This window comes from Tachysurus fulvidraco, chromosome 4 (assembly GCF_022655615.1).
Source record: "Tachysurus fulvidraco isolate hzauxx_2018 chromosome 4, HZAU_PFXX_2.0, whole genome shotgun sequence".
In the NCBI taxonomy this organism is placed as follows: Eukaryota; Metazoa; Chordata; class Actinopteri; order Siluriformes; family Bagridae; genus Tachysurus; species Tachysurus fulvidraco.
In genome coordinates, this window is record NC_062521.1 from 23,333,463 (window position 1) to 23,405,551 (window position 72,089).

At 38.3% G+C, this 72,089-nt stretch overlaps 3 protein-coding genes and 1 long non-coding RNA gene across 5 annotated transcripts; 1 reads left to right on the forward strand and 3 right to left on the reverse strand.

Moving 5' to 3' along the window:
• Positions 1-1,866: 1,866 nt before the first annotated feature.
• On the reverse strand, positions 1,867-14,614 carry cpz (carboxypeptidase Z). 2 transcript variants are annotated; one of them, XM_027146033.2, is made up of 11 exons: positions 14,367-14,614; positions 13,555-13,584; positions 12,098-12,472; positions 11,164-11,379; positions 10,271-10,467; positions 8,431-8,592; positions 8,104-8,262; positions 7,734-7,869; positions 6,704-6,843; positions 5,100-5,199; positions 1,867-3,914 (listed from the first exon to the last, which is right to left on the reverse strand). In XM_027146033.2, exons 1-11 carry the CDS (start codon positions 14,452-14,454, stop codon positions 3,565-3,567), a joined length of 1,953 nt encoding a protein of 650 aa, XP_027001834.1. In that variant the 5' UTR covers positions 14,455-14,614; the 3' UTR covers positions 1,867-3,564. The 2 variants fall into 2 exon arrangements, with proteins under 2 accessions (XP_027001834.1, XP_027001833.1); XM_027146032.2 differs by having other exon boundaries at positions 10,232-10,467; positions 14,367-14,612.
• An 11,228-nt stretch (positions 14,615-25,842) lies between these two features.
• On the reverse strand, positions 25,843-28,587 carry LOC125141029 (GTPase IMAP family member 8). The gene is made up of 4 exons (XM_047812257.1): positions 28,563-28,587; positions 26,751-28,088; positions 26,572-26,655; positions 25,843-26,432 (listed from the first exon to the last, which is right to left on the reverse strand). Exons 2-4 carry the CDS (start codon positions 28,048-28,050, stop codon positions 26,425-26,427), a joined length of 1,392 nt encoding a protein of 463 aa, XP_047668213.1. The 5' UTR covers positions 28,051-28,088; positions 28,563-28,587; the 3' UTR covers positions 25,843-26,424.
• Positions 28,588-28,804: 217 nt separating this feature from the next.
• Positions 28,805-30,090, forward strand: LOC125141015 (GTPase IMAP family member 9-like). Its single transcript, XM_047812138.1, has 3 exons — positions 28,805-28,817; positions 29,277-29,966; positions 30,080-30,090. The coding sequence occupies exons 1-3, from the start codon at positions 28,805-28,807 to the stop codon at positions 30,088-30,090; spliced, it is 714 nt and encodes a 237-aa protein (XP_047668094.1).
• A 29,298-nt stretch (positions 30,091-59,388) lies between these two features.
• LOC125141030 lies at positions 59,389-60,326 on the reverse strand. Its single transcript, XR_007140373.1, has 3 exons — positions 60,243-60,326; positions 60,073-60,152; positions 59,389-59,939 (listed from the first exon to the last, which is right to left on the reverse strand). It is a non-coding gene; the product is annotated as an uncharacterized LOC125141030 (long non-coding RNA).
• Between the last annotated feature and the right edge of the window lie 11,763 nt (positions 60,327-72,089).

Below are 72,089 nucleotides of genomic sequence, written 5' to 3' on the forward strand. Positions count from 1 at the left end.
AGAAAACTATTTAAAGTAGATCATGCATCGTCCACTTAGAGTATAAATGTCACATAATTATAAATGACGGATCAGTCAGTGTTTTTTAGTTTGAATGAAGAGGGTTATAACTTTTCCACTGTGTTTGATATTTACAGGAAACACAGCTTGAACCCAGTAGATCGTTACAGACTTGAATCACTTTTCTTATTATTTGAAATGATCAAAGCAAGTATGTGTGATGGTTTACCTCACATCATCCGTTTTATGCCATCGGTGAGTCCTTGTGGTATAAAGCATTGCTCAACCCTAACGGTTTATTGAATTATAGTCCGCCGTCTAATATCACAACCAGCTGTCACTAAAAAAAAACACTAAGTGAGAAAAACATTTAGGAACAATGCCAACAGAAAAGTCAGACACATTGTCTTATTCATGCTGCATTTAACCATTGTTCAGAATACTCAGCTCCACATATTGAAAATCACTACTGAAATCCAGGAATTTTAAACAGCATTCTCTCAGCAAATCAATCGCAGAGCAGTGAAAGCACTGTGGTCAACCTAAATATATCATTTATTCAGCGTTTTTAAACAGCATTTTGACGTAAATGTACGCCAGATGACCACATATAGTGCTACAGTTCCATATTTTATTTGAAGTGAAATGCTATATATGACACCGATAGGCCTCCTTTTATACCCTGAAAAGGCGCACACCCTGTCAAGTGTTTATTACACCAATGTCTGATTTATTCATAGTGAAAAAAACGTTCTTGAAGGTTCTTTGGAAAGTCCAAGCTTCCTACAGAAGAGAAAACTCTTGATGTAGAGATGTACTGTACATTACATTTTATTTGTTAACCAGGCTAGCATTATTATTCTACATACATTATAGTGCATACATTATTACTGAATGTAGACCTTATTACAGATCAGAGCCAAAGTCAAAACAAGTATAGAGTCTAATTACAGAAATTAGGTCTCAGGGCACAGCTATAGAACATATAATTAAAAGTGGTTTGCTGAAAAGGGTCAAACCTAGCAGGCTAAGTGGAACTTCTTCCAAGTGGAATTTCTTCCAAACAAGTCCAAGTTGTCATTAGGTTATGGTCAGTAAATACCCTTAAGGTGCTTTTCATAATCTCTCTTTTATATAAGACTAATGTATCTTAAAGTTTTGATGCTCCTTGTGGCAACATCTTAGATAGCATCAAAATCTTTTTGTGATACTGCCAGGAATCCAGTCATCTATGGATGTGCTCACTTTACACATTGACCGGACGATGTGGGAAAGTCATTTTAGACAAAGATGAAATCCATGACATCAAACCAAATATTTATTTTTGGTAACATGGGATTCAGTGTGTAACTGAATGTTGGTATTCAAGATGTTAGGAAAAAGTCAATGCCTAATTGTGTATTTCAGTCAGACTTGCAAAACACTATTTGGATTTTGCAGCATGTGACTTTACCAAAACTGTTGGTAACTCAGGACATCATCCCTGTATTCAATACTACACTAACATTTGTCCAAAAGCTGTAAACAGAAAGAAAGCAAATAACAGTACATATCTTTTAAAAAAAACAAAGCAACAGCCACATGAATCACCACAGGCTGTATGTTGTCGCTTTACATTTGTTTGTTTGAGTAATATTCTGTCGTGTACTAGTGGAAATATGATTTTAGATATGAGTTATAAATATCCGATTATGGTGGCTACAGGAACACAGGAATTGTGAAAAAGTGCAGTGGAGGAAAGCTAGAGAACAAGGAGTGATGTCACTTGTGTGACATATTAGTGTACACAAAAAGCTGTAGAGCTTTGCTGACACCTTGTGGTGAAATTATGACCAATGTGAATAGTAGGATAAATGAAACACAAGCTAAACAGCAACATTTTAATAAACACTGTGCAAATGTCAAAAACAACTACAGTGGACATTGCAAAAATATATTTTTATCTAACATTTGGATAAGGAAGATCATTCTCAGGGCAGTAGTTACATTTTCCAATAAATCTTATAGACTAGACACAAAAGACCCAACCTTTGTGTACTGTAGTTAGACTCCAAATAATCTTAAATGACTGAGATTAGACCAAATTTAGACCTCATATACAGAGACTAGATTTAATGTTAACCAAAATCTTTGTGAACCTTTGTTTAGTTCTAAAGTAAACCTCATCATGAGAGATAACTAAACCAAACATAACCCCAGTGACTGTAATTAGATCAGATGCAAAACCGTATTAAAAATGTGATCCGATATAGACACCAGTTACAGATTTAGGACCCAGCATAGACCTCAGTTATGGAGATTTGACACAACATACTGTAGAGTTTAGCTATAGATTAGACCCAACATAGAGCTTAGATACAAATGAGACCAGGTCTATAGCCCAAAAACAGATTAGACCCAGCACTGTGATCAAATAAAGATTGGATCAAATAAAAAACTCAAATACAGTTCAGACCCAGAGCAGATCACAACTACAGAAGTACGAATTAAACCCACTGTGGTGCTTAAAAAACAAATTAGACCCAACAGAGCCCAGCAGCAGATTAGACCCAAAGTAAAGGTTATATGCAATATAGGCTGATATACAGATTAAACACAATGCCATTTGCAGGACTTTTAGTCTTTTTTATTTGTATTTTTTTAGTGTTTGCTACAGTCTCAGAAAAAAAAAGGATTCTTCAAGGTACTTTGGTAAGTGAAGCTTACTAAAGAAGAGAAATCCTATGTTGAAGGGTTCAGTATAAAACATTTACAATTCTTAAGCACACGTGCATTTATATTATTACTGAATTAGACCCAAATTATTTTTATATCAGACTTAATTTACAACTTACATCTAATTTCCAGCTCAAACTCAAAGTAAATTCACATTGATTACAAATTTAAAAACCCAATGCAGAGCTCTGTTCCAGAGATTAGTTCCAAACAAGGCTTGTGACAGTGACATCAGATCAAACATAGACCAGGGTTTACAGAATTTAGAAATTTACAGAAATTAGACTTGCTTTAAGATTTTTGGTTAACAAATGGAATTGTTAGCTCTCCAAATAAAAAATATTATTGTACACAAGTTCTGCACCGAATGAGAAGAAACAGATTTTTACAACCTAATTTAATTATTCCAGTCAATTTGCAGTTGTAGCTCATGTGTTCTGATAGAAAACAGATTCGATTCATACCAGTGGTTTGATTTGAATGAAAATCCAGGGTTCCTTTTACATTAAACAGGATTTGGCATAATGCCTGCACATAAAAAGCCTGCATGACGAAACAAACATTTTACCAAAGCCAAGCAAAGGTCTAGCTGCCATCAATTATTGAAATAATCCGTTAGAAATTTCATATGGGTTTGTTAATCTCTGCTTCAAACACAAGATCAAGTTATGAGGTACAGTCGTAAAGCAAGTCTTATCCAGTTAACCTAGGTGTTAGAATTTTTTTAAGTAATAAACTTTTTCTTAAGAATTGTATGAAGACTACATATTTCAAATCTTCCTGACATTAATTGAAATCTAAGGTGCATTAACTTGTATATAGGAGGCAGTTAGGGGCAATATGAGGGTGCTAATAGTTCCTGAGAAGCCAGGTAGGAGGGGACGTCCCCAGTTGACTAAAGTATGCCCACCACCAAGGCTTCTCGCTCCTCTCCTCTCCATTCTCTCCACGATACGGCTCATTGTGCTGCTCGAACTCGTTAAAGGGGTCGAAGCGATCGTAATTATCCAGGTCAGGGATGGATAAGTAGTCGAGATCAGGTTCTGTTGGCTCCTTCTTTAGCACAAAGTCCACACGGCCCGTCTTCTGCATGGTGTGAGGCAGCCTGACACGCTTCACAACTTTAGAGTAGCCAGAAGCTGTGGCTGTTACAATGTAGACACCCGGAATCAGCAGTCTCCAATAGTCACCGTCTTCAGCTACGGAGAAGAACCGATAAAGCAAATGGGGTAAATGGGGAAACATATTTTCATAACATAATCACCCAGGAATTTGAGTCATTTTGAAGGCTATATTACTGACTCTGTTTTCTCTCGTCTCTTTTTAACTGGGATTTTACATATTACAGCTTTTAATTGCTATACTGATTCAGGGCTTGGTTTCAAGTTGTATTTAATTTTATTGCTTATTTAAATTATTTGATTTTATTATACAGCACTTTTACCAACACGTCAACACAACATACACTATTTGGCCAATAGTTTGTGGAATTTTGACCATCACATTGCTGTGTGTTTTTGAACATGCCATTCCAGAATTAGTCCCTCTTTTTTGTTATAACAAGCTTCACTCTCCCGCAAAAGCTTTCCACTAGATGTTGGAGCAAGGCTGAAGGAATTTGTGTATTAGTGAGATCAGATGTTGAGATCAGATATTGGATGAGGAAGTCTGGGTTTCAGTCAGTGTTCCAGTTCATCCAAAAAGTCAGTACTGTGTGCAGGACACTCAAGTTCTTCTACTCCAACTTAAATACACCATGCCTTCATGTTGCTCAGGGGCATTGTCATGCTGGAACATGATTGGACCTGGCCCTGTAGATTTTTGTGATGCTACATCATATTCAAAAATTCTATAAAATTGTTTGCTTCCAACTTTGTGGCAACAATGTGAGGAGCAACCACAGTGTGATGTTAAGGTGTCCACATATGTTTGGCCATAAAGTGTATCTGTAAATGTGCTATACAAATAAAAGTGCCTTGAAATGAATTCACTCAAGTGTAAGGCTACATAATCTCTACATAAGCCATTCATGACAAGTGATATCTAAATGTGTATAAGTCACGTTTTTCATGATAATGTTCATGTCATGTTGAAAAATCTTTGTTCACACTTTCCATGCTGACTTACATTACCAAGTGACAACAGACACAATTGAAACTGAATCATTATGGTGCCATGTCATTGCTGTAACTTTATAAACAAAAATCATAGAATTAAAATAGCAAAATGTATGAAAAAATCTTTAGTGGCAAAGTAAGAAAATCAAAGTGGCAAATGAATAGCAGCTAAAGAAAAAGTTAATATGAAATATATCATTATGGTAAAAGTTTTGCTTTGTATATCTCCTTTTAATTCACCCTTTATTTTCTTTCTGTCATAATTACCTGTAGTGATGTCATGCCGTATCCCTTTAACAGATATGATGGCACCTTTAATTCCATTCCCATCTCTATCTCTCACAATGCCTTTTATTCCTCTGTGGACCTGCAGCACCACATCAAAAACACTTTAATGTTAGATAATAATCCCAGGAAACCCTAACAGCTGCTCAAACAATAGAATGCTTTTTATAATGCTAATATATTAAAATATTCACAGTAAAAAAACAGAGATGAGAAGTAAAAAAATAAATAAAAATAAAGAGGTGTTTTTTTCTTGTGCAATGGAAGTGATTATTTGGTTATGCTGTCATCTTGTGGTTTTATGTACAGTCTACTGTAATTTGATCTTCAAATATCAATGAAAATCCTAGAAATCGACCCTGGCCCATATTTCTGAAAATTTCTTTGTAGAAAGAGTTGCTCCTAGTGACGTAATTCTAAGAAATTTCTTAGAAATGTGGATTTTTCCCCATAAGTTTAAAGAGAATATCCTAGTAAAGATAAAAGTTATTCATAAAGCATCTTAACCCTTAAAAGAGCTCTTAATGTCAAAAAAGTCTTAGGAGTAGTGAGGAGGACGCTTAATAGGCTTCTTTAGCAGAGGAGAAAATGGCTGAAAGGTGAAGAGGGAGAAGAAATGTATTGTATACAATATTTAATAATGATAGTGAGTTACTGAGTAGAGATTAATTTGTGTCAAATCATATAAGAGATAACGTCTCAGACACAAAGCCAAAATGCTATAGCACCAAAAATGATATAATTTGTCTCTATGACATTTATGCTCTGTGTTAGAGATGTTTCCATTTCCATTTATTCCATTTATAACATATAGATAGTGCATCTCTAATATGATCGGTCAGGAACGTAATCTGTACACGATATCGTCTCAAATATCTTAACATAGAGACAAACTGAAGGATTATAATAGTCCAGATTTTAAAAGCACCCCTCGTTTTTATTAGACAACCAATCATAATCTTCAAAAGAATGTGTCATACCTAGTAACAGAATACATTTACATTTATGGAATTTAGCAGACACCCTTACCCAGAGTGACTTGCAACTGAGGGTTAAGGGCCTTGCTCAGGGGCCCAGCAGTGGCAGCTTGGTGGACCTGGGGTTCGAACCCGTGACCTTCCGATCAGTAGCCAAACACTTTAACCACTTGAGCCACCACTGCCCCCCCCCTCTCCTTTTTATGAAAAAAATTTTTGTATTGTCCTTGCGCAGAGTTGCTCTGTGATTGGTCCTGAATCACTATGAAGATAATATTCCTGGTTAGAAATGTTTAAGCTAAATTAGGAGCTCTCTTAAGGAATCTTTATGAATACTAACCCAGGTATTTACTGTCTACACTGCGATATGTTGTGAGATATAGAAATACAATGCACAATTCCTCAGGTTTCCTGCCTGTTTTCATAACAGACATATTATCAGTCTTGAGCTCTGCCTGGGTAAATGTTTATAGATGTATAATACTATAGGCTCCCTTCTTTATTCTCTAATATTTCACAGGATTGTATCATTAAGTAAGTAATCAAAGAATTGATGAATCTGTATTAACAGCATTCATATATCAGTAAAATAAGAGAGGGTGAACTCACAGACTCCATGAAGCTGAGAAGAGCCTCCTTGTTCCTGCGCCACTCCGGGTAAAGTTCTTCCTCAGCAGGGAATTTATCACAACCAAGCTCCACTGTCAGCTCCAAACAATTACTGTGCAGGTAGTTAAAGTCTGACATGCCTAAACATATACACAAACTGTAAGTAAGAAATAAAACATTGTACTTCATGCAGTTCAATTCCGTATATAGGTTTAGAACTTTTAACAAGAGACATCTGCCACAAAGCTGTCACATAGCAGCTTTGAGCAGTGCATACTGAATTAAACATGATTAACCAGGGTTTCAGGTTTTCAATTCCATAAACGATCTTTCCCTTTCTTAATCTTTTTGCGATATCTTACAGAAATATTTATATATAAGCCATTGCCTATGTTTGCAGGAATGTATTAGATTTAATTCTGTTTATATAAAAAAAAACAGCGATCATGGTGTAAAAAAACACCACACTGGCAACCCAGTGTGGTTATACACACAAACAAAATTGTTGGTTGTTTATTTAATCATTTGTTTTTTAGATGTTTCTGTTGGAACACAATTCAAAAGCATTGTCTGATTTTCATTAGTCAATTTTTGGTAATTTTTTTATGTATTATTACTTTTGAGTTATTATTAGTGTTGTGTTAAGTTATTTCAATGACCACTGTGGGTTTATCTTTCTTTATTCAAAGGGTATCAACAATTTTGTTCATGTGTGTATCTGTCCTGTCCTGTTTTGACCAGTGAGTGTAATAATTCTAGCTAAATAAGCCAGTAAGTGTGCTGTTTCCATTATTGCACAACATCTGGAAAGGTAAGCAAACCAAAAGAACATATGTCAAAGCAGTATTTTTTTAATTCCTGGTCACTCAGAACAGACAATAATTATTTCAAATGAATTTAAAATGGATGGAGTTATTAACAAGAACTAAAGAAGAATGATGAATACAAAATAATAACTGTTGTCTGTTATAATTGATAGGGCCTCTGTGGATGAGCTGCCTTGCATCCTACACTGTTTGCTTTGGTTTACCTCCAGCAAAGCTGTACCACTGAGCTCCATTGGTGATGCCTCCTCTACTGGAAAATAGGCCTCCACATCTATGTGTCTCATTGCTGGCCATTGTCGCATGAGCATCTGCATAGGTCCTGGCCAACTGTTTAAATATCTACACACACAAAAAAACTCTTCATGTTTCAAAATGAATGAAAAATTCGGAAAGGCACCATGAGTGATTGTTGGCATCTCTGGAAAATTGTCTGTAGTGTGTGATTGTGTGAGTGAATGAGAGTGTGTGTGTGCCCTGCAATGGGTTGGCACTCTGTCCAGGGTGTATCCTGCCTTGATGCCCGATGACGCCTGAGATAGGCACAGGCTACACATAATAATAATAAAAACAAACCTGCTCATCAGGTGTGGGAGAGAACATTTTCTCCTCTTGAGGGTGTCTGGAGAAGTCAAAGGGATAAGAGATGACAAGCTCTCCCCCGTGTAGACTGGCAGATATAACAAATGGAATGGACCTAATCCATTTCATCACAGCATAGGTTTCTGGAGCTACCTGGCATAGAAAGAAAGAAAGAAAGAAAGAAAGAAAGAAAGAAAGAAAGAAAGAAAGAAAGAAAGAAAGAAAGAAAGAAAGAAAGAAAGAAATTTGTGTAAGTTGTAAATCTTAACTTAAAGTTTAGTGTGCTTTACGGTGTTTCCAAATAAATTATTCAATAATCACCTTATTCTGCCAGTAAGAGTCGGGGATGGGGAGGTGGTTGGTGCGGAATCGGATGAACCGTCGTCGGTTGTAGTAAAGAGATGTCAGGTCGGGAAAGTTGCGGTTCAAGTCAATGTTCTGAGCATTGGCTCTGCCACTGACCCAGCCATTATACAAGTGACCCTAAACCATTTCACACACAATCCAGACAAAACGATTAAGACAATTATTTCTGTGGAACTGTGAAAATAGGGGAAAACTCAAAGAATTTGTGGCAGCTTCTGCTTTGCGCTAGATTGCCATGTCTACTACAGCATAAGAATTGTTTGATTTTTTTGGTAGGTTTTCATCCTTTAATGGACAGAGAGAGAGAGAGAGAGAGAGAGAGAGAGAGAGAGAGAGAGAGAGAGAGAGAGAGAGAGAGAGAGAGAGAGAGATGGGAATTTATAAGAAGCTAACTAGGAAAAAGGTGGAGCTTCAGGTATGGCCTTTCTCTCCAATTTCATTTTCATAACTCCAGGAAAGATTGTACATTTTATTTGACTAAGACAGTAAGTATGGATATTGGTAATAGGGTTAACTGCATTTTTATGTGTCACAAACTATAACATGCAAGAAGCATTCCTGGCAGAACAAGCTGAAAAGTCATGAGAGGATAGGGGAAAAAACAGACTCATAATCAGACCAAGTATTAACATGCTCATAAAACAGATTTGAACATGCTTACAAGGCTGGGCTTCTGAGATGTAGAAACAAGATAAAACATGAAAAAAAAGAAAATTCAACCCAATCAACACAGTTCAGACATTTTCTTTTACAATGACAATTTTTTTCATTGCCCATGCCACATCTTTTTCATTACACAAGGATTAGGGCTTATGTATGATTTCATTCCAGACCTTTGTTTAATGGCCAATAAAGTCTAGTCATACTACAAGCTAAACTAAAAACATCATTAATGAGAAATTAAGCAAACTTTGTTACTTCAGACTGATAAATATCAAGAAAGCAAAGCTTCTCCTGTTTATCCAACTGTACTCTAAGCACTTCAGGTCAGACAAATTAAAGGAAGTCCAACATTTAACATGCAGGTTCTAGTTTGCAGATTAGACAGGATCTTAACCAAGAGCCATGCTGATCATTTCAGTGATTGAGAAACCCATGCTGAGGATGAATGTGAGGGTTATGTAGCAATTGATATAAAGTAGAAACAGCCATTAGTTAGTCAAAGGCTCCCTTTACCAGTGGTCCACTCTCCTGTACCATTCCATCCCCTGTGGAGGGAAATCCATCCCTTCTGTTTTGCCTATTTCTACTCCAAAACACTTTAAACACTATGTTGAATTAATAAATCAGGCCTTCAAGCGTACTAACAAGCTTTACTCAAAAGTTGTACCACTTTATGTAGTAGGTAAGTGGTTATGGTGTTGGAGTACAGATAAGAAAATCACAGGACCATCAAGCTGCCACTGCTGGGCCCCTGAGCAAGGCCCTCAACCCTCAATTGCTCAGTTGTATAAAATGAGATAAAAATGTAATTCGCTCTGGATAAGGGTGTCTACTAAATATTTTAAATGAGAGTCAGTGTAAATTAAAAAACAGTGTTGGACTTTTGGCTGGTGCTCTAATTCATTAGTGCAGCTTATACAGAAATTTAGCTTGGGACTATCTACAGTTGTCAAAACATTTAAATTTGGCTCCTGTGCTTCATAGGACCTCTTCTGGTGCAGGGAGTTTAGAGATTGTAGATAGTATTCCCAAAAAAACGACAGACACACACTAGCTGAGTCGCAGCACACAACACACTCAGGGGGATATTTACTTCTGGGTTGGTGTTTTCAGGGTCGTTGCTATCGGCTACCTCAGAAGCGGCGAGCTCATAGCCATCTGGGTTCATGGAGGGCAGCAGGTGGATGCGGGTGGTGTTAATGAGGCTCTGGATGCGCTCGTTGCCCAGCAGATACTCAGAGCACAGGTACTGAGCTAGGTAGATGAGCAACTGCCGGCCCAAAACCTCGTTCCCGTGCATGTTCCCGATCAACTTAATCTCTGGCTCCACTACAGAATAAGAAATATAATGAGAAGAAACAAGCAAACATTCTGTTCCCGGCTGTTTGTTATATAAATATATATAAATGACATTTGATTTGCTTTTCAAGATGCTTTTATCTAATCTCAACAATTTTCTAATATGAAGTATTACTTTTCATTTTAAAATCATTTGTATTACAGACATGATGTTCAAAAAACTGTTCAAAATGACGGGTCTTTAAGCATTATTAATATTATATGACTTGAGGTTATTCTCAGGTTCTCTATTCTATCCATTACAGCATAGACACATGGGTTAATTTAAATCAATACTGTTTTATTGCTAGTAACTGAGATGACTAAATGGCTGATGAGTATTTTGGAATTAACTGTACAGTTTTATTGCTATAAATGAAATGGTTGGATCAATGAAAGATTCATTGCTAATAGCACATAAAACATGTTTGTCTTAGGCTTTTATATGAAAAAGAAATAATTTAATAGATAATCAGAGAAATTTTGAGAATTTTGATTACTATAAAAGCATAGTATAATAGGCACAAAATAGGCAGAACTACAAAGAGTATTATATCCTTGCATGTGGTGCTTTGCCTTCAAGGCCAGAAGGGGGCAGGACTGAACAAGCAGGTCATCACTGTTTCCTCAAAGCAATGCAAAGCTTTCAGCTTGTACTGACAATAACAAAAGGTAGGTTGTGCTCACGTAGCTCATGTTGTCCAGGATTACTGGAAAACTCAATGACCAGCAGGTCTTTGCCTTCCACGCTACGGCCGATGCTGTAGGTTCGGGAGATATGAGGACATTTGGCTGCCGTCTTCTTCAGGATGCTGAACATTTGAGCGTTAGTGTGGTACGTGAACTGAAGAACGGTAGCCTGTCTTCCATCTGAGATACCGGAGAGGGCGACATCTTGCCTGGCTGGGAGAAGTAAGTTTGAGAAAGTGATGAAGAGAGATAAAACTGATGTGTGACATTCTGTAAGAAGCCCACAGACCTCACTGTGCCTTCATGTGGACATAAGCTTGGCTTCACTATAGAAGTGTCACTCACGTTCTGGGGTTTCTTTCATCAAAAATAATTAAACGTAGCTGTGTTTAACTACTGCGTAATCTCGATCTGTTCCATGCTTGTCCACTAAAAAGAGCAGGTTCTCAGCTAAATAAATATTCTCAAATTACAACTTGTAACATACTCTAGGATTGTTACTATTTTAACATCATGCAATAGGAAACCCAAAAGACCAAACTGCATTATAGTTTAGCTCTTAAATAACAAGTTTGCTCAGATGTTTTTGGCACCTTTAAAATCTGGCCATCTGGTTGCCCTCTGAATAAACTTGCCTGAGAGAAAGAGCAAATATTCTTGGGGTAAGTGCTCATTTGTTTTGTCTTGTTTTGCTATTACATGACTAATAGGTAAAGAGTATGATTTAACAAAGCTGAAATTGTTAGCAAATTGATGCTGGATTTGAGAAATGAAATACTTCAAAATGTGAAGCTCGTAGAAAAGAATCCATTTTAGGCTGGTGAAGTCAGCATGTATACAGAGGCTATAACAACACAGGAATAGCAACATTAACAATATAACGTATCATATGACCATATTAGTGCATTTTCTCCAGTTTTCTAATCCTTACCTCTGAACTCAGACAATGGGTCATGGCAGCCCTCTTCCTCAGCTGCAAAGAAACGATCACAGTCCAAAAAGTAGGGCCAGGCCATGCGGATGGAGTCAAAAGCATGTACACAGTTCTTCTTCACTGCCTCACATGAGCTGCGACATGGCTTGACTCTGGCATGGTTCTGACATCGCGGAGCCAGCACAGAGCATCCAAGTAAACGTAGCTCGGGCAAGCACTCGCCCCCTAGCAGGCTGTGCAACACATTAAGCAGTAGGTACTCAGTGCTCCCCTCGGCCTCCTGTCGTGACTGCTGCCCAATGAGGTTGGGGAAGACAACCTGGCTATAAGGCACATCCTGGCAGTAGCTCAGCACCATCTCTGTGCACTGCACTAAGGACAGGACAAAATATGAAATTATCGTGAGTTATGGGAGCTGAGAATGTTAAACATTAAGAGAATAACAAACTTTAAATCAAATAAAATTTTAATTATTTACATTAAGGACATTTAAACATTATATATGTATGTATTAGTGTACTATAGAAGATTTAACAAGTAAATGTTTTAACATTTTAAAGTGTTTAATTTAGACAAACAGGCCGAACCTATTTAGTGTACACTACTGTCACTATTATTTATTCTTTTATCATTAAATACCACTTTATCTTGGTCAACAGTGAATTCCGGGATGAAACCTGAAAACTGCTTGGAATCCCATCTGAACGCTGGGAGAACATGTAAAGCTCCAAGCAAACTCCAAAGTAATCTGAGCTCTGGATCAAACCCAGGACCTTCCCACTACCAACTTTACCAGTGATTTGCTGCCTTCATTTATTTGATATCCTTTTGTTCTATCTATATGTCTGTCTATTTTGCTTTCTATATCTATATTCCCTGTTTTAGCCTTTTGTTGCAATTTATACGACTATTTTGTAAGAGCTATATAATCAAAGAATGAAGATACTGTATATGGGAACTCATGAGCAACTTATGCAAATTTAACAACTTTTGTTAGAACTGCAATGTTGGAGCAACCCTGAGCCCCCTCACTGACTCATTTACATGTCTTACCATTAACCTGGCAAACACAAATCACGCTTAGACCCACAGTTATCTCTAATCTCTCTCTCTCTCTCTCTCTCTCTCTCTCTCTCTCTCTCTCTCTCTCTCTCTCTCTCTCACACACACACACACACACACACACACACACACACACACACACACACACACACACACACACACACACTGTTTTTCTCCCTGTGTGTAGACATGTCACATCACATGTCTGTAATGTTTTCTGCCTTATAGCTTCCAGGCACAAAGTCAGGACCTCCATTTAATCCTGTACAGAAAACCTGTGTTCCAATAATCACAAGTGATTATAACATTAATAATAAAGTAAGTTCAGATTTCAGCGAATTAGTATAAACATCTTAATATATCGATATTGTTAAGCAGAGTATATTGCTTACGTTTCTCTTTCACTCGTTCCTTGCATCTTCCTGTAAAACACAATAAAACAAATTGGGGGTTTAAATGAGGATAAACTTTGGAAAGCTCACAACAAGTGCAAATGTTGTACTGTACCATTTCTGAGATATCCAACCAGCATGTCCAGGATTTTTTTTCTTTTAATGTTTCAACAGAATAACCAGGATTGTACAATTACAACTGTGTACAACCGAATCAAATCACAAGTCACACTTACAACAAATGTTTCTCCTGGCTTACATACATGGACACATGATGACAAAAAAAGATATCTTTTGACAAATATTATTCTATGGCCAAACACAGCATAAATGGAGTATTTTAATGCTTATATATGTAACATATCTGTGTGTGTGTGTGTGTGTGTGTGTGTGTGTGTGTGTGTGTGTGTGTATATATATATATATATATATATATATATATATATATATATATATATATATATATATATATATATATATATATATAATGCTGAAGCCACGCCCCTATGAATTATTGCACTGAACCCTTTGCATTGTTTTCCACACTGTGGTTTACTACTTGTTGATTGCTTGTTTTAGGACACACTATACTTCGTGTGCACCCTATAATTTTACAACAGAGTAAAACAGGCCACGTATGACGATACGAAACGCAACTGGACTGTAAAGACACAAAGCAAAGGGCAAACAAAGTTTAGCCTGACCTCTCACAGACACATCGTTTAAAGGGACACACAGCTATTTAAAGTAGAAAATAGAAGGTACAATGACAAAATGGTTTAGGTATACATCGCATACACAGTGTACATCACCTAAATCCTGATCTCCAGGTTCGCAGGAGCGCGGCAACGCGCAAGAACACGCGGCGAGGACGCAGAGGAACGCGGTGGCGCGCAACATGCTGGAGCCGCAGTGATGTGGCTGTCTGTGTGGAGACTCTCTCAAGGCCCTTGATTTTAGGGGCGCGTCCTCATCCCTGTACAGCACAGAAACCCATACGATCAAATTACAGCCTCCAGATTCTCCTCCTTCCTCCTGGCCTCCCACGCTGCACTGCTCACTGCTTTCAAATGCACGTTTAGCCAGAGTAATTACACAGCAGCTAGAAGGTGTTTGTAAATGGGGCATGACTTGAGAAAAGTTAGACTTTGCTTCAGAAAGTTAAATTAAACTTATTTTTGTGTCCTATCTCAGGGTTGTCAAACTTTTTGCAGTTAGGGATATTCCACACAGCCCCTTTGTAAAAATTGTTTGAAAAATAATACTCCAGTTTGACTGTCAGAATTTGGCTATATATATATATATACGTATATATATACATGTATGTATATATATATATATATATATATATATATATATATATATATATATATATATATATATATACGTATATATATATGTATATATATATATATATATACGTATATATATATATATGTATATATATACTATGTATATATATATATATATGTTGGAGTTACAGAACTTTTTGATAGGTCAAAACATAGTGAACAGGTTTAATCCAAACCTCAATAACTACAGAACTTTTAGTTAGGTCCAAACTTAGTCCTGTAGTTATTGAGGTTCAGATTAAACCTGTTCACTTAATGTGACCAGTAATAATAATAATAATAATAATAATAATAATAATAATAATAATAATAATAATAATAATAATAATAAACTTTATTTTCAAAAGCAAATAGAACAACAAAAATACACCACATAATATAAAGATAAAATTAAAACAACAAGAATAGACTATAAAATAAGCACAATGTAAAATTACAATTAGTCAATTAAAAGCTACCCTAAAAAATGAGTTTTAAGCTGAGATTTAAAAATGGCAAGAGATTTTGCTTGCCTTATCTCAGCTGGTAAGGAATTCCAAAGTTTTGGAGCCAGTGAAGAGAAGGCCCTATCTCCCATCGATCGTAAAGCAGCCAATAACTCTTAAGAAGTAAATATTCAATTCAATTTTTCAATTTATTTGTATAGCGACAGTATTTAACAATTCACATTGTCTCAAAGCAGCTTTACAAAAGTATGGAAACAATAAATAAATAAATAAATAAATAAATAAATAAATAGATAAATAAATAAATAAATAAAAATAACATAAATCAATGCACTAAATAATGCACTATACAGTGTTATAGATATATAGAATAAAACATATGTGCATAGTCAATATAAGTTAGGGTAATTATAAATATCAATAGAAATATTTGTCTAATGACATTTTGTGAACAGGTTGTGCCTAACCTTCAATAATAAAGTTCAGATACAGTAGTGCTTTTTATATGGAGTATGTATTTCTACTATCTACTGCAGGGTTCAACATTTGGGGAATTCTGAGATGCTTTCCTGCTTATCACAAATGTTAAGAATGTTTATTTTAGTTACTATAGACTTCCTGTCAGCTCAAAAAGTCTGGCTTATTCATTATAAATAAAAAAGACAGAGACAGTCCCAGAAAATCAGCAATTTCTGAAATATTCATAACAGGGTTAGGGTTAGGGTTTGTCACCGAGATCACATTTTCGTCAACTAACGCACTTGCCCTGTATATGCATGATATTGTGCAATGTGCAGCTGCCATAAATGTTCCAATTAAAGTGGTCGATGACTATATGTATATATTTACTGAAAGATTATCAGTTTTAATCTCAGGGTTGACAGCGTGTGATTGTTGGGCTCCTGGGTAAAGCTCTTAACCCTCACCCGCTTAGTTCTGTGCTTGGATTGGACACTTGTTAATCGCTTTGGTTAAAAGTGTCTGCCCAGTAAAAATAACTTTTAGGCTGGAGTCCAGATGAGTAGGATAAGTATCTAAATAATATTTGTAGTATCCATAGACTTTATCTGCACAATATTTTTGTATTTAATTTTGTTTTAATATTTATATACAGTATATCAATAGTTTATTCATTTCAGAATGTTCTGTTTAGTTTTCAGGAAGCAGCACACTGGTGTCAGAAGCCAAGAAACAGACAACATTTTTGGGTACTAAACTGAGTCAAATTTAATGGCTCAATAAAAAAGAAAACAAAGAGAAATCAAATAACAAATAAATAACAACACAACTCTCAAATAACTTCATAATCCAATAGAAATAATATTTGGAACGCCTACAGAATGAAGCTTTGGCAGGTGTTTGCAAGCAGGTGCTAAGAAGTCCTTTGTCCATTTACAGACAGTAAGAAGAAGAAGAATGGTGATAATGGTAGCAGCACCATTAATAGAACCTGCAGAGATTGTGGCCATTATGTCTCAAATTACAGTCATGTGCAAGGCTGTTAAAAAGAACAATGCTGGCCACTGGCACAAAATGGCCTCATATTAATACAAATTAATCTCAACAATTCATCATTATATGTATATCTACCTGTTAAATTGTCCCTAGTATATTTATGCTGCTGTAACATCATGACCCGTGACGCCCCTTCAGCCGAGTTTTGACCCTCAGGTTTTGGTCCTAATTACTTTTGACTCCAATGAACATTTAAGTCGCATGAACATCAACATCAGTGCAAAGTATTGCCCCTTAGTGTGCATACCAAGCCTTGTATCTATTGTATTTGATCTATGTGTATGAGCTCCTTTACTCTGACTTTTTAACCCTTTGGATTTCTCACTCATAAATACTTATTTTGACATTTTACTGAAATATGCTAGAAACATGCTGACATGGATGCTCGTTTTGAAACTCACATATAACTGAAACGTAGGAGTAGCTGTTATAAAACCAGTAAATCATTTGCTATTCTAGAAAAATAACCATTCATGTGATGGTGTGATGTCACCTGACGCAAGGTCACTTGTGGCCTGACGCAAGGTCAGGCAAAGTTACTCATCAGATTATAGTTAAGTATTTTCCAAAAGCAGCATATTATGAAGTGTTATTTCTCATATACTCTATTACATCAATCTACTGGGGATTACAATTTGCAACCTATCAATGAATGACATACTATACTTTTTATCCATTAATATTAACACTTGATGTTGTAACACATCTGCAAAACAAGTTCCTGTTATCACTTATGTTAGGCAGCTATAAATATTCCCTCAACAGCGTCTTTTTTTCATTAATTGTTAAGACAAAAATGTGAAGCTTTTTATGTTTCCATGTGCAAAGAAACTGCAGTCATTTGTTTACACAGAACTAGCATAATTATAGAAAATTATTTACCAGTTTCTGACCAATCACATGTGTGAATTAAACAGTGTGGTTGGAGGTAGTCAGTAACATTAATGCTGAACATATATTCTGTCTTGAAAGTTTTTCTAAATTTGTAATACTAGTTCTTTCAGAGACATGATTACTGTTTCAAAGGAAAGAACTGATGCATTCTTCCATTTCAGATTATTTCTGAATTTTCCATCGCAATTTACCAGCACATAAAGGCAGTGTCTTAATATCATCCTGATCACTAATGAATACCACAAAACATTTGGACAAAAGCATAAGAAACCATTTATGCTATTGAGGTAGATAGAGCTTACACTGCCAGTGGTGTATTGTTTGTTTATCTGTTTGACTTCTACATAAAGATTAAAGGGCAGAGTGTGGTTGAAAGATTTCCTTCTTTCTCTCCAAAGCATTCAGCTCACCATTTTACCAACTCACCAACTCACTTTGTGGTCGTTTTCTGTATATGTGGTACTTTTGTAGTCAAAGGAACGTTTGCGTCCCATAAGTGTATTAGTCATTCCAATAATTGCTTTTCTGTATTCTTGCCGTAGCACGGAATAGACAAAAGGGTCCATTGCTGGGTCCATTTACTGCATTTACTGATGACCCCCCAGTGTGGGTTGATCCTTACTGATGGAATCAGTTCTGCCAACCTGGGGGGAGAGAGAGAGAGAGAGAGAGAGAGAGAGAGAGAGAGAGAGAGATTATGGCATGGATCCCACAAAGGCATGGTACAAGCCAGCACTGAAGTCCTATATTAATGCAACACAATTAATCACAGGGATTACTATATTATATAATGCTTCAATGGCATAGCAGCTGCACAAGTGATGGGATATTAGAAGCAGCTGATCTATCCACTATTTAATCCTTTATGTTAGTACACCAGGTGGTGATTTGAACCCGTGATCTGGTGGCTACATACGATAATCATGTTACATCTTTCAATCAGTTTTTGTCAGGATCCTGAGCTTCGGGAGAAACACAGCAGCACGAGTGAGTTAGATGATAAAGACACAGCGGCTACCGAGGCAAGTAGGCCCTCAAGCAGCAGCAGGTTCCATAAACCCATGACTCAGCTCGTGCTCTCTCTCTCTCCAATTTATCTGTATCAACAATTAAATGTTTGTGTTTTTGCATATAAAAATAATGATAGTTTGATAAAGCAGGAGAAATAGTACTTGTAAGAATTAGAAGAATTAGCTCAACATGGCTCTTACAAAGACTTCTGGGAGTCCAGTGTGTGTGGGGGGTGTTTATACAGCTACAGATTATAACAGCTACGGTAAATAACCTGTCATTAAAAGCCCTACATATATCATTTTCTACACATAGATGAAATGTTACACACATGGTGAACATGATTGCACTTTGCTTTGTTAATGGTCACTGTGCCACGTGACCACATAAGTTGTCTGTGTGGTCGTTTGAGGGATATGCATTTAAAACCTCTTCAGAGAGAGGAAAAGTGGTCTGTAGCAATGAAGGAACCCTAACTTTCATGCACTTCCCAAGATCCTGAGAGGATGTTACATGCTAGAGGCACAAGCACTTAAGACATAGATTAATGGTAAGTGTATGTATTACATAACTGTAGAACATCCGCCTGTAGTTTACTGGTCTTCTTGTGGTGATGTACATTAAAATACACATCTTCTTATTAACCTATTAAACGTCATACCTATCTCACTTTGTATTATTATACAGAACATATTCATACCCTAGCTGCTGCATTCTGTACTAACTGGAACTTGTTTATGCTCCTACTGGAACATCCAGACAGTAAAGCATTAAAATTATCCAACCTAGAGGTAACAAATGTATGAACTAGTGTTTCTGCATCATGAAATGACATCATATTTCTTATCTTAGCAATATTTCTTAGATGAAATATTTATGTGAGCTTCATATGAGAGATCTGTATTGTCAGGACTTAGCCCGGACTTTGGAATTTGCCTTTTGTTTGCGTTCTGTGTTAACGTGTCTGCCCCGCCCTTGTCTTTTCCTGCCCGCTTCTGCACACCTGTTCCTCATGTTTCTGATTGTCCTGTTTATTTAGTTGAGCCGCGTTGCCTTGAGCTAGATCTGACAGAAAGCAACTCTATGGTTAGACACTAAGTAATGACCATTAACTTCCACCTGTCTGTGAATTATAGTCTGTAACTTTCTTTACAAAGCAATAAAATAAACATTTGCTGTGAAAGTGTGAAAGTAGATACACCTGTAAACACAGACAGCAGTGAGAACATCAGTTGGAAGGTTAGAAGGTTAGAGGGAAGGGTTGGGGGTTTGCATTAATAAGATCAGACAGGTTGACCAACTAGTTTTCCCACACCACTACACATTTAACCATGACACGCACACACACGTGCACACACACTCGCAAACACACACACACACACACACACACACACACACACACACACACACACACACACACACACACACACACACACACACACATATATATATACACACACAGCACCTCAAGCTTTAAGCCACACACCAATGCAGTATACATCAAATAACAACCCCTTTATTATTCCTGTATACAATGCTGGTATGTAAATGCTGCACATTTCATCAAAAGGCAGGCTTTGGATTCTGAGGAAAAAGCATTTGTCTCACGATTCATTCAAAGCCAAATGGCAGGTTTTCTATAGCTACAAGCAAGTAGTCCAAAATGATTGTAGGTATCATTCAAATTCAGAGCAATGGGTCAAAACAAAGTGAAAGAATACAGAAAATGGCAAAATGCAGGAAATGGCAGCATGAAATGCAAAAAAAAACAAAAAACAAATGTGGAGACAAAAACAGATATTAAATAAAAGCAGAACTATTCGACAATGCTTGAGACAAACAGAGAAGAATATATACAAAGGCTGATTATTATTTACGTGGCAGCAGGTTTGTTTGTGTGTGTGTGTGTGTGTGTGTGTGTGTGTGTGTGTGTGTGTGTGTGTGTGTGTGTGTGTGTGTGTGTGTGTGTGTGTGTGTGTGTGTGTGAGCTGAGAAAGGTTGCTATTCCTTAGGATCCACTGTAACAGAGGTTTTGTCTTATATTAATTGAAGGCCTTGACTTCTTTGTAATAACATAAGGATATGTTTTAGATGGATAATACAAATCACTTCTGTTAGCCATTTTTGGATAAGGGGGGTTTTGAAGCATTTTTTAAGCATTATTAAGATAACTCCCTGATTCTGATATCATAATTTACTTAAGCTTGGGGTGGTTTACAGGATATATATGCTAGAGGGAATATTTCAGTGGATTATTTCAGAAACGAATAACGCCCACTTCATAAGCATCTGCTTGGAGTTTAAAGGATGGTCAGGGTGCATGATAAGAAATGGATGGCTTGCACAATGGACATCGATTCTGATGAACAGGTTCCTGCAAGTGCTTCACAGGATTAAAGTACTAGTTATAGCACAGAGAGTTGTTTTTTCGAAGGAAACTCTTCCATTGACTGTTTCTCTACCTCACTTTATAAGGCTTCATGTATTACCTAAACTGCATGTCATTGGGGTGACTGAAAGGCTTTTATCTTAAACCTGCAAAGAGGTCAGTATACTGGATTGGCTCTTCATTGTAGTCCAGGCAAAGGGGATAAAAGCAGAGGGGGTTGGGGGTTATGCTTATGGAACCAAAAGAGACCCAAGGAGATGTTGGGAACACATGAGGGCTGGATAACAAATGCAGACATTTCCTCATGGCCAATGAGACTGATGTAGACACTGAGGACTTATGTGACATGTTTAAGGGTTCCAGCATCAACTGTTCTTCAACCAAGGACTTTGTACTAGGGTTTGTAGGGTAGGACTAGGGTTTGTATGGTAGGTGAAAGTGGTGTAAAGGAATGTTCATCTCTTCCACCAGATAAGGGTTGAAAAAATTCCCTTGCAATTCTAGAAATGATAGGAGAATCCTTTAGTAACTACAAATCAACAAAAAGAGAAAAGGATTGGAGGACGATGTTAGGGGATGGTGGTGCATTATTATGTCAGAGTGAATCTTTTCCTTTAACTTTTTTCTGAAATTACAATGTTCTGCCAGATAGAGAAATCAGTAAAAGAGGTTAATTTTATTGCCTTACGTGTGGCATTTAACCGGTGGGCAAATATGATAATAATCTAAATAGTTCTTTTATTTCAGACATCATTTTTCATCTTTCATCATTTTTCATTCCAGACATCAGTACTGGTAACACCTCAGCCTTGCTCATTGGGGATAAATACATTTAAATATAAGTATAATATTAATCTTGAATTTTTAAATACATTTAAACATAATATTAATCTTGAATTTCTGTATTATATTTAATCTTTGAATTATGTATCTTATGTTCTTTTCAAAGTTTATTTCTCATAAAAATTCTTCAGTTATTTTTTACACTTCTTCATAAAATAAATAGTGAAAATAACAGAAATATTCTATTATAGGTTGAGAATCATGCAGTGTGGAAAAAATGAAAACATCTTGTATTTCACATTTTTCACTTTAGTCCTGATGATACCTTTGCACACTTGGAATTCTCTTGACCAGCTTTATGAGCTAGCAGTGATGAGCCTCTAAGGTTTTTCCAACAATCTTAAAAATGTTTTCCACACATGCTGAGCATCTGTTAGATGTTTTTTACTTCATCGTCTTCACTGTTTGTACTTTCTCTTTTTAAACAAGCAACTTTTTTGTGCTCTTGAAGTTAATAAGAACAAAATACAGCTTGTCAAGTTACTGAGAAATCACAAATACAAGACTTTGAAAAATGTTACCTTAAACACATAATGTTTCACAAGTAGCTAAATAGAAAGCATGGACGATATATTAAAATAGAATATGCATAGTGCTATCTGGGTTAGCTAATCATAAACAGAGAAAATCCACACTAGACATTGTATCTAAACCACTATATTCAAATAAATACACACTATACACACATTATTTCAGTCACTAATTGTTACAATTCTGATATCACTTTCAAATGTACTACATCTGAGAGTTTAGCTTAGCTGAGAGCAAGTTATGTGCATTCAATTTTTTTTTAAAAGGAAACTCCATAGATCACCTTAAGCTGAAGCAAGTTTCGCAAGAGTGATATAGATAATAAAAAACAGACTTACTTAGGATTACTGCAACAGGTCATTTACTGCTGGGAAACTATTACAACTATTCAGATAATGTATTTTTCTAACCTTTTGTAACCCAGATTTTTCTTGCCAACTATTCTGTCTGTCTTCTGAGCTAAATATTTCATCAGACCTCTGCTCATTTACAGTTGATTTACCTATGTAGTGTTTGGACTAGATTATTGTGCAATATTACTTTAGTAGTCTAATTAAAGCACTGTATAAAAAATCAGTAACCCAAAGGAAATCTATACACTTTCATCAAAGTGAAACCTTCCAGGCGGAATTTAATATATATAAAGTTAGATCCCCTTTCACTCGTCTAAGCCGGCTTTCCACTAGATCTTGGAAAATTGTTGTGGGAGTTCAACTGAAAAAGCATTAGTAAAGACAGGCACGGAGACGGAGTCACAGTCAGCATTCCAATTCATCCAAAAAGTGTTTGTTGGGGTTGATGTCAGGTCTTGGGACAATTAAATTCTTCCATATCACCCTTGGCAGACTGTGTCTTTATAAACCTTGCTTTGTGCAAATTGGATAGTCATTCTAAAAGAGGTTTGGTCCTCTTTGTTCCAGTGAAGGAAGTCTAATAATAACTAAAATAAAAACCTTCCAATAAAAGATATTTGGGGAAAACCCTTATATGTTAATAACGGTCAGAAGTCCACATATTTTCTTTTCCACAGAGTGCCTGCCTATATGTTGGTACAGTATGTGTCTACATTCTGTTTGCAGTCCCCTCTGAAAGTACTGGAACACCATTAATTTTTGCCGTATATTGAAAATTTTTGGGTTTGAGATCAGAATTTTAGATGATATTTTAGAATTTCAGCTTTTGTTTACAAATCGAGTTTTGTTAAATGAAGTCCTCAGGGTTCCAAATACTTTGGAGGGCAGAAATATATATATATATATATATGTGTGTGTGTGTGTGTGTGTGTGTGTGTGTGTGTGTGTGTGTGTGTGTGTGTGTGTGTGTAAATCCTTTTTTTAAATAGTGAAAGAAGACATATATATATATATATATATATATATATATATATATATATATATATATATATATATATATATATATATATTCTTAAACCCCCATCCCTGATTTTAGTCTTCTAGTATATATTTCAATCACATGTCCTGGTGTTTTACTCAATGGACTATGAAAGCTGCACTCAGTCACCAGGGGGCATCAGAGGCCATCACCCATCAACCATGTTTAAATCGTATCAAAGGTGAATATGTTTTCTTTAATATGCATAATATATTATGCAGGGCCAACTGCTGAGTTATTTACCGAAGGCCTAACTCCCACAACATATTTTTGAACATAGGCTACTTGTGTTGTGGCACCTATTCACAGTACTTAAACACAACTCTCTTGTTCAGCTTTGCTCATGTGGTTTCTGATGTATTTGCCCATTCCTCTGCTCTGGCTTGATTGGATAGAGACTGTTGGTAAAGAGAAATTGTCATGTCTTGCCATAATTTCGTATTCTTATTATCTCATCCATTCTAAAACATGGTTTTGAACCACTCCTGTATAGGTTTGACAGTATACTTAGGGTTGTTGTCTTGTTAGAAGGTGCACCTTTGACCCAATGTCTTACTGTCTTACAGACTGAAATGGAATTTAATTTATGACAAGTTTTCAAGTCTGTACTGAAAGGGAGTGAATTGTTGGTACTTCAAGTTAGTAATTTATGAATATTAAACATTTTCCCCTGATAGATGCTTTCAGACAGGTCTGCTGAACTTATACATACATTTGTGTGTTTGGTTAAAAAATGCTTGCAAACAAGCAAAATAATTTTTTTTAATTCTAGACAAAGCACCAGAAAGATTGAACTAACATGAGCTTGTATAATAGAAAAACTAGAGATGAATTTTAGTCTTCTACATTGAAACCAATACCCCACAAAGACATGGATTCAACTGTATTTCTTCCCAGGGAAACTTCTGAGGTTTGGCACATTAGCCAGCTAATGATTTTACTGCACTATATTCTCTCAGAACAGACACTGATTAATTTCCCCAGATGGTTTATATCAGAGTAGGAGAAAGGAGAGAGAGAGACAGAAGAGCAGAAACTTTTTATGCTCTTTAGTTGCTTTTGGAGGATTGCACAATAGTTAGAGAGAAAATAGAGTTTAAAATGAAAACATTACATTTTTTCAGTGTGATCATGGAGTTAGTTTGTAGAATGAATTTAAAGTTGTGAAACATTCCTGTACTGGATACATGCATTTTGTTTTTCCATGATTATGTAATGTAATTCACGACCATGAAAACATGCAGTCTTTTAATCAAATAAAAACATTTAAACAGAATTTTTTCAGTTCTTAGCTTTTAGGTAAACATACAAATATGCCAGATCTTAGCAATTAAATGATCAAGAAAACTTGCTGTTCACTGTCACGGGTTGAATACATGCTCCCACATAGCAGTGAGTCATGTATTTGGAAGAACAACAAAATTCATTCAACTCCAGTGTGTCAAGTCATCTAACAGTAATGCCAACAGTAATGTATCATGAAGCAATATTTACCATTAGAGAACCTAAAGCCACTCAAAAATGTTGCTATTGATATTTTTGGATAGACATATTTCATTTACCTTTTATTTTGTATGTTTTATAATTCCACACAATGTATGCTTACTGATTTGTTCTCATTGTAGCGTGTCTTCAAATGTCAGCAATTTAAGGAAAAAAGTCTCACACACTTAAAAGTGAAACATACAGTAGTGATGCCTTATAAAACAATCAATACAACTTCTCTGATTCAAGGACTCCATCTAGTGAAGAACTCCAGAAGCAAAGATTGTTAAAATATATCCACATTATGGAGCTCATACAATATAAAGAAAAATGTTTAAAATAATTTGATTTCTGCTTTGTGTGTATGTATGTGTATATATGTGTATATAATAACACCACCAAAATCAACAGTTTATTTAAAATCATTTTTATTATAGCTGATTATTGAGATGTCTCCAAATACAGAAAGAATCGCTGAATCATATGTCTTATTAGTTTTAGGAATCTACAAACACTAATCACAAGACAAGCAGGAAAACTATAACCAATACAGTCATGATATCTAATTATACAGAATAACATCTAATAATAGAGCAATACAAGAAAGTGCAATAAACAATGGTTTACGAGAAAAAAGGTAATTAATATGTCTAGATGGTTTATATCAGAGTAGAAAAACTGAGTGAAAGAGATAGAAGAACAAAGCAGAATTCTTTTGCATTTGAACACAAGGCTGGATAGAATATAGGGTTTGAAATAACAACACAATTATTTTCAGAGAGCACTAATATGTAATGTGCAATAAACATTGGTTTACAATAAAAAAGTAATCATACAACAAAAAGGAACAAGCACATGTAGCAATATATAGTAAATAACACATAACCAGACCAAGTGTCAGTTATTATTAGAAAAAACTCTGCTTCAGGTGTTTTTATGATATTTCAGGAATAACTGCAATATTTTGTAAATACTCTTCATCTTCTGCTTGTATAATATGAAGCCAAGCTACTTATATGCCTGGAAGTAAAATAAATTATTTTTTGATAAATATACTCATATTAAGATTAATAAATATAAAAGCATAATTGATATAATCAGAATCAGAAGCATGAAATCAGAAGAAAAGTTTTATAGCAACTTGGCTAGTCAGACGTACCCAGGTATGTCTTGATTGTTTTTATAATGCCTGTTGTTGGAGCTTTTACATTACGATCTGAGCTGCTCATTGCAGAGGCCATTCCTGTTAAAACAAATTTAATGAGCAATATCTCTTGACATACATGTCAAAAACTCAAATAACATTTAATTATAATCCAGCTTTTATGTAAAAAATACCTTTTTGTTGATCAGAATCCGGAGATTTTCGTAGTTTTGTGTAAAATTCTTTATTATTTTGTTCATACACGTCGTTAATCTTCTTCAGGAGTTCATTCACTTGAATCTCATTCCTGATGTCTCTGTTATTGAGCACATGGAATCTGTTTTTATGTATTTTCACTAATTCACTGAGTTGCTGATTCTCCTGAATGAAGATTTCAATTGGTTTACCCTCCAAATTATCTGCTCCAGTGAAGAGAATCATTGTGTGTTTTTTGGCATTTTCTCCAAGACAATCTTGTACATGTTTCATGGCTGTATATGCAGCTAGAGTGAATCGCTCAATGTTGAGCACTATAATAATGACATGAGGTCCAGGACAGCAGTCAGACAGTGATTTTGAGATGGCCATCTGGATTTGTTCCACATTATCATCAAAGACAGGAGATTCTACCAGTTTCAGAGTCAGGCCAGTGGTAGTCCGTGCAGAAATTGAGCCTTCTCTGATTTTACACTGTTCACATTTCCTGAGAAGGGTCTTGATGCTTGACGTCTTTCCCACTCTGTTTCTTCCAAGAAATAAAACTCTGATGGGATTTCCATACATACATTTTTCTGAGTCTATTGCATTTTTTGATCTCTTGCTAGCAGTCACTACATTTTCTTGCTGATCGCCATAAGAGGAAAAACCAGAAGGGTTTTCTTCTATATGGTTTGCTTGGGAGCATGTGTTTCTCAGCTCTGTCTTTTTTAAATCCTTTAGTAACCTTTCCACTGCATCAACAGGTGTTTTATCTCTGTTGTTCCAGCAGTGGTATCTGTCCCCACATTGCTTTAATAGATTATGAAACTCTTTACTTCCTTCCCTAATGAAGTCCTTAAAAGATTTACCCTCAAGGTCATCACTGCGTGTAAACAGGATTGTAGTATGATCCATAAAGGAGGGTCCAAAGACCTTTTTAAGTTCATAGATTTGATTAAGTTCTTCTTCAGTTTCCATAGAGCCAACACGTATGACAAGGAGAAAAGAGTAAGGTCCATCAAGACATCGTACAGCCTGTACTATTTCAAGCATGGCATCATTTTTAGTGAGTTCAGTGCAGTTCCAGCCTGGAGTATCCATTATTTTAACCTGCCAGCCTTTGATTATCTCTTCCATCATTTGGAATTCACATGTCACAGACATTGCAGATGCTTCTGATGCAAACAGTTTTTGGCCCAATATTGTGTTTCCAGAGCAGCTCTTACCAGAGCCCGAAGCACCGATTAAAACAATCTGTACTGTATCAGTAAATGCTTCCTGATTATTTGCAGACATTGCACCACAGTGATGGAAAATCACAAGAAGAAAGGTGCCTGGGAAAATATTAAGAAGTGTTTTTTTTTATCTCTCTTGCTTTATTTGTTTGCATTATCTGACATTTAACATATTTCTCGATACCTTAAAATATCAAAATTTGAATCTACTGTATCTTTTTTTCAAATATTTTTACAGAGAATGTGGAAGACAGGAGGTTTGTGGTAAATTAGGCAGTTGTATCAATTGTAGTTAACTAGAAATCATTTTAATTTGTTTACTTAAAATAGTCCCTCAAAACAATTCAGAACCAAGCAATAATGATAGCAGATTTAAATAAGCATGGGGGATAAGAGGGATACTCCACTGTTTTCTGTAAAACTATCTGGGTAATGCTGGAAAAGTTCATTGACAGTTTGCTGTAGAGGGCTAACTTAAGCTAGGATTTATGTCCTACTGTATTGAAACTAATTGTACCACATAGAAACAGTACACATTTATAAGAAAGTAGATTATCTAAATATTAAACTCACCTATGTGAAGTCAACACAGATGTAGACAATTAAGTAGAGGCAATCTAAGGCTGAGGCTATATAAAGCACCTTAAAGTCCTGCCTCACAAGCTGCGTTATCCAATAATAATGGCATATCAGTGAGGAGGAGGAGTTCAACAAACTAAAAAACCTTGGTGACCAAGTGGTTCAGAAAATTAAATTTTCCAAGCTAACACTAAAGACTAAAGTCAGACATCATCAACTGCATCGATACATCAACCATGGCTTTTATTGGTATGTTTACAAACTGTATAATTTAACTAGCACACATCTGAGAAATAATATTTGATCAGGTTAACACGCTGTATTTAATTTCAATCAGGCAATAACGTTTAGTGCAATCAGCACCTTTGGTATTGGGATACAAATGTGTATATAATATTTTGCTTGTGTGCTCACTAAAATCTAGTGTCTGAATTTTAGTTAATTAGTTAGTTAGTTAGTTAGTTAGTTAGTTAGTTAGTTAGTTAGTTAGTTAGTTAGTTAGTTAGTTAGTCAATAAGAAAAAAAATATTTATGCCAAAACCTACTAGAAATATTTTTTTGCAACATTAACTTAAATCATTAAACTTTAATCAAACAAACATACCATAGTATGCAGAATAGTCCAAATAGTCATTTCAAATCTTCATTGAAAACACTAACAAAGCAAATTAACTGTCAAAATTTTTTACATTTTGTTTTATCTTATAGAGCGAAATCCAGTGCGTTTGGTCCTCCTGGGCAAGACAGGGGTTGGCAAAAGTGCCACAGGAAACACCATTCTGGGTAAGAAGTTATTTGTGTCTGCCGTTAGAGCCGCATCTGTTACAAAGGAATGTACAGCTCAAACAGCAGTGATCAACCTACAACGTATTACAATCATTGACACACCTGGCTTATATGACACAGCAATTCCCCTCGAAAGTATTGTGGAAGAAACTATGAAAGGCATGCAGCTGATAGCGCCCGGTCCTCATGCATTTCTTCTTCTGCTTGATGTGAGGCGTCACACTGAAGAAGAGAGAAACACTGTCAAGATATTTAAAGACATTTTTGGTGATGATGTGTGCAAATATGTGATTATACTGTTCACTCATGGGGATGATCTTGAGTTTGATGATAAAAGCATCGAGGACTACATCAAAGAAGCTGGATCTGAGCTTCAGGAGCTGATAGCATCGTGCGGACATAGATATCATGTTTTTAACAACAGGTCAAAAGACAACAGCCAGGTGCTGAAATTCCAGCACATACTTAACAAGATGCTGAAAGAAAACAAGTATAGTTACTATAGCTATGAACTGTTTAAAACTGCAGAGGCTCTGAAAGAGGCAAAAGCAACTGATAAAGACAGGGAAAAGAGATTAAGAGAATTGGAGAATCGAGTGCGGGATCTGCAAAGTAAAAGCAAACTATGCATTATAATCTAGTGGAGAACGTATGATGCACTTTTGACAAGACAAAAGCAGAGAATATGTAAGAGATTGTTAGTACATGAATTTTAATTTGTTAAGGTGTGAAGTAGCTTATTTCTGTATACAATATATAATGACAAACTTTTTGTTATGAATTTTATATAAGGGAATTTCTAGGAGGATCTTTCTGTCTGAATGTATTTGATGTCAACTGCTCCTTTAAGTACTGATAATCTGCTTTTTTTCTGGTTCAATAATACTTAGTAAAACATGGTTATAAAATTCAGATCAGATTTTAGGTAGACAGGAAAACCTTTTTGTTTTGAAACTATTTACTATATCATAGCCAAAGGGCATTTGGTGGTCTAATACTGCTATTTTTGGTAGAAAATGTATGTCATGTAGTATAATGTATAGTGTAATGTGGTAAAATTTATATATACAGTATAAGAGGTGTTGTAGTGTGTCTAGAAAAATAATGTCAGCTGTTTCAGGTGACAGAGCAATATGCAGAGAGTACTATGGGGTATGTACAATTGTCTGGAGAAATTCTGATTTTATTACAAATGCTGATTATTGATATAATGTCATCACTGTCAATGTTTATTCTTAAATAAAGTCAAACACATTTAATGTATCTATTTGTCCTGGTGTTTTTCACATTCTTCACTATACAGTGGGTAAAATAAGTATTGAACAATATTGTATTGAAGTAAATATTGAATTTTCTCAATAAATTTATTTCTAAAGGTGCTGTTGTCAAGATAAAGCCTAGACTTTTTGCTGGTGCCATGTTTTTTATTCATGTTTCATGTTCACGTGTCTGCCCCCAAATACTTGGTTGACCCCAAATATTTAAATAAATATATTTAAATATTATATATACAGTATTGTTCAAAATAATAGCAGTACAATGTGACTAACCAGAATAATCCAGGTTTTTAGTATATTTTTTATTGCTACAGTACATGGCAAACAAGTTACCAGTAGGTGCAGTAGATTCTCAGAAAACAAACAAGACCCAGCATTCATGATATGCATGCTTGTAAGGCTGTGCAATTGGGCAATTAGTTGAAAGGGGTGTGTTCAAAAAAATAGCAGTGTGGCATTCAATCACTGAGGTCATCAATTTTGTGAAAAAACAGGTGTGAATCAGGTGGCCCCTATTTAAGGATGAAGCCAGCACTTGTTGAACATGCATTTGAAAGCCTGAGGAAAATGGGTCGTTCAAGACATTGCTCAGAAGAACAGCGTACTTTGATTAAAAAGTTGATTGGAGAGGGGAAAACATATAAAGGGGTGCAAAAAATATAGGCTGTTCAGCTAAAATGATCTCCAATGCCTTAAAATGGAAAGCAAAACCAGAGAGATGTGGAAGAAAACGGAAGACAACCATCAAAATTGATCGAAGAATAATCAGAATGGCAAAGGCTCAGCCAATGATCAGCTCCAGGATGATCAAAATCAAAGATAGTCTGGGGTTTCCTGTAAGTACTGTGACAGTTAGAAGACATCTGTGTGAAACTAATCTATTTTCAAGAATCCCCCGCAAAGTCCCTCTGTTAAAAAAAAGGCATGTGCAGAAGAGGTTACTCACTCATTTCTCATTTTCTACCGCTTTTATCCGAACTACCTCGGGTCACGGGGAGCCTGTGCCTATCTCAGGCGTCATCGGGCATCAAGGCAGGATACACCCTGGACGGAGTGCCAACCCATCACAGGGCACACACGCACACTCTCATTCACTCACGCATTCACACACTACGGACAATTTTTCCAGAGATGCCAATTAACCTACCATGCATGTCTTTGGACTGGGGGAGGAAACCGGAGTACCCGGAGGAAACCCCCGAGGCATGGGGAGAACATGCAAACTCCACACACACAAGGCGGAGGCGGGAATCGAACCCCGACCCTGGAGGTGTGAGGCGAACGTGCTACCCACTAAGCCACTGTGCCCCCCTCAGAAGAGGTTACAATTTGCCAAAAAAAAAAACACATCAACTGGCCTAAAGAGAAAAGGAGGAACATTTTGTGGACTGATGAGTATAAAATTGTTCTTTTTGGGTCCAAGGGCCACAGGCAGTTTGTGAGACGACCCCCAAACTCTGAATTCAAGCCACAGTACACAGTGAAGACAATGAAGCATGGTGGTGCAAGCATCATGATATGGGCATATTTCTCCTACTATGGTGTTATCACTGAAACAGATGAGGGTGCTGGGAAGGAGAACCCAAACGCAGGCCAGGGTCCAAAAAAAGAAAATTTATTAACATAAAGGATAGTAATAAATGTCTATATATGAAAACATAAATGCACAGAATGTAACCAGGCAAAGTCTTGGGCTGAAAAAAAAAATCCAATCAGAAAAGGGCAGTAATCCACACAGGAAAAAGGGTAATCCGAAATGTCAATAACCGGAGCGCAAAAAACGGAACCAAAACAACCGGCAGCAGAGAAAACTCACGTAAGGAATGACAGGGAAAAAAGGTAATCCGAGACGGGAAAATCCACACGGAAATAGAAAACGCGAGGCACAGATAACACTCGGACCGGAGGCTGGCAGGAGTGACTCAACAAAGCGACGTAGTGACGAGAGATCATCTGGCGAGAATCTAGCATGAACGGCGTGCTTAAATAGCAGTGCCGAGTATAAAAGTCATGCGACAGGGAATGACGTCACCAAAGTGCGCCGCGAAGGTGAGCTTCGGATGAGTGCGCTGACAGTACCCCCCCCTCCACGGGGCATCTCACGACGTCCCACCAGGCTGGTCGGGGTGGTCACGATGGAACTGGAAGAGGAGGTCCGGGTCCAAGATGTGGCGTGCCGGAACCCAGGAGCGTTCCTCAGGGCCGTACCCCTCCCAGTCCACCAGGTACTGTAGACCCCTCCCACGGCGTCTGGAGCGCAGGAGCCGACGGACAGTAAACGCAGGGCCGCCATCAATGACCCGGGCGGGAGGAGGGGGTCTGGTGGAGGGAACCAGTGCACAGGCCTGGACAGGTTTCAGCCTGGAAACGTGAAAGGTGGGGTGGATGCGAAACACTCTGGGCAGCTTGAGCCGGACCACAGCTGGATTGATAACCTTAGATATAGGGAACGGTCCAATGAAACGGGGAGCCAGCTTCCTGCATGCCAGCTTCAAAGGGAGGTCTTTGGTGGAAAGCCACACCTATTGCCCGACACGGTAAGGAGGAGCAGGGTGGCGTCTGCAGTTGGCCCAGCGAGCGTAGTTCAGGGAAGATTTCAGCAAGGCGAGGCGAGCTCTTCTCCAGACTCGACAACAGCATCTCACAAGGGCCAAGGCTGAGGGAACCAAGGCTTCTAGCTCCTGTGTGGAGAATAATGGGGGCTGATAGCCATAGGCAGCCTGAAAAGGGGAAAGACCCGTGGCAGCAGTAGGCAGAGAGTTATGGGCATACTCGACCCAAACAAGGTTGGAGGCCCAAGACGAATGATCCTCGGCACAGAGGAGACGGAGCCCCGTCTCCAGCTCCTGGTTGAGCCGTTCCGTCTGCCCATTGGACTGGGGGTGAAACCCAGAGGAGAGGCTAATGGAGACACCTAAGAGCTGGCAGAATTCCTTCCAAAAATTGGAGGTGAACTGGGGTCCCCTGTCCGAGACTATATTCCGGGGAATGCCATGGAGCCGGAAAACGTGTTGGAGGAGGAGCAACGCCGTTTCCTTGGCTGAAGGGAGTTTGGTCAGGGGGACAAAATGGACGAGCTTGGAAAAGCGATCGACCACAGAGAGGATAGCGGAGTAGCCATCAGAAAGAGGGAGGCCGGTGACGAAATCAAGTGAGATGTGGGACCAAGGTCTGCAAGGGATCGGCAGGGGCCGCAGGAGGCCGGCAGGGCGAGATCGAGAGCTCTTGTGTTGCGCACATACTGGGCAGGCAGTGACAAATTCCCGTGCATCATGTCTGAGCGAAGGCCACCAGAAACGACGCTGGAGAACCGATAGGGTCCGAGGGAAACCGGGATGACAGAAAAGCCGAGAGTTGTGACACCACTGAAGAACTTGGGAACGGAGCTGGTCAGGGACATAAAGTTTGCCTTCAGGACAGTCAGTAGGGACCGGCAGGTTAGACATGGCTTACTGAACCCTTCTCTCTATCCCGAGTCGAAGCGCCCGAACAGTGACAGAGGGGGGAAGAATGTGTTCAGCAACGGCCTCGACGGGATCGGGGGAGAACTGACGAGAGAGAGCATCTGGCTTCCCATTCTTCGTTCCCGGCCAATAAGACAGCACAAAGTTAAACCTGCCGAAAAAGAGTGCCCAACAAGCCTGTCGGGGTTTCAGTCTCTTGGCAGTCCGGAGATATTCAAGATTCTTATGGTCAGTCCAGACCAGAAACGGTAGTTCCGCACTCTCCAGCCAGTGCCGCCATTCCTCCAGGGCGAGTTTGACTGCCAGTAGCTCACGTTCGCCGATAGCGTAGTTACGTTCAGACAAGGACAGACGGCGTGAAAAGAAAGCACACGGGTGAAGTTTATTGTCCTTGACGTCCCTTTGAGACAAAACGGCCCCAACTCCGGTATCAGATGCATCAACCTCAACCACAAATTGTCGCGTGGAATCTGGCAAGGAGAGGATGGGGGCAGAGGTAAAAAGCTGCTTCAGCTTCTTGAAGGCTTGCTCGGCTTGAGGCCCCCAAGAATAAGGTTGAAGAGGAGAAGTGAGCTGGTGCAAGGGTGCAGCAACCGAGCTGTAACCCCAGATGAATCGCCGATAGAAATTAGCGAATCCCAAGAACTGCTGGAGCTGCTTACGTGTTCCAGGGCAGGGCCAGTCCCGAACAGCCTTGATTCTGTCAGGATCCATCCGAACACTCCCTGCTGCCAGAATGAAACCCAAGAAGGTGGTTTTCGTGACATGGAAATCACATTTCTCAGCCTTGACATATAACTGGTTCTGCAAAAGCCTCTGGAGCACTGCACGGACGTGACGGATGTGTTCCTCAGGTGTGCGGGAAAAAATGAGGATGTCGTCCAAGTAAACAACCACAAATAGGTTTAACATGTCCCGTAAAACGTGCTTGGAATACTGCTGGGGCATTGGTGAGGCCAAACGGCATCACCCGGTACTCGTAATGGCCAGTGGGAGTGTTGAATGCGGTCTTCCATTCGTCGCCCTCACGGATGCGGACTAGGTGATAGGCGTTCCGAAGGTCCAGCTTGGAGAAAATGGTGGCCCCCTGAAGGAGCTCAAAAGCGGAGGCCATGAGAGGCAACGGGTAGCGATTTTTAATGGTGATGGCGTTCACACCAGAGTGCGCCGCGAAGGTGAGCTTCGGATGAGTGCGCTGACAGGTGTTGGGCCTATTTATTGCATACCAGTGATCATGGATCAGTTTGCATATGTCAAAATACTTGAAGAGGTCATGTTGCCTTATGCTGAAAAGGACATGCCCTTGAAATGGTTGTTTCAACAAGACAATGGCCCCAAACACACTGGTAAACGAGCAAAGTCTTGGTTCCAAAACAAAACACAATTAATGTTATGGAGTGGCCAGCCCAATCCCGAGACCTTAATCCAATCAAGAACTTTTGGTGTGATATAAAAAAATGCTGTTTCTGAAGCAAAACCAAGAAATGTAAATGAATTATGGAAGAAATGAATTAGTAAAAGAATCATGGAGTGGAATAACAGCTGAGAGGTGTCACAAGTCGGTTGACTTCATGCCACACAGATGTGAAGTAGTTTTAAAAAACTATGGTTATACAACTAAATATTAGTGATTCACAGGATTGCTAAATCAAAAACACATCAACTGGCCTAAAGAGAAATGGAGGAACATTTTGTGGACTGATGAGAGTAAAATTGTTCTTTTTGGGTCCAAGGGCCACAGACAGTTTGTGAGATGATCCCCAAACTCTGAATTCAAGCTACAGGGTTTTGTTTGTTTTCTGAGAATCTACTGTTACTGGTAACTTGTTTGCCATGTAGCAATAAAAAATATACTAAAACCTGAATTATTCTGGTTAGTCACATTGTACTGCTATTATTTTGAACAATACTATATATATATATTTATGTATATATATATATACATATATATATATATGTATATATACATATATATATACACACACACACATACACACACACACACACACACACACACACACACACACACACACACACACTATAGACTAGAAACCTAGCTGGGCCAAACTGTACCAAGCCATGAGAGAAGCAATGTGTGTACATGCCCAGACAATCCACAGCTACTTCCAGGACAGCGTAGACACCAGCGTATGTGGCAGGGCATACAGGCAAGCACGAACTACAAGACAGCTTCACCTGCCTGGATACTGCCTCCCTCCCAGATGTGCTAAATGACTTCTATGTGCGGTTTGAGGTGCAGAGCAACGTAGCAGTAATGAAGACCATCCCTCCCCCCAATGATCATGTACTTTGCCTATCCATGACCGTGGAGAACTCTATGCAGAATTAACCCAGGGAAGACTGCTGGACAAGACAACATTCCTGGCAGGGTGCTCAGTGAATGTGCAGATAAGCTAGCAGATGTCTTCACTGACATCTTCAACATTTCCCTGAGCAGCTGTGTTGTTCCTAGGTGCCTTAAGACAACCACCATCGTCCCCTTGCCAAAGAGGTCGTAAAGACTTTCATCCCATCACACTCACACCCATTGTAATGAAGTGCTTCGAGACACACTTCATGAGGCACTGCAGTTTGCGTATCGTCCAAACAGCCCCACAGATGATGCCATTGCCACAGCTCTTCATCTACCTCTCACCCACCTGGACAAGAAAGACATTTAAGTATGAATGCTATTCATAGACCTTAGTTCAGCATTCAACACTATCATCCCTCTGCACCTGATTGAGAAGCTGAGCCTGTTGAGATTGAACACCTCCCTATGCACCCGGATCCTGGACTTCCTGACCTGGAGACCTCAGTCCTGATTGGGAAAAGCATCTCCAGCACCAATACAATGAGTACTGGAGCCTCTCAGGGATGCGTGCTAGGCCCACCGCTGTACAACTTGCTGACTCACGACTGTGTGGCAATGAACAGATCGAACAATATCATCAAGTTTGCCGATGACATGACAGTGGTGGGTCTCATCGGCAAGAGCAATGAGTCAGCATACAGAGAGCCCTCACGACCAGACTTTGTAACAGTTTCTTTCCACAAGCCATCTGACTTCTCAATAACTGAACTGAACTGTTCCGAGCACAGCACACACACACACACACACACACACACACACACACACACACACACACACACACACACACACACACACACACACACAAGCAGACACAACTGTATGGACTATAGTGACCAACACCAAATACACACTTTTCCATTATACATCCATTTACATAGCACTACCAGATCAAACTGGTGGTGCTGGTTTACATGCTATACATTCTGTCTTACATATTTCAGGCAATTGCTGTTTTGCACAATATATTCAATACCTCATATAACTACTGCTACTATATTAAGTGTTCATTACAGTATTTTTGCACATGTACTATAGAACATACAGTACATACACTGGTCAGCTCTGCTTTTGTGTATTGTCTTTTTGTAATGTCTTGTCTTGCAATGTTTGCACCAGGTTGCACAGATGCACTTTATGTGGCTAGGATTAACTTACTTATGTACTCAGCTCTGTCTTTGTTCTATGTAGCAACATGGAGTTAGAGAAACGTTGTCTAATTTCACTATATGAGAATATAGTGTCAGCTTCAGCTATATATCTGAAATGACAATAAAAGCTTTTTGACCCAGTGAACCCTGAGGCATCTAGAGATCTACCAGCTACACTTAGATTCTGCTATACTAAAAAGATGTGAACTCTATGTGATCTTTTGCATCTATACAACATTTGTTAGACTGTATATTTATAATCACACCCTCCAGTGTCACCCATATGATCTTTTGTAAATAATATTAATCTTCTATACGCTAATAGAGACTGGCCTTATCAGGAAATTCATTGGAATCTTCTTGATCCTTATAACATACCAGTCATAACTGAAGCCTAATTTAAAAACAAGAAAATGTCAGTGTGTCTGAGATCTCTGATTAGTTAGATATGTCACATACTGAGGCTGATCTGTAGAATAGTTCTGTGACCTTCGACGCTTCCAAAAGTCCATGGCAGAGCCTTGTTGATGTATGTGTGTGTATGTGTGTGTTAAAGGTAGTTTGGAGTGTATTTTGCTTATGTAACAAGTGCTTATCCAAGAAGAAAAATTGTATCATTGCAAAACAAATAAATGTTGTTTTATAAATTAGGACAATATTTTTATACTAAAATGATACATTTTGTGATTTGGTTTCAAAGAAAAGACATATCATAATTTCAATTGGATTAATTAAATGAATTGGATGAATAGCACTGTCTTTGACACTTCTTTTCCACTAGGTGTTGGACCTTGAAATTAAATATGAAAAATACACTCAAGTTGTGTGAAAAATACTAGAATTTAATACCAATAGTGTATTACTTCTGTTGTTAGTTGTTTTTTGCTTATATGCACAATGAATACAACAAATAATTGTGTAGCTTTTTGTGTAATACATATAATACTGTGTATTTAAGCTTTTATACATGTTATTGATACTTTCATAAGCAGACAAAAAATTTTGTGTGAAAAATATTCATCTTCTATACTCTCAATATAAAGTGGCCTTATCAGGAAATTCATCGGAATCTTCTTGATCCTTATCCCATACCAGTCCACCCAGCATCAGAATATCTAATCAAAGAATGCCATACTGCTTAACTGAAGCTTGACTTTTGAAAACGATAATGTCAGTGTGTCTGAGATCTCTGATTAGTTTGATGTCACCTACTGGGACTGATCTGTAAAATAGTTCTTTGCCTTTCGACGCTTCATTATCAATGGAGCGCAGATATAACGAGTCACCATGGCAACAGCGTCAGATAAAAGAAAAGTCTGCATATTTCTCACCAGCAGAACTGGAAGTGCTTATGCAAGCATATGGAGAATATGAACACGTATTTTTTTTAAAAAAAAGCAACACTGCTGTATAAAACAATAGTGGATTTAACATCAAATTTTAAAAGGTGTATTTTAAAAATAAATTATATATATAATTGCAGAAGTGCAGTTTCTTGTCTCTCCTTATTGTTCAAGTGGTTGATGTTGATTTGGGATTTAGAAAGTTATTAATAAATAAATAGACCAAATTAGTAAGTAGACCAACATTTTCTAGAGATAGTAATTATTACATTAATCTAATTAGACTTGTTGAAGATATAATTTGTAGTTAGTAATTAAGAACTATTTTAGAGTAAATTCCCAACTGTTACAATATCAGAGGTGAAACCGGAAGAACAGTATTTTATTTTATTAGGAAACAACATAAAAATTCACAGAAAGCGCTTAAGAGCGAGGCGCACTTTCCTGGCTGCTCTGCAAACAGTAGCCTTACTAATATGTTCTGCATCCCCCATGTTATACACAAAGCTACCATTTGCAAAGAAACATAAGGCAACACAAAGCATCTGCTCGGATATAAGAGCATATCGGCCGCGATGGCTGATGTAAGGATGGATGAGATTATGGATCTTATTGACTGTAAAGAAAAACGGTACCGCTCAAATAAAAATGCATAGGGATGTGACAAAAAATCCACTCTGGGCTCAAAAGAATTAATACAGACTCTTAATTAACAGGATCGTCCCTAAAAGGACACGTCATTTCATTCATTTTACATTTACGGCATTTAGCAGACCCCCTTACCCAGAGTGACATATTTTGTTTCAATTTATACAACTGAGCAATTGTGAACACAGAAGCTTGGGGGATCTGGGACTTTAACCCGTAACCTTCTGATCAGTAGTCCAACACCTTAACCACTGAGCTACCACATCCCACATTACCTTTGCTGCTCTCTGCGTAACTGAAATTCAGGCAATGAATGAGGTGTTTAAACGTCGCTTCTTCTTTAAAAAGGGGAGGAGACTGACAGAAACTCTGGGTTTACCGAAGAAAACCTGCTCCGGACCAGTTTAGGTTCACAGAGTAAGTTACTATGGTAATTGACTCTGAGTATAAATTACCTCTCTTTCAGAAACGGGCTTAACTTAACCTGCTTTCTCGTGTTTAACATACCTCACTTTCTGAAACGGAAAACCCAGAGTTTCCCTCATTTCAGGGTTACCATACTCAAAGTTTTCACTTAACCTGCTTTCTGAAACAGGCCCCAGGTGAAACACCAGGTAAGAGTGATTAGTGAGACATAAGTGAAACTTACCCCACTTGTCAGTTGGTTTCTCTGGGAGCTTGTTTGTAGGGGTTCATCGGGCAGAGCTACACTATATCATCATTATCAGTGTATAGCTGAAGTTGGATACTATAGATTTAAACCTAAAAACTATTCAACCAAAACTAGACTGTGTTGTTGTTGTTGTTTTATAAATTATGACAATATTTTGTGATTTGGTTTTAAAGAAAAGACATATCACAATTTCAATTGGAATAATTAAATGAATTGGATGAATAGCACTGTCTCTGACACTTCTTTTCCACTAGGTGTAGGACATTGAAATTAAATATGTTGAAAAAATACACTCAAGTTGTGTGGAAAATACTAGAATTTAATACCAAAAGTGTACTACTTCTGTGGTTAGTTGTTTTTCTTTTCTTATATGCACAATATATAACGAATAAATGTGTAGCTTTTTGGATAATACATATAATAGCTTTTATACATGTTATAGATATTTTCATAAGCAGGCATAAACAATCTTTTGTAAAAAATATTCATCTTCTATACTCTCAATAGAAAGTGGCCTTATCAGGAAATTCATCGGAATCTTCTTGATCCTTATCCCATACCAGTCCACCCAGCATCAGAATATCTTATCAAAGAATGCCATACTGCATAACTGAAGCTTGACTTTTGAAAAAGAAAATGTCAGTGTGTCTGAGATCTCTGATTAGCTAGATATGTCACGTACAATAGTTATTTGCCCTTCGACGCTTCCAGAAGTGCAAGGCAGAGCCTAAGGGGAGCAGAGATTTCTGCAAGGCCAAAGGGCCAAAGGGGGAATGGTTTTATTAAATCAAGTGTATTAAAAGAGTAGACTGTTGTTCCTTCAGGATATTTGGGGAACATGGGTTGATAATCAGGGAGATTTTAGAACAATTAGGAGGTTGGTAACTGGGTGCTCATGAAAAGCAGAGTCTCAATTTATAAAATACCCATCTGTAATTTTAAGGACACCTTCTGACCAATCAGATTTGAGGATTAAACAATGCTGTTATATAAATCTATATACTACACGGTATAAGAAACATGTCATATGCCTTATGACTGGAAAATATAATGGAGAATTTTTGTTCTACTTTCAGAATTTTAATATTCATATTATATTCATAATTCATATTATTATTATTGGTGGCAATATGAAAGTGTTGAATTGTTCAATATTGATGTGTAGTCTTTGTGTAGTAAGAGTTAAACAATTATAATATGTTGTGGTATGCATTTATGGTGTGTGTGTGTGTGTGTGTGTGTGTGTGTGTGTGTGTGTGTGTGTGTGTGTGTGTGTGTGTGTGTGTGTGTGTGTGTGTTAAAGGTAGTTTGGAGTGTATTTTGCTTATCTAACAAATGCTTATCTAACAAGAAAAATTCAATCATTGGAAAATAATGAGCTTCTTTAGATAAATCGGTAAATGAACTCTGAAAATTGTTTAAAAAGCTGACATTAAAACCTGTAAAAGAAACCTATTTTATCAGTTAATATTATCATGGGGTGGAGATGGAGGTGGATGAAAGAGCAGATAATTTATTATGTGGAGAAAATGTATTAAATTGTGGCACACTTAACACTACATGAAAATTGCAAAAAGCTTGAGGTTAAGACACTGAAAAACTAAGACATATACGACATACAGTAGTTGTACAAACAAAGCATAAAAATATTGTAGTGGTTCCTCTCAATGTTTCTTTGCATGCCATTTTCACCAATGTCCATTGTTTTAAGCACTATATAAATAAATTTGTATGGAATTGAATGATAAATGATTCATTATTAAGTACATAAGATTATTAAGTAAATTATAATAACATCAGTCCCTTACTTGTTCACAACTCTATGCATACTACATATTTTAGCAATGTCAGCCAGTAAAAGTAGTATTTTAATTTATACAAACAAAACAAAATATCCCAAACTACTTAGATTTGAGAAATTTCAAATCTACACACTAACACTGTAACACACTCAGTTAATTAGCAACTAATCCTAAACAATAATCTAACATTTATAAGTAAATGAAGGCAACAGACCTGCTAAATTTATAAACCAATACAATGTATGGAATCCACCCATGAAACCCCCTCCTGTACTCCTGTTCCCACACTTGTTCTTCTGTAAATAAATTGGTACATTAACTTTTCTATACAGTACATATATAATGAAAGTGAAAATGTTTTAAAATTTTGATATTACATTTATTTATCAGTGCACATTGTCATGGGGTGATGTTGGAGGTGGTTGAAAATGCAGATAATTTATTATGCAGAGAAAAGTTATTAAATTGTGGCACAGTCAACACCACATCACAATTACTAATGGCACAATTACACACCTTACCTCATGCAATTAGAACAAGTCAACCAGTCCAGTCAAGCAAAATCAATGTGAATAGCTCACCCCGATAAGCTTGATGGCAGTGCAGACCTATTTTGACAATTACTTGAGGCCTATCAGGATGAGGCAACCCAGTGCGGGTTTCTTATGACACTCTTTATTGGGAAGGCATTGGACTGTGTCACAGCAGTTTGGGACAGTGACGCACAAGTAAGAACCTCTTTTACCTATTTCACCCAACAAATTAGTGAGGTCTGTATCCTGCCGGCAGCCGGGACATTTCAGTAGAACTGCTGCAACTGTACAAGAAAAAGATTGACTACTACACTGACTACACTACAAAATTCCATACCCTTGCAGTGCAGAGCAGGTGGAGCACTCAGCACTACCTTCTGTCAGTTCCTGAAACCCAGGCTATGGAAAGCTATATCGTGCAGGCCTTCAATGCAAGCTACATCCAACCCTTTACATCTATCTTAGCTGCAGGATTTTCATTATGGAAAAGAAGAACAGGGGCGTAAGAACATGCATTTGATACAATGATTTCAATGCCAACACCCTTGCCCAATGGATTTTGTATGTTTTTTCAACAACCTGGATCTTAGCAGTGTCTACAATATCATTTCAATCAAGTAGGGGAATAAATGGAGGAATGGCTTCTTAATAAAGAATAATAATACGAATAATTAAACCAGAAAAATTACAAATAAACAAACAAAATACATTCCTAAAGTTAAGGATTCAGAATATTAGATTCTTCCAAAACACTTATTATAAATAAATGATCTTAGAAAATAGCCACTCATTGATGCACTCTGCAATATTTGTTAATTTTGAAAAAATATTGATTGTAGGAGACTTTAACATTCATGTTGGCATTACATACTTACTAAAATAGACTTAAAGTGTCAACTCATTTGTGCTGAAACAAAACATCTTACTCATACGATAGATTTAATCAAATCAATGACAGTGTGTCCAGCTATAGACAGGTTCTAAAAGCTGCTATGGCTGAGCACCTAAACAATCTCATAAAAAATAACCAAAATAATCCCAAGTTCTTATTTAGCACAGAGGTGACGTCAACAAAAAATCAGATATCTGAAAACACTATTCCATCACAAGGAATTGTTTAGTAACAAGGACTTTGTGAATTTCTTCACTGATCTCATCAAGGGTCAAAATTGTCTATGTTAATCAAGTGTGTTAAAGATTGGTTGACCTGTAATTTTCTATTGTTAAATTCCGTCAAAACAGAGATATTATTTATCAGTCCAAAAACCACTACAAAATAGTTTTCACAATTTAACATCCATTTAGAGGTATGTACAGTTGCTAATAGTTCAACAGTGAATGATATAGGTGTTATATTAGACATCAACTTGTCTTTTGAAAATCATATCACCCATAATACAAAAACAGCCTTCTTCAACCTTAGAAATATTGCCAAGCTGAGAAACATCCTGTCTGTATCTGATGCTGAGAAGCTAGTTCATGCATTCATGACCTCCAGACGGCTATTGTAATGCATTACTAGGTGTTTGTCCTGCATCTTCAATAAATACACTACAATTAATCCAATTACAAATTATGTACAAGGGTCTAAATGGTTTACCTTCCATGCATCTGACTAGTCATCTAACAAGCTACAATTTGTCATGCTCTTTGTGGTCACAAAATTCAGGACATCTGGTAGTTCCCAGAATATCAAAATCCTGAACTTAGAATCCTGAATTTAGATCCTGAACTCTGGAATAGCCTTCCTGACAGTGTTCGGGGCTTAGACACACTCTCCCAGTTTAAATGTAGATTAAAGACATATATCTTTAACCAGGCATACACATAATACATTATTATCTATACCAGTAGATACACATTATTACCTAGTTCTGGTTAATATTATCAACTGCAGCTACTACTCATCCAGAGGCATCCAGAGATTTCTACTCATCCAGAAGCATCCAGAGATGGTGCCAGCTCCAGTTGTGTTCCACTTCTTGAAGATTGCAAACATTCAACGACAAATTATAAACTCCATGTGGTCTCCGAGGACAATGACCTCATAGTCAATACACAATTGTCAGAGTGTATGTGACTATAGAAAGGACATTATGCATAATAACACTGTCCGGTGTTTATAACAATTTATAATTACACCACTCAGTGTCACTTGAATGAGGAGATTTCCTCTTTGAGTCTGGTTCCTCTCAAGGATTCGTTCTTTTCCATCTAAGGGAGTTTTTTCTTGCCACAGTCACCCATCTCAGTCTTGCTCATTGGGGATAAATACAAACACATTTAAATATAATGTGAAGTTTAATCTTGAATTTTTGTATAAATCTTTGTATACTGTTAACCTTTTTGTACTTTTTGCAATATTTCTTAAAGCTGCTTTGAAGCAATGTACATTGTAAAATGCTATACAAATAAATTTGAATTGAATTGAATTTTTAGAGACCTGTTCAACAGTGTGTGATAGTGTACATAGATGACATCTTGATCTATTCCAATAATTTCCAACTGCATGTAAACCATCTATGCAATGTATTTAGGACCCCATGAGGTGTTTGTAGAAGGGGGCTTTTGTAAGGAATCTCCACCAAGAACCCACTTCCTGCAAACCAAATGGAGCCATTGCCAGAATTTTAATAATTTCCAGGTCATGCTTGTACTTCTGGTCTGCAGACATTTAAGAGAAAGTATTGTGAGCCTGTCTATAATACCAAGCCACTGACTATGCTGTTGTTTGATTATCCTGTGTATCAACCTGTTGGCACTTTTTCTTGTTTTCTTTCTTTGTATTTTTCATTCAGATATGTTTGCATTTTGGTCTGTGTTTACCTATTTTTTTAACTGTGCCTGTCTTATGAATTGCTTTCTGTTTTGAATTTGTTTGTCTGCCCTGCTTTGACTCAGTAACTCATATGCATATGGACACAACTGGTCAGCTGTCCGGAGTGGCGGCCATTTTATGCAACCATGCACTATATAAGCAGGCCGCTACAACAGAGAGGTCTTCTCCAGATGGTCTTTTCAGTCTGCCTTGTGCTCCTTAGTTCCTGTGCCTGCTCTGCCTGGTTTGACCCTGCCCGTTTTCCTGTCGTCATTCCCGCCTGCCCTGTATTGCCCTGTTACTGGTATTTGAATTATTGGACTTGTTATAACTTTGTTTTCTACCTGTTCTACATTGCCCCATTTACCTTTCTTTCAGATTACTAGACTGTATATGACTTTGTTTGCTACCTGCCCTGAATTGCCCCATTGGCCTGTGCTAAGGATTATTGGACTGTTTATGAAACAAATTTTCACCTGTACTGCATTGCCCTGTTCACCCGTGTCTAGGATTATTGTCCTTTTAAAGACTCTTAACTTGAATTTGTGTTTGCATTCTGCATTTAGATCCTCGCCTGTCTTCTCTGACAGTACCATCTGACCAGAAATGGACCCAGCAGACACTTGGAGCATACCGCCTGACTGCCACCTAGAAGGAGAGGAGCCATGCTTACAATCCTCAATCTCACCTGCCCAGCTTAGGGGCAGGGCTTGTTGCTGAGCGGAAGCCCGGCAGTAAGCCATTCTCATATGACCACTTCCAAGCCACTGCTAAAAGACTATCTCAGAATTAAATTAATGAGTCATGAGCTGGCGGTTTTTGTCAACTCAGCTAGCGAACAGCAAATTCCTGGATAAAGAATTGACCCATTATTTTGTGGTTGAGGCAGAGCCCCTGTTGACCACCCTTCACGTCTGGACCCTGTATGGCCATGTACTCCACTGGGCATCAAGAGTGGTTGTTGTTCCTGCTAATCCTGTCTCCTCAGGCCCTTATCATGTTTGGGTTTCCCTGGCTGGTGAAACACAACCCTTACATAGACTGGTCCAGCAGCCGAGTCCTGAACTGGGGAACATATTTCTACAACCACTGACTCAGCTCAACCTCTCCAGACGCAGCACCAGTTTCTGACAAGTGCCCTACCAACCTCTCTTCTGCCCCTGTCTTAAATAATCTCGGACAAATCCTGATCAAGGTCAGGGCTGCATCCATACCGCCATATCATCCATACAAATGAGCTATTGATCTCCTGCCTTGCAGCCCGAAAGAGACTTGAAAGTGAAGCTATGACCCAGTACATCCAAGACTCCTTGTGCGTGGGATTACCTGTCTGTCTTCATCCCCCACAGGAGTGGGGTCACTTCGTCCTGGTATTTACTACCAGACTGCCAACACCATCACCATAAAGAACCGCTACCCCCTACCTCTCATGTCTTTGCTGTTTGAACTCAGCCAGGGAGCCAACGTGTTTTCGAAGCCTACGGTTGATGCTTTAGACCTCAGCATCAGAGCAGTTTTGTCCCAATGACAATCGTCTACATCCCTGTGCCTTCTATTCTCGTCAACTGAGCCAGTCCAAGCAGAACCACGCAGTAGGGAAACACAAGCCGGTTGCCATTAGGAGGCTGAGCAGCTATTTATTGTCTAAACAGACCATAAAAACCTGGAATACCTCAAAGCAACTGAGAGAATGAATCCAGATTCATTATCCAGTTGAGCAGTCTTCTTTGGGCAATTCAATTTCTATCCTACCTTCCTGACACTAAGAATGGCAAGCCCAACACTCTCTCCCACCAGTTCATTTCAGACCCTGAAATGGTCACCACTGATTACATTCCCCCTTGCCCAAAGAAGAAAAAGGGGAAAAGTTAATAATCCAGATGGACAAGAAAGAGTGACTGCTTTTCGTCTATTATATTGCAGGAAACCACAGTTGACTCACAGTTGGTACATGTGTTATGTTATATAATTAATGTGTGCTGGCTCCTTTAAGAGATTGTCACTTAATGATGATGTCATCAGCATCAGACTAGTTCTAGTCAGTTGTTTATGGGAAGCCATCAAGCCCCATGGCAGCTCTGCTAATCTTAATTCATCTGCTACATTTCATGTTCTTTTGAAGGCATTGTTGTTTTGTTGAGTCATGTTAAAAGGTTATCCAACTATATTTGTCAGTATTTTACATTTTAAATGAACAAGAGTTCATTTAAATTTGAAATCCAAAATATTTACAGTACAGACAACATGTGTTAAATATATATTGCTTTAAAATATGCGCCTTGGAACACAAAGGGCTTTAAATGTTAGTTGTGTGATACATTTTATTCACAAATACATATTTGATTCTCATGTTATGTAAACAACTTTCATTAATTAGCTAAAATTCATTGTCATTCTTTTTTTTTTATTTTACCCTACTTCCAGTCAGCCATTAAATGAAGTGAATTGGATGTCTGCTTCAGTGTGGTGATTGGTAGAGGAGTTGTCTGTCTCTCAACTGATGCAAGGCGTATTAGGGTGGCAGAATGGTAAAACAACATCTTCATGCATACTGATCTACAGCAGAAAAGGTCAGAGTGCCTCCTTGTGGTGGAAGAGAGAAAGGCAATTATACGACACATAATTGGACTCCCTTTACACTATGGAAGATTCAAAGGCCCCAATTCATAGCACTTAAGTGACTTGGTCTAATAGGTCAATGTCATCCATACGTTCAAAAGGGTCTTCTGTCAGTTCTGCTATTGCCTTAGCCCTTGCTGAAGTCAAAGTTAAAGTAGAATATGCAGAGAAAGAAATGCATATAAAGATGCAAAGTGCACACTTGGATGCAGAAAAGTACGTTTAGAGGCACAATTATTTGTTTTAGATGTTGAAAGGAAAGCTGCTGCTGCAGTAGCTAAGGCTGAGGCACTAACTGCAGCCCTGAGTTGTGATAAAGAATGAAGTCAGAAATCTGACATTGAATACAGATCTGGCTCTCAGGATTCTATTCTAAGAACAAAATAGTATGTTCAAGAACAAGCTAGACTGCAAGCTAATGCCCAGTTAGGTCAATCTGAGATGTTGGCGGATGCATGGACACCGCCGCCACCAGCAGAATTATTTCAAGAGAATTTGACGGAACGGCCATTCTATGAAATTGAGGGTTTTGACACAAACAAAGACTACAGATGTTATGATACCTCTAAAGTCATTCTTGAGGCTGAGTCGCATCTCTTTGGTGCTCATTCAAACACATCTGCTGGTTACGCTCTGTATCCTGATGGGTATTATTCTACTCAACCTCCATATGTAAAATCCTGCCATCAAGACAGAACAGGATCCTTACCCATGTAATATAAGGCCGCCTGATGAGACATGCCACATGCCAACCTATTCACATTCTAACATGCAGTCATCAGGAAGGGCTCCAAATGCCCACAGTTATCCACAAGTTAAATCATATGCTGCAACTCCATCTCAACATGTCCAATTTCAGGCTGATGTAAATCAGAGTGTTTCCGATCTCGTCAGATTCATGGCGTTGCAAAAGATTGTTTCAACAAGCCTACTATCGTTTGATGAGCGCCCCGAAAATTACAGAGCATGGAAGGCATCATTCTTAATTGCCATCAGAGATCTTAATCTCACAGTGTTAACAAAGCTTCAATCTCAGTTCACAAGACCGATGTTTTTCCAGAGAGAACTGTAACTGGCAAAACCCAAAATGTTAATATAGATGTGGCTAAATTCTGTGCTATACATAAAAAACCACACCCTTTGAACATATGCCTTGGGTTTAAAGAAGATAGGAAGGCCTTCTTGAAGCAGAATAGGATTTGTTTTAAGTGTGTAGCATCCACCACACATTTTGCAAGGAACTGCAAAAAGCTCATCAAGTGTTCTGAATGTGGCAGCGAAACACACCATTAGCGAAATTAAGATCGAAATTCTTCAGTGTCTTTGACTTGGACAGCAACAGATCCTCCTACTATCTCAAAACGTGTGCAGGGATGATCCAAACAAGTGGTAGAAGAGCACATGGATTCCAGGTGGCATCTATTGGTGGTCGGGTCGTTCATACTCTGCCAACCTTGATAGAATCTGATAACATCCCAGATAATCGGTCTGAGATACCCTTACCACAAATTGCTCTTCATCATCCACATCTAAAAGTCATTGCAGCACAGATTCCAGAGGTTGACTCAGAAGTTCCAATTATGATGTTGTTAGGTAGAGATCTCATAGAGGTACCTAAGGTGAGGAGGTAAATTAATGGCCCCCCCGAAGCTCCATATGCTCTGAAGCTGGACCTTGGCTGGGTCATAGTTGGTGACGTGTGCCTGGGCAGAGTTCACAAGCCGGAAAGTGTTAACACTCTCTTCACCAGCACCTTGGATACTGGTCGTCAGTCACTGTTTAAGCCATGTCCTAACGTCTTTTATATCAAGGAGAATGTTTGTGATGTAAAGCCCTCAAGTTCTTGTATTGAAGAAGCATGTATAGAAATGGGATGACCATGTAGAACAGGACATCTTCAAGAGAACAAAGGATGATGAATGATTGGCTCTTTCAGTTGAAGATTTGTCTTTCCTTCATATAATGGAGGAGGGATTTTACAAAGATGAGAAGCACAGCTGGGTAGCTCCTCTTCCATTCAAACTTCAGAGGTGGCGCTTACCAAACAACAGGTCACAAGTTTTAGATCGTTTCAGACCTCTACAGCAATCTTTTGCTAAGAAGCCAATCATGTAAGAGCACTTCTTTACATTTATGAAGAAGATACTGGAAAGAGGTCATGCCGAAGTAGCACCACCACTTAACCATCAAGAAGAATGTTGGTACTTGCCTCTCTTCGGTGTGTACCACCCAAAGAAGCGAAACCAGATCAGAGTCATTCGATAGAATGCCCTAGGTTCTTCTGGTATGGAAATAATGATCCAGAGCAAAACATCATTGAGTTCAGGATGAAAGTCCATATCTTTGGTAACAGTCCTTCTCCAGTCATCGCAATCTATGCCCTTAGACAGGCAGTGAAGGAAACTGAGACAGAGTTCGGAACAGACGTTTTAAAGTTCATAGAAAGAGATTTCTATGTGGATGACGGCTTAAAATCTCTACCTTCTGCAACAGCTGCCATTGATCTCCTTAAAAGGACACAAGAAGCACTTGCTCGCTCCAATCTAAAGTTGCATAAAATTGCATCAAACTGTGAGGAAGTCATGAATGTATTTACATCTGAAGGTGACTGCCGAGATTCAAAGGACATGGACCAGGACAAAGACACATCATCAGTCCAGCGTACTTTAGGAATTAGCTGGAATCTCAAAACCGACACATTTACATTTCAGCTGTCCAATGATGTGAAACCATTTACACACCGTGGTGTTCTCTCTACTGTGAATGGGTTATATGACCCATTTGGGTTTGCAGCTCCGGTTGTTATTCAAGGCAAAGTTCCAATTAGAGACCTCACAAGTGACTCACAGGACTGGGACCTACCCTTACCCCTGGAGAAAAGGGAATACTGACAAAAATGGAGGGACTCCCTTCAAGAGCTTCAACAGCTCCAAATCCCTAGACCTTACACCAAAATTTCTCCATCAGAAGCTTCACATAGAGAGCTCTGTGTCTTCTCAGATACTTCAGTTATGGCTATAGCTGCAGTAGCTTATCTGAAAATTCTGGACATAGAAGGAAAGTGTGGAACAAGTTTCATCTTTGGGAAAGCCAGGCTAGCGCCTCTCCAAGAGTTGACAATCCCTTGCCTTGAGCTCTGTAGTGCAGTGTTGGCTGTGGAGGTGGCTGACATCATAATGTCAGAGATGGATATTGAATTTGATAGAGTAAACTTTTTCACAGACAGCAAAGTGGTCCTTGATTACATCTATAATGAAAAACGCAGATTCTATGTCTTTGTGAATAATCGAGTTCAAAGAATAAGAAACAGTTAACACCATCAGCAATGGCATTATGTTCCAAGTGACCAGAATCCAGCGACCATGCAACAATGTCTGTGCCTGCAGATTGTCTAAAAGATACAACATGGCTTACTGGTCAACCATTCTTGTCCTGCTCTAATCAGGAATATAACACTTCAACTCAATCTTGTGGAGCCAACCAGTGATGTTGAAGTTCGCCCTGATGCCACAGTGCTCACTACCCATATCAAAGACAGCCAGCTTGGTACAAAGCGCTTCGAGCGTTTCTCCAGTTGGAAGATACTTCTTTGGGCTGTCGCATGTTTAATACATGTTGTACAGACATTCAAACATTCAAACATGGAAAATTGCAAAGGTTGGCATTGTTGTAGGCTGTCATACAATGTAAATGAGTTGAACCAAGCCAATAATTTTATCTTCTCAGATAACTGTTATTATTACATAGATTAATTTTCTGTGATATTTGGAGGTTTATTGATTTTTCGGTTACATGACTAAAACTTGTTGTATATTGATTCAAGACTGACCTTTGTCACAAATGTATCTGCAACTCCAGAAGATGCTACAACTCTCAGTGAATCTCTCAGTACATAACTTCTAATCAAGCTCCTATCTCTGCTCATAAACTGATAGGCTATATTACTAATAGTTTTAACTTGAATTTGTTGACACGTGTTCACCTGTCTGCCCCACCCTAGTCTTAATTCCTTACCGAATCTGCACACCTGTTCCTCATGTGTCTAATTGTCTCCCTATTGATCCCTGTCGCGTTGATTTTGGCAGTGCGGATTCCTCGTCATTGTTTGATTTTGTGGTCTCCTACATCCTATTTAATAATAACAGAAATGAAAATATATAATATTATATTCTGTGAAAATATATAAATAAATATAAACAAATGTTAAATATTCCTTTACAAACCTGTATATTAAAACCAAATTAGTCACACTTACCTATTTATTCTTTCACTACTGGTGCCACTAAGGGGCGCCATACACTGCACAGTCATGTAAAATAGCGTTGGTTAATGCACTCTTCAGTTGACCTAACATGCAGTTTACTTAAAAAGGAAAAGCTTATTATAACATAGCTTATGAACATTATACTTTACAGTATATGTAACAGCAAAACAGAAGATTGCAGTATTATATTAAGAATTTATATATATATATATATATATATATATATATATATATATATATATATATATATATATATATATATATATATATATATTATTTCGGATAAGAGGTAGAAAATGAATGAATGAATGAATGAATGAATGAATGAATGAATGTTGTGCAAATAGAATAGACAACAGGTGGAAATTATAGGCAATTAGCAAGACACACCCAATAAAGGAGTGGTTCTGCAGGTGGTGACCACAGATCACTTCTCAGTTCCTATGCTTTCTGGCTGAAGATTTGATCACTTTTGAATGCTGGCGGTGCTTTCACTCTAGTTTTAGCATGAGACGGAGTCTAAAACCCACACAAGTGGCTCTGGTAGTGCAACTCATCCAGGATGGCACATCAGTGCAAGCTGTGGCAAGAAGGTTTGCTGTGTCTGTCGGCGTAATGTTCTAATGTAGCCACCCCCATTTTTACCTGTTGTAATGCAATTCCAGGGCACAACCAGAAGATGGTTTCTGACCCTGACTTTGCAGGTCAGAGACAAAAAATTTTTGAGAGTATAGAAGCAGTTTTCTCTTTCACCTTGTACCTATGCAGCAGGAAGATAGTAGGAAGGACCTGAAACTTTAATGTCATTATCACACACAGACAGATGGATGTTGTATCTGTTGACACTGTGGGTTTTGAACTTGTGCAAATTAAAGTCAGTTTTTTATTTTATTTATATATATATATATATATATATATATATATATATATATATATATGAAGGAGGTGAATAACAGAGTTTGCAGATTGACCTACAGTACATATTATGTTTAAATTAAAAAAGAATGATTTTGGATCATTTATTACCATCAAACATTCTTAAAAATTTGATGCGTTTTTACTTACCAAAATAAAAACTAAGACAAATATACTACATTTACATTTACAGCATTTGGCAGACGCCCTTATCCAGAGCGACGTACATAAGTGCTTAAATCTCTAACATTGAATACATTAATGCTGGTTCACTAGGTTACATGCTTAAGATACCATGAGTTTAAAACATTTGTTCAAAGTTACAATGAAAAAATTGTCAAAGGGTTTTTTTAATGCAAAAGATAAGGGAAGAAGTGCTAGTTGAAGTGTTTCCTGAATAAGTAAGTCTTCAATCGCCGCTTGAAAATAGCCAGTGACTCAGCTGTCCGGACCTCTAGGGGAAGTTCATTCCACCACCTTGGTGCCAGAACAGAGAAGAGTCTTGTAGTATATTCTATGCCAATAGCGTGATTTGAACCGAGGACAAGATATTTTCAGGACATGCATCTAGGACCTGTTTAGACTTTAACCCTCTTATTACAGTATGTTGCAGGTCAAGCTGACCTACAAGTTTTTAAAAAAAATAAACAAATATTTAATAGTATTTTTCTGCTTAAAACTTCTTCAACATGTAAAATAAAATTTGTGAACATCACATATTTGCAACCCTCCCTACAGTCGTAGAGTTAGAGTCCTGTAGGGTTAAATGTCATATACTCTAGGACTTTTTTGTTAGACATAATGCAGTTTTGTTATGACTCTTGATTGGAACAACATAACCTGTAACAACCTGTAACTACAAACTGGGACAGGTGCTTCTAAAGAGAAAGTCCATGTTTGTCTTCACATACTCTTCAGAACAGCCAGTAACAAGAATAATGTCTTATTGCCCCAACAAGGGAAAAACTTTATTCTCATGAGCACAAAATGCTGAAAGCATCACATGCGAGAACCAGAAACTGAGGTTTGTTGGATGGAGATGTTGGTTTAAAACAATTCTCAAATAAAAGTTACTTTCATTTGTCTTGATTTTAAGTCACTGGGTCAATTTGACATATTCGTTTCCCAGCACTCTGACTTTCTACATGTAGTGTATTGTAGAAAGATGTGGCTCAGCGCAATGAATAGTTCCGATCACTACATTGTAGATGTTAGGATCGTTACATCTACATGTTAATGGCCTGGCATTGATACAATAGACAAGGCAGGCATTTGTCTGTGACTTAATGGCCCCTTGGAATTTGTGTATTGGCTCACAGTGGCTGCACGATGTGTCTCTGTGCCCTGTGAAAGCTGGAATGCTGAAAGTGTCTGATACATTAAAACTATATCTGAAAACACCCAAGATGAAATACAAGTAGAAATAGTTGAATTTCTATATAAAGAGTAATTAAATAAGTATTGAAAATGCAGTCATCAAGCAAATGGTAGCTGACTTAATTCTAACAATAGAAATGTAAAAAAAAAAGCTCTAAGATCAAAGACCATAAAAGATATTACAAAACCAAGCAGAGGTTTTATAGTGTACTGTTATGACTACTGAACAATGCTCAGATTTGCAGCAGCAGAAGCCTGTTCTAACCAGACTGACGATTCTGTCTGAAAGAAGTGGGGGACAGCAACATTCTTTGTTATGGTTACTTAGGAATGAGCGTTACCGCACATCCGCGATTCAAACTTTTACATCTATAGATATGTTAATGCAATCAGACTGGACAAAATAGACGAGTCAGGCGCTTGTATGTCACTTAATGGTGTATTTGCACAAGAAACCTGTGAGATTAATTTGTCATTTGCAGTTCTTTATACCAATAAAAAAATTCCTGTGACAGCAAACAAGGTCTTTGCTCTAAAATTGTATTGAAAACAACTTTTTATTTTACATAATTATGTAATTATTTCATTTAATTAAAATAACCCACCCCCAGAAAAAAGACATGAAATGTTTATGAAACAGAAAGCAAACATTTATTTCGAGAATGCAGCGCAATATTTCATTTCTGGATGAAACTTCCGCTAGTCTTTCTTTTATTTGGATAGAAAGTAATAACAGGCAAAAGCACAGCATCATTTGCAGTTCTTTATTCCATAAAATGAGTTAACATGAAATAATATACTGTAAGAGGTTCATTTTCCAATGTGCCCCCCGTTGTTCGCCACAATCAGTTTCAGGACATTATTTAACCTTGAGATAAGGTTATTACAAAACTCCTGGGTCACTTTTGTCTCCCAGAACAACTCTATGGCATGAACAAGTTGTTCTTTGTTGCTTGGTTTTGCCTCCTTTCGGACGAAGTCTTTCATAGAGTGCCAAACAAGATCGATGGGGTTCAAATCTGGTGACTCCGGTGGAGTCTTAACCCAATTGATTCCCTCTGATGCTATGACAGGAATGGGCGTGGATCTTAACAAACTTTGTCTGATTGGTTTGGTATCCTGTGGTCTAGCCAATCAGATAAATTTTTCCTATGACGGATTTTCACGTCACTTTTGGAAGATTGACATACTACGACGGATACTAACTACTATGGAAGCACAGGATTTTTACTTGCCTAGACAAGCTAAATGCGTCCCAGCAAAGGTGAGCAAACATGGTACGTTTTACTTTGTGAATTTAAACATTAACCTAGTAATTCATACTAATTTGCAATATGACTCTGTGTTCCAAAAGATGCAGAAGGCTTCAAGGAAAAGAAAAGTTGTGGTGCCCTCACCTTTAAAACCAGCAAAGACTGTCAGGCTGGTTAAAAAGAAAGCAGTAAGTTTTATGCTTATGAAGTGTATATACAATATACTGTAAATGTGGGAAATATGTTAAGCCACCAACAGAACATTGACCTATATGTGTGTTTTTGTAGGCTAAAACTATTTTTCAAAAGCATTTTTTTCAAGAGGTTGCTGCGCTGAAGAAAATTGTTCTCGATTTGTCGAGAAAACTTCAGGAGTCGACGGAGAAACTTCAGGAGTCGAAGGAGAAATCTGCACAGCTGACCCGCAGAGTGGAGCAGCTTGAAGCTCGCTTGGAGCCGGGATTTTCAAGCACTCCAGCTCCACCCACCATGAGCCCTTTCCAGCCTTCCTGTGGCTGAGCTCTCTTCCACTGAGGACATGTCTGTGGACGAGCCACAGGCCTTGTTGTTAGCTTTGGAGTCCACACCAGCGTCACAGCCCCCCACACAGAGGATGCGGCACCATTACCCTGACGGTGTCTTTGCGCTGGTACTGTGTATGTACCAATTGGGCCAAAGTATTCATTGCTCCCACATCCTTCTCCCAGTAGCATGAAAATTGTAAAAAAAAAAAAAAAAAATCAAGGGAGTGCAATAGAGACCGTGCAAGGATTTAAAATATGATAAAACTATGAATTTTTACAGATATTTATATTCATGACAATGCGAGATGGTGTCTGATCAGCCTCTCTCTCTCTCTCTCTCTCTCTCTCTCTCTCTCTCTCTCTCTCTCTCTCTCTCTCTATGTGCTACAATTTGTTTTCATTCAATTTAGAGACGTTTCATTGGTTAATGCCAGCATCTTTTACACGGATCACTGCGCCACCTGGTGGATCAATGCGTCATTGCAACAGACGCCCGTAGGGGGCGTGAATAAGGAAGCTACAACAAGACCATTGTAGCACTCCTATTGGATGTCTGGCAGAATCACACATTGATCAAACAGTGATGGTGGAGTAGTCAAACAGCAATTCTGAGCTGCTGCATCTGTGGGTATGTGTCTACATTCTGTGTGCAGTCCCCGCTGAAAGTACTGGAACACCATTCCTTTTTGTTATTTATTTAGTTTTATTTTTTTGCTGTACACTGAAAACATTTGAGATTTAGAATTTTAGATGATATTTTAGAATTTCAGCTTTTATTTACATCGAGTTTATTTAACAAAACTCGATATATATATATATGTTTGCACAAGTTCTAGTATATTTTTCAATCACATGTGCTGGTTTTACTCAATGGATATGTTATGTTATGTTAATATGTTTTCTTTAATATTCATAATATGTTATGCAGGGCCAACTGTTGGATTGTTTACCAAAGGCCTAACACAGCAGCCACAACATATTTTTGAACATAGGCTACTTGTGTTGCGGCACCTATTCACAGTACTGTACCTAAACACAACTCTCTAGTTCAGCTTTGCTCATGTGGTTTCTGATGTATTTGCCCATTCCTCTGCTCTGGCTTGATTGGATAGAGACTGTTGGTAAAGAGAAATTGTCATGTCTTGTCATAATATCTTATTCTTATTATTTCATCCATTCTAAAACATTTAGTTACATGATTTTGAACCACTCCTGTATAGGTTTGACAGTATACTTAGGGTTGTTGTCTTGTTAGAAGGTGCACCTTTGCCCCACTGTCTTACTGTATCTTACAGCCTGAAATGGAATTTAATTTATGACCAGTTTTCAAGTCTGTGCTGAAAGGGAGTGAATTGTCGGTACTTCATGTTATAAGTTAGTAATTTATGAATATTAAACATTTTCCCCTGATAGATGCTTTCAATTCAGACCCTTGTTTAATGTTTAAAAATTCTGGCAAACAAGCAAAAAAAAAATTTTTTAATTCTAGACAAAGCACCAGAAATATTGAACTAATATGAGCTTGTATAATAGAAAAAACTAGAGATTAATTTTAGTCTTCTATATTGAAACCAATACCCCACAAATAAATGGATTCAACTGTATTCTCTTCCAAGGGAAACTTCTGAGGTTTGGCACTGATATAACAGCCAGCTAATGATTTTACTGCACTATATTCTCTCAGAACAGGCACTGATTAATTTCCCCAGATGGTTTATATCAGAGTAGGAGAAAGGAGAGAGAGAGACAGAAGAGCAGAAACTTTTTATGCTCTTTAGTTGCTTTTGGAGGATTGCACAATAGTTAGAGAGAAAATAGAGTTTAAAATGAAAACATTACATTTTTTTCAGTGTGATCAGGGAGTTAGTTTGTAGAATGAATTTAAAGTTGTGAAACATTCCTGTACTGGAGACATACATTTTGTTTTTTCATGATTATTTCATGTAGAATAATTCAGGACCATGAAAACATGCAGTCTTTTAATCAAATAAAAACATTTAAAGAGAATCTGGCAGTTCTTTGCAGAGAGAGACCTTTTAGATAAACATACAAATATGACAGATCTTAGCAATTAAATAAATGATCAAGAAAACTTGCTGTTCATTAAGTCACAGATTGAATACATGCTCTCACATATCAGTGAGTCATGTATTTGGAAGAACAACAAAATTCATTCAACTCCAGTATGTCAAGTCATCTACCTCCAAAAGTAATGTATCATGAAGCAATATTTACCATTAGAGATCCTAAAGCCACTCAAAATGTTGCTATTGATATTTTTGGACAGACATATTTCATTTACCTGTTATTTTTTATTTTTTATTTTTATTATTCTACACAATGTATACTTACTGATCTGTTCTCACTGTAGTGTGTCTTCAAATGTCAGCAATTTAAGGAATTTAAGTCTCACTCACATTAAAGCAAAACATAGTGATGCCTGATAAAATAATCAATACAACTTCTCTGATTCAAGGACTCCATCTAGTGAAGAACTCCAGAAGCAAATATTCTCAAAATATGTCCACATTATGGAGCTCATACAATATAAAGAAAAATGTTTAAAATAATTTTATTTCTGCTTTGGGGGCACGGTGGCTTAGTGGTTAGCACGTTTGCCTCACACCTCCAGGGTTGGGGGTTCGATTCCCGCCTCCGCCTTGTGTGTGTGGAGTTTGCTTGTTCTCCCTGTGCCTCTGGGGTTTCCTCCGGGTACTCCGGTTTCCTCCCTCGGTCCAAAGACATGCATGGTAGGTTGATTGGCATCTCTGGAAAAATTGTTCGTAGTGTGTGAGTGAATGAGAGTGTGTGTGTGTGCCCTGCGATGGGTTGGCACACCGTCCAGGGTGTATCCTGCCTTGATGCCCAATGATGCCTGAGATAGGCACAGACTCCCCGTGACCCAAGAAGTTCGGATAAGCGGTAGAAAATGAGTGAGTGAATGAATGATTTCTGCTTTGTGCGTAGGTATGTGTATATAATAACACCACCAAAATCAACAGTTTATTTCAAAGAATTTTTATTATAGCTGATTATTGAGATGTCTCCAAATACAGAAAGAATCGCTGAATCATATGTCTTATTAGTTTTAGGAATCTACAAACACTAATCACAAGACAAGCAGGAAAATTATAACCATTACAGTCAAGATATCTAATACATTCTAATAATAGATCAATACAAGAAAGTGCAATAAACAATGGTTTACAAGAAAAAAATAAGGTAATTAATATGTCTAGATTGTTTATATCAGAGTAGAAGAACCGAGTGAAAGAGATAGACGAACAAAGGAGAATTCTTTTGCATTTGAACACAAGGCTGGATAGAATATAGGGTTTCAAAATAACAACACAATAAAAGAAGTAATCATACAACAAAAAGGATCAAGCACATGTTGCAATATATAGTAAATAACACAGACCAAGTGTCAGGTATTATTAGAAAAATAATTTGTTTTGAAGATATTGCAGGAATAACTGCAATATTGTTGGGTAAATACTCTTCATCTGCTCATCTTCTGCTTGTAAGATATGAAACCAAGCTACTTATATGCCTGAGAGGGAAATAATTTTTTTTATAAATATAATCATATTAAGTTTAATTTAAAAAGCATAATGGATATAATCAGAATAAGAATCATATCATCCGAAGAAAAGGTTTATAGCTACTTGACAAGTCAGACATACCCAGGTTTGTTCTGATTGTTTTTATAATGTCGTTGGAGCATTTACATTACGATCTGAGCTGCTCATTGCAGAGTCCATTCCTGTTAAAACAAATTTAATGAGCAATATCTCTTCACATGTCAAACATTCAAATAATATTTAATTATAATCCAGCTTTTATGTAAAAATACCTTTTTGTTGATCAGAATCCGGAGATTCTTGTCCTTTTGTGTAAAATTCTTTATTATTTTGTTCATACATGTTGTTAATCTTCTCAGGAGTTCATTCACTTGAATCTCATTCCTGATGTCTCTGTTATTGAGCACATGAAATCTGTTTTCATGTATTTTCACTAATTCACTAAGTTGCTGATTCTCCTGAATGAAGATTTCAATTGGTTTACCCTCCAAATTATCTGCTCCAGTGAAGAGAATCATTGTGTGTTTTTTGGCATTTTCTCCAAGACAATCTTGTACATGTTTCATGGCTGTATCTGCCGCTGGAGTGAATCGCCCAATGTTGAGCACTATAATAATGACATGAGGTCCAGGACAGCAGTCAGACAGTGATTTTGAGATGGCCATCTGGATTTGTTCCACATTATCATCAAACCAGGAGATTTTACCAGCTTAAGCCTCAGTCCAGAGCTACTACATGTATAAATTGGACCTCCTCCGATTTCACTTTGTAAACATGTAAGGAGAGTTTTGATGCTTGAGATCTTCCCACTCCGTTCCTTCCAAGGAATAAAACTCTGATTTGGTTTTCATACATACATGTCTCTACGCCTGCTGTGTTTCTGGATCTCTTGCAGGTAGTCACTGCATATTCTCTGTTGGTCACCATAAGAGGAAACAACAGAAGGTTTTCTTTCTTCATTGTTTGTCTGGGAAATTGTGTTCCTATTTCTGTACTTTTTTAAATCCTTTAGCAGCATTTCCACTGCATCATCCGGTCTGTTATCTCTATTGTTCCAGCAGTGGTGTACTGTTCCCACATTGCATTAATAGATCACGAAACTCTTTACTTCCTTCAACGATAAAGTCCTTAAAAGATTTACCCTCAAGGTCATCACTGAGTGTAAACAGGATTGTAGTATGATCCATAAAGGAGGGTCCAAGCACACTTTTAAGTCCATAGATTTTACGAATTTCCTCTTCAGTTTCCATAGAGCCAACTCGTATGACCAGGAGAAAAGAATAAGGTCCTTGGAGATTCTGTATAGCCTGTTTTTTATTTGCAACATAACCTCATTTTCAGTTGAGATCAGTGCAGTCCCAGCCTGGAGTATCCATTACTTTAACCTGCCAGCCTTTGTTTATATCTTCAATTAAATGGCATTCACACGTCACCGACTTTGCAGATGCTTGTGATGACAGCAGTTTTTTCCCCAAAATTGGTGTTTCCAGAGCAGCTCTTACCAGAGCAGATGCACCAATAAAACAATCTGCACTTATCAGTAAATAAATCTTGTTCATTTGAAGACATTTCAGCACAGTATATTGAAAAAAATCACAGCGATATGAAAGGTTCCTGGGAAAAATATGAGGAAGAGTTTACATATTCAAAATAGATTTAAATTTAACAATACTTAACGAAAAAACATTAATATATTTTTTTTTACTTCAAAATCTAAACCACATTGAGCAATATAAGCTCACCTAAAAATGGCAAAGGTTGGATGGTGTAAAATAAACAGTGGGTTACTCCAGTGTGTTCTGTAATATAATCTGTGTACTGCTGGGGAAGTTCAGAATATGCTTTTATCGGGGTTAGCTCAAGCTAAGAATGTTTACATTGTTGACTGTGAAAGAATTTCATTCTTCTATATTAAAACTAGTTGTACCATACAGAAACAGTACATATTCATGATCACAAGATATAATACCATCTAAAAATAAAACTCACCCTTTGTGAAGTCAACACAGATGTAGACACATAAGTAAAGGCATTCTAAGGTTGAGGCTATATAAAGCTCCTGCAGAGCCCCTCCTCACAAGCTTAGTTATCCAATTAAAATGGAGTGTTAGACAGGAGGAGGAGATAACAGTTTCAATAACAGACCATGAAACTTTCTAAAATGGCTGTGAAAAATAAGGTTTCCAAACTAGCACTTAAAGACTAAAAGAAGACACCAACAACCGCATCAGTACTACATCAACCATGGCTGTTATTCGTAAGTTTTAAATGTCAAGGTTCAACACTTTTACAAATGTAGCATTTACAAACTGCACAAATGTAACTACCATACATCTGACTAATAATATGATACATATAACATTCAATGCTGTATTTAATGATAATCAGACATTTAACATCCATTGCATCAAACTTTTGCTCTTGGTATTTAGATGCAAATGTACTGTATGTCATGTTTATGCTTATATGCTCAGGGTTTATTAAAATCTAGTTGATTTTGTTTGTATGTTGTTTGTTTTGCTTGCCTGATTGTTTAAGAATACATTGATTAATGTGCATTTTTACATGTTTCATTTTTGCCAAACCTACTAGTAATTTTTAAAATATATAATTTTATGATTTTTTTCCAAATCATTAATATAGCTGAATCTGCCATAGTATGCAAATGCTTATTTCCAAATATATATATATATATATATATATATATATATATATATATATATATATATATATATATATATATATATATTTTTTTTTTTTTTTTTTTTAAATAAATAATAAAAATTCTGTCAAAAACTGTGTTGTTTATTTTATAGAGAGAAATCCACTGCGCTTGGTCCTCCTGGGCAAGACAGGGGTTGGCAAAAGTGCCGCAGGAACACCATTCTGGGGTAAGAAGGCCATTTGTGTCTGCCGTTAGAGCCACATCTGTTACAAAGGACACTGCACAGCTCAAACCAGCAGTGATCAACCTACAACCTATTACAGTGATTGACACACCTGGCTTATACGACACATCAATCTCCTAATGACAGTATTGTGGAAGAAATATAAAAGGCTTGTGGCTGAGCGCGCCTGGTCTCATGCATTTCTTCTTCTGCTTGATGTGAGGCGTCACACTGAAGAAGAAAGAAACACTGTCAAGATATTTTAAAGAAATCTTTGGTGATGATGGTTGCACGTATGTGATGTAACTGTTCACTCATGGAGATGATCTTGAGTTTGATGATAAAAGCATCGAGGACTACATCACAGAAGCTGGATCTGACCTTCAGGAGCTGATAAGATCGTGTGGAAATAGAATCATGTTTTTAACAACAGGTCAAAAGACCACACACAGGTGCTGAAATTCATGCACATTACTTAAAAAGATGCTGGAAGAAAACAATCATTGTTACATAACTATGAACTGTTAAAACTGCAGAGGCTCTGAAAGAGGCAAAAGCAACTGAAAAGACTGGGAAAAGAGATTAAGAGAATTGGAGAATCAAGTGCGGGATCTGCAAAGTAAAAGCAAACTATGCATTATAATCTAGTGGAGAACATACAGTATGATGTTTTTTTTGACAAGACAAAAGCAGAGATATAAAGAGATTGTTTAGCACATGAATTTTATTTTTAATGTGTGAAGTAGCTTATTTTCTGTACAATGACAAACTTTTTTGTTGAGAATTTTCTTATAAGGGAATTTTTATGGGGATCTTTCTGTCTGAATGTATTTTGTGTCAACTGCTCCTTTAATTACTGATAATGTTTTTTCTGCTTCAGTAATACTTAGTAAAACATGGTTATAAAATTCAGATCAGATTATAGGTAGACAGGAAAACCTATTGTATTGAAACTATCTACTAGCCCTGAGGACAATCGTGGTCTCATACTGCATTTTTGGTGGAAAATGTATGTCATGTAGTATAATGTATACTGTAATGTGGTACATTTACATATATAAGAGGTGTTTTAGTGTGTCTAGAAAAAATGTCAGCTGTTTTCAAGTGACAGAGCAATATGCAGAGAGTACTATTGGGGTATGTATAATTGTCTGGGGAAATTCTGATTTTAGTACAAATGCTGTTTATTGATATAATGTCCTCACTTGTCAATGTTTTATTTTTTAATAAAGTCAAACACATTTATTTGTATCTAATTGTGCTGTTTTTTCACAATCTTCTGCAATGTTTTTTGCCTGTTGCATGCCACGGCATGCAATCGCTTGCCCATTACCAATCACTGAGAGTGGGAACCACATTGCATGGCACCACCCCAGAATAGCATCCAAAAAATTCAGGAACAATAAAAGAGAGACACTGGCTCCAGATTGTATAAATAGAGACTGGCACCAGATTGTACAAATAATTAATTTAAAATCACACAACAAACATTTCAGAGTAGCTTCTGGAGGGTTTGCCTTCATTGATGAAAAGAAATCATCTTCATCAGACATTTCACATCTCTGGGACTCTTGGATTGGGAATGTTCTCAGTTAGTTCCGGATATAGTCTAACCGTATAATAATAAAATGAAAATTTACAGCATGCTATGTTTTGGAATTGTGTTAATTCTAATATACATCCAATATACAGACAAAAACGTTATATAGCAGTGTGGCATTCAATCACTGAGGTCATCAATTTTGTGAAAAAACAGGTGTGAATCAGGTGGCCCCTATTTAAGGATGAAGCCAGCACTTGTTGAACATGCATTTGAAAGCCTGAGGAAAATGGGTCGTTCAAGACATTGTTCAGAAGAACAGCGTACTTTGATTAAAAGTTGATTGGAGAGGGGACAACATATAAGAGGTGCAAAAAAATTATAGGCTGTTCAGGTAAAATGATCTCCAATGCCTTAAAATGGAGAGCAAAACCAGAGAGATGTGGAAGAAAACGGAAGACAACCATCAAAATTGATCGAAGAATAACCAGAATGGCAAAGGCTCAGCCAATGATCAGCTCCAGGATGATCAAAGATAGTCTGGAGTTACCTGTAAGTACTGTGACAGTTAGAAGACGTCTGTGTGAAACTAATCTATTTTCAAGAATCCCCCACAAAGTCCCTCTGTTAAAAAAAGGCATGTGCAGAAGAGGTTATCACTCATTTCTCATTTTCTACCGCTTTTATCCGAACTACCTCGGGTCACGGGGAGCCTGTGCCTATCTCAGGCGTCATCGGGCATCAAGGCAGGATACACCCTGGACGGAGTGCCAACCCATCACAGGGCACACACGCACACTCTCATTCACTCACGCATTCACACACTACGGACAATTTTTCCAGAGATGCCAATTAACCTACCATGCATGTCTTTGGACTGGGGGAGGAAACCGGAGTACCCGGAGGAAACCCCCGAGGCATGGGGAGAACATGCAAACTCCACACACACAAGGCGGAGGCGGGAATCGAACCCCGACCCTGGAGGTGTGAGGCGAACGTGCTACCCACTAAGCCACTGTGCCCCCCTCAGAAGAGGTTACAATTTGCCAAAAAAAAAAACACATCAACTGGCCTAAAGAGAAAAGGAGGAACATTTTGTGGACTGATGAGTATAAAATTGTTCTTTTTGGGTCCAAGGGCCACAGGCAGTTTGTGAGACGACCCCCAAACTCTGAATTCAAGCCACAGTACACAGTGAAGACAATGAAGCATGGTGGTGCAAGCATCATGATATGGGCATATTTCTCCTACTATGGTGTTATCACTGAAACAGATGAGGGTGCTGGGAAGGAGAACCCAAACGCAGGCCAGGGTCCAAAAAAAGAAAATTTATTAACATAAAGGATAGTAATAAATGTCTATATATGAAAACATAAATGCACAGAATGTAACCAGGCAAAGTCTTGGGCTGAAAAAAAAAATCCAATCAGAAAAGGGCAGTAATCCACACAGGAAAAAGGGTAATCCGAAATGTCAATAACCGGAGCGCAAAAAACGGAACCAAAACAACCGGCAGCAGAGAAAACTCACGTAAGGAATGACAGGGAAAAAAGGTAATCCGAGACGGGAAAATCCACACGGAAATAGAAAACGCGAGGCACAGATAACACTCGGACCGGAGGCTGGCAGGAGTGACTCAACAAAGCGACGTAGTGACGAGAGATCATCTGGCGAGAATCTAGCATGAACGGCGTGCTTAAATAGCAGTGCCGAGTATAAAAGTCATGCGACAGGGAATGACGTCACCAAAGTGCGCCGCGAAGGTGAGCTTCGGATGAGTGCGCTGACAGTACCCCCCCCTCCACGGGGCATCTCACGACGTCCCACCAGGCTGGTCGGGGTGGTCACGATGGAACTGGAAGAGGAGGTCCGGGTCCAAGATGTGGCGTGCCGGAACCCAGGAGCGTTCCTCAGGGCCGTACCCCTCCCAGTCCACCAGGTACTGTAGACCCCTCCCACGGCGTCTGGAGCGCAGGAGCCGACGGACAGTAAACGCAGGGCCGCCATCAATGACCCGGGCGGGAGGAGGGGGTCTGGTGGAGGGAACCAGTGCACAGGCCTGGACAGGTTTCAGCCTGGAAACGTGAAAGGTGGGGTGGATGCGAAACACTCTGGGCAGCTTGAGCCGGACCACAGCTGGATTGATAACCTTAGATATAGGGAACGGTCCAATGAAACGGGGAGCCAGCTTCCTGCATGCAATCTTCAACGGGAGGTCTTTGGTGGAAAGCCACACCTGTTGCCCGACACGGTAAGGAGGAGCGGGGCGGCGTCTGCGGTTGGCCCAGCGAGCATAACTCCGGGAAGATCTCAGCAAGGCGAGGCGGGCTCTTCTCCAGACTCGACGACAGCACCTCACGAGGGCCAAGGCTGAGGGAACTGAGGCTTCTAGCTCCTGTGTGGAGAATAATGGGGGCTGATAGCCATAGGCAGCCTGAAAAGGGGAAAGACCCGTGGCAGCAGTAGGCAGAGAGTTATGGGCATACTCGACCCAAACAAGGTTGGAGGCCCAAGACGAATGATCCTCGGCACAGAGGAGACGGAGCCCCGTCTCCAGCTCCTGGTTGAGCCGTTCCGTCTGCCCATTGGACTGGGGGTGAAACCCAGAGGAGAGGCTAATGGAGACACCTAAGAGCTGGCAGAATTCCTTCCAAAAATTGGAGGTGAACTGGGGTCCCCTGTCCGAGACTATATTCCGGGGAATGCCATGGAGCCGGAAAACGTGTTGGAGGAGGAGCAACGCCGTTTCCTTGGCTGAAGGGAGTTTGGTCAGGGGGACAAAATGGACGAGCTTGGAAAAGCGATCGACCACAGAGAGGATAGCGGAGTAGCCATCAGAAAGAGGGAGGCCGGTGACGAAATCAAGTGAGATGTGGGACCAAGGTCTGCAAGGGATCGGCAGGGGCCGCAGGAGGCCGGCAGGGCGAGATCGAGAGCTCTTGTGTTGCGCACATACTGGGCAGGCAGTGACAAATTCCCGTGCATCATGTCTGAGCGAAGGCCACCAGAAACGACGCTGGAGAACCGATAGGGTCCGAGGGAAACCGGGATGACAGAAAAGCCGAGAGTTGTGACACCACTGAAGAACTTGGGAACGGAGCTGGTCAGGGACATAAAGTTTGCCTTCAGGACAGTCAGTAGGGACCGGCAGGTTAGACATGGCTTACTGAACCCTTCTCTCTATCCCGAGTCGAAGCGCCCGAACAGTGACAGAGGGGGGAAGAATGTGTTCAGCAACGGCCTCGACGGGATCGGGGGAGAACTGACGAGAGAGAGCATCTGGCTTCCCATTCTTCGTTCCCGGCCAATAAGACAGCACAAAGTTAAACCTGCCGAAAAAGAGTGCCCAACAAGCCTGTCGGGGTTTCAGTCTCTTGGCAGTCCGGAGATATTCAAGATTCTTATGGTCAGTCCAGACCAGAAACGGTAGTTCCGCACTCTCCAGCCAGTGCCGCCATTCCTCCAGGGCGAGTTTGACTGCCAGTAGCTCACGTTCGCCGATAGCGTAGTTACGTTCAGACAAGGACAGACGGCGTGAAAAGAAAGCACACGGGTGAAGTTTATTGTCCTTGACGTCCCTTTGAGACAAAACGGCCCCAACTCCGGTATCAGATGCATCAACCTCAACCACAAATTGTCGCGTGGAATCTGGCAAGGAGAGGATGGGGGCAGAGGTAAAAAGCTGCTTCAGCTTCTTGAAGGCTTGCTCGGCTTGAGGCCCCCAAGAATAAGGTTGAAGAGGAGAAGTGAGCTGGTGCAAGGGTGCAGCAACCGAGCTGTAACCCCAGATGAATCGCCGATAGAAATTAGCGAATCCCAAGAACTGCTGGAGCTGCTTACGTGTTCCAGGGCAGGGCCAGTCCCGAACAGCCTTGATTCTGTCAGGATCCATCCGAACACTCCCTGCTGCCAGAATGAAACCCAAGAAGGTGGTTTTCGTGACATGGAAATCACATTTCTCAGCCTTGACATATAACTGGTTCTGCAAAAGCCTCTGGAGCACTGCACGGACGTGACGGATGTGTTCCTCAGGTGTGCGGGAAAAAATGAGGATGTCGTCCAAGTAAACAACCACAAATAGGTTTAACATGTCCCGTAAAACGTGCTTGGAATACTGCTGGGGCATTGGTGAGGCCAAACGGCATCACCCGGTACTCGTAATGGCCAGTGGGAGTGTTGAATGCGGTCTTCCATTCGTCGCCCTCACGGATGCGGACTAGGTGATAGGCGTTCCGAAGGTCCAGCTTGGAGAAAATGGTGGCCCCCTGAAGGAGCTCAAAAGCGGAGGCCATGAGAGGCAACGGGTAGCGATTTTTAATGGTGATGGCGTTCACACCAGAGTGCGCCGCGAAGGTGAGCTTCGGATGAGTGCGCTGACAGGTGTTGGGCCTATTTATTGCATACCAGTGATCATGGATCAGTTTGCATATGTCAAAATACTTGAAGAGGTCATGTTGCCTTATGCTGAAAAGGACATGCCCTTGAAATGGTTGTTTCAACAAGACAATGGCCCCAAACACACTGGTAAACGAGCAAAGTCTTGGTTCCAAAACAAAACACAATTAATGTTATGGAGTGGCCAGCCCAATCCCGAGACCTTAATCCAATCAAGAACTTTTGGTGTGATATAAAAAAATGCTGTTTCTGAAGCAAAACCAAGAAATGTAAATGAATTATGGAAGAAATGAATTAGTAAAAGAATCATGGAGTGGAATAACAGCTGAGAGGTGTCACAAGTCGGTTGACTTCATGCCACACAGATGTGAAGTAGTTTTAAAAAACTATGGTTATACAACTAAATATTAGTGATTCACAGGATTGCTAAATCCTAGAAACAAAAACATTTGTACAAAATAGTTTTGAGTTTGTACAGTCAATGGCAGACACTGCTTTTTTTTTAACACACCCCTTCAACTAATTGCCCAATTGCACAACCTTAAGAGCGTGCATATCATAAATGCTCTGTCTTGTTTGTTTTCTGAGAATCTACTGCACCTACTGGTACTGTAACTTGTTTGCCACGTAGCAATAAAAAATATACTAAAAACCTGGATTATTCTGGTTAGTCACATTGTACTGCTATTATTTTGAACAATACTATATATATATATATATATATATATATATATAGATATATATATATATATATATATATATATATATATATATACGTATATATATATATATATATATATATATATATATATATATATATATATATACGTATATTATATATATATATATACGTATATTATATATATATATATATACGTATATATATATATATATATATATATATATATATATATATATATATATATATATATACGTATATATATATATATATATATATATAACCAGGCAAGTGCCTACCAGTAAGGTAGTTTTTTTAATAAATCTTTGTACCTTGAGTGACTTATTGAAGGAGAGGCCCGGTGGTACATAATATATAGACTAGAAACCTAGCTGGGCCAAACTGTACCAAGCCATCAGAGAAGCAATGTGTGTACATGACCAGACGATCCACAGCTACTTCCAGGACAGCATAAACACCAGCGTATGTGGCAGGGCATACAGGCAAGCACGAACTACAAGACAGCTTCAGCTGCCTGTGATAGTGCCTCCCTCCCAGATGTGCTGAGTGACTTCTACATGCGGTTTGAGGTGCAGAACAATGTAGCCGTAATGAAGACCATCCCTCCCCCCAATGATCAGGTACTTTGCCTATCCATGACCAATGTGGAGAACTCTATGAGTTTGTGTATCGTCCAAACGGCCCTACAGATGATGCCATTGCCACAGCTCTTCATTTAGCTCTCACCCACCTGGGCAAGAAAGACACTTACGTATGAATGCTGTTCATAGACCTTAGTTCAGCATTCAACACTATCATCCCTCAGCAACTGATTGAGAAACTGAACCTGTTGGGATTGAACACCTCCCTATGCACCCAGATCCTGGACTCCCTGACCTGGAGACCTCAGTAAGTCCTGATCGGGAATGCATCTCCAGCACCAGTACAATGAGTACTGGAGCCTCTCAGGGCTGCGTGCTAGGCCCACTGCTGTACAACTTGCTGACTCATGACTGTGTGGCAATGAACAGATTGAACAATATCATCATGTTTGCCGAAGACATGACAGTGGTGGGTCTCATCGGCAAGAACAATGAGTCAGCATACAAAGAGCCCTCACGACCAGACTTTGTAACAGTTTCGTTCCACAAGCCATCAGACACCTCCATAACTAAACTGAACTGTTCCGAGCACAGTACACACACACAAGCAGACACAACTGTATGGACTACAGTGACGAACACCAAATACACACTCTTCTAATATACATCCATTTACACAGCACCACCAGATCAAACTGGTGGTGCTGGTTTACATGCTGTACATTCTGTCTTACATATTTCAGGCAATTCCTGTTTTGCACAATATATTCAATACCTCATATAACTACTGCTACTATATTAAGTGTTCATTACAGTATTTTTGCACATGTACTATAGAACATACAGTACGTACACTGGTCAGCTCTGCTTTTGTGTATTGTCTTTTTGTAATGTCTTGTATTGTTTCTTTGCACTGTCTTTTGTCTTGCAATGTTTGCACCAAGGTTGCACTGATGCACTTTATGTGTCTAGGATTAACTTACTTAAGTACTCAGCTCTGTCTTTGTTCTAAGTAGCAACATGGACTTAGAGAAACGTTGTCTCATTTCACTGTGTACTGCGTCATCTATATATGGCTGAAATGACAATAAAAGCTTTTTGACTTGACTTAAATACAACAAAAATTGTGTACTTTTTGGGTATTACATATAATACAGTATTTTTAAGCTCTTTACACATTATAGGTACTTTAATCTTTTGTAAATAATATTAATCTTCTTCCTCAATAGAGACTGGCCTTATCAGGAAATTCATTGGAATCTTCTTGATCCTTATCCCATACCAGTCATAACTGAAGCTTAATTTAAAAACAAGAAAATGCCAGTGTGTCTGTGATCTCTGATTAGTTAGATATGTCACATACTGTGACCTTCGACGCTTCCAAAAGTCCAAGGCAGAGCCTTGTTGATGTATGTGTGTGTCTGTGTGTGTTAAAGGTAGTTTGGAGTATATTTTGCTTATATAACAAATGCTTATCCAAGAAGAAAAAATTTATCATTGCAAAACAAATAAACGTTGTTGTTTTATAAATGATGACAATATTTTTATACTAAAATGATACATTTTGTGATTTGGTTTTAAAGAAAAGACATATCATATTTTCAATTGGATTAATTAAATGAATTGGATGAATAGCACTGTCTTTGACACTTCTTTTCCACTAGGTGTTGGACCTTGAAATTAAATATGAAAAAAATACACTCAAGTTGTGTGAAAAATACTAGAATTTAATACTGTACCAATAGTGTATTACTTCTGTTAGTTGTTTTTTCCTTATATGCACAATGAATACAACGAATAATTGTGTAGCTTTTTTTGGGTAATATATATAATACTGTGTATTTAAGCTCTTTATACATGTTATAGATACTTTCATAAACAGACAAAGAATATTCTGTAAAAAATATTCATCGGAATCTTCTTGATCCTTATCCCATACCAGTCCACCCAGCATCAGAATATCTAATCAAAGAATGCCATACTGCATAACTGAAGCTTGACTTTTGAAAACGATA

What these genes read in the sequence shown, in the direction of transcription:
- cpz (XM_027146032.2), bottom strand. Translation starts at nt 14,454, where the DNA reads ATGTTGCGCGCCACCGCGTTCCTCTGCGTCCTCGCCGCGTGTTCTTGC. An exon ending in CCCATTGTCTGAGTTCAGAG is followed by an intron (nt 11,380 to 12,097) that starts GTAAGGATTAGA and finishes TACTTCTCCCAG; the next exon opens with CCAGGCAAGATGTCGCCCTC. An exon ending in CTGAAAACACCAACCCAGAA is followed by an intron (nt 8,593 to 10,231) that starts GTAAATATCCCC and finishes GAAATGGTTTAG; the next exon opens with GGTCACTTGTATAATGGCTG.
- LOC125141029 (XM_047812257.1), bottom strand. Translation starts at nt 28,050, where the DNA reads ATGTCTGCAAATAATCAGGAAGCATTTACTGATACAGTACAGATTGTT. An exon ending in GGATTCTGATCAACAAAAAG is followed by an intron (nt 26,656 to 26,750) that starts GTATTTTTTACA and finishes TTGTTTTAACAG; the next exon opens with GAATGGCCTCTGCAATGAGC.